The following is a 72,089-nucleotide window of genomic DNA, read 5'->3' as shown; positions in this document are numbered from 1 at the left end:
GGAGGGTGAGGAGGAGAGGGTACCAGGCCATGTCAGAGGACATCACAAATTGATCCTGCCTTCTGGGGACCCACAGCTGAGCAGACCTCCTCTAATTTCTCCCTTGTCCTATTTATCCTCTGAGAGAGGGAGGGGCCTTCCATGCAAATAAGACACTAGCCCCTCTGTCTGAGGATCCTAAGGGGGGAGGGCTGGGAGGGGCTGCATGGGACAGGGTTGCAGAGGTCCCAGCTATGAGCCCTGACACAGGCAGTAGCGGGTAGCAAGTTTTCTGCTCTGATCAACTATTCCTCAAAACATGTGAAGGGTGCTCCCTGGGTCCAGGCCTAGGTGCAGTATTGTACGACATGGTGACACAAGTCCATTAGAGAGAACTCCTGCCTTCTCACTACACTGTCCACTGTCATCTTCCTTAGGGCCAGGCCTGGTGTCCTCTTATGTGGCCTCCCATCCCTACAGGACACATTTTTACTCTATTCATGCTCCACATAGTGAGTCTGTCCACAGATACCTGGGCTGTTCATGAGACAGGACTGAGGTGATGTCTCTTGTAGAACCACATAGATGAGGATCACGTCCAGAGCAGGGATGAGTCCACATTGACACATGGCCAATTCTGTGCAGGAGGCTGATTTCTTTCCTCTTACCTGATTCCTCTCTGTTTGGAGAGTTCTCCTCTCCCAGAAGTTCCCTCAGCACTGAGGACCAGGGAGCACTCTTCCCAAACTCTGGGTAGAAGCGGTCGTGTGCATTGTAGAGGATTATACACTGGACATCCCTCAAAATCTCTGCCAGGCCTGAGTCCCCAGCAGGGAGAAAAGGGCCCAGCCCCAAGGACCAGGCTCCTTAGTGTCAATGGTCCTCAGTAAGCAGTGGAGTAGGGACCACAGGGCAGTCCCACCAAGCCCTCTGCTGGTTGCAGAGCACACACTCACCCTGGCCCTAAGACCCCAGTCCAGCTGGTTTCTGTAACTTGCCAGGTCCCTGTCTATTCTCACATCTCTCATCTGATTTCTAGAGACGGCGATTCCAGTATATTGTACCTGATTCTTTTGTATCTCACTCTCAAGAGGTGTTCCAATCTCAGAAGGTTCATGAATGTACATCAATGGCAACTATTTTCACCCCAGAGAAGACCCTACACACTTTCAACCACTTCATTGGCCTGTGATTTTGGTTAAACGTTCATTGTTAGTTTTCCATTAGTTTTGCTTCCAGATAAGAGTTTTTACCTACTGTGCCATAAATTGCATTGTGTTGCACTACTTCGTGTTGCCATAAGAGAAAGATTGCCTGGGATGCCTGGGTAGCTCAGCAGTTGAGCATCTGTCTTTGGCTCAGGGGGTGATCCTGGGGTCTTGGTATTGAGTCCAACATGGGTCTCCCCACAGGGAGCCTGCTTCTCTCTCTCCCTATGTCTCTGTCTCTCTCACTGTGTCTCTCATGAATAAATAAAATCTTAAGGAAAGACTGCTCTAATAGCTACCATGACAGAAGCATGATGTATGTCATTTTGCAGATTCTACGTCTACAGCATTCCACACAGTCAAAAAATAGAGAGAAGTAGAGGAATCAATTCTCAGACATTTATATCTGGGCCTCTATCTTTGCCTCCCCCATGTGAAGAAACTTCTTTTCTCTGAACACTGAACTCCTGCACCAACATTATTCTATAGATTTGCCACCATGGGGGTTTTCCAAGGAATTTTGGATGAGGAGGTAAATATTACAATTTCTTGATCCTATGGTGTGTTTTTACCAAGTCCATGCTTATGTAGGCAAATGACAATTTTCCTGGTACTTGGTTTGGTGAATTGTTAGCAGATGGTCATACACCTGACCTATATGTTGTAGTTCATTTGCCCAAGGATATTGTCTTCTGTGCTCAGAATATGCTCTATGATCCAGCTGCTCCCTCTGGTTTCTTCAACCAGTAACTGGAGGCTAATCATGTCCTTTCTTCTTCCCTGCAGGAACCCACTGAATCCAGTCCATGGGACTATCACCTTCACCAGGAATGAAGTCTGTGTTTTTCTCTTGTTTGGTCCTAATATCAAGTGCTTAGTTCCCAACTCCTCTTTGATCAATTCAGCCCTCCCAATATGAAATGTTCCACAAGCAGAAGTCACTGTCTTTGTCTTAGATCTATTCCTCTTTTTTTTTAAATTGAAGTTCGATTTGCCAACATATAGTATAACACCCAGTGCTCATTCCATCAAGTGATCTATTCCTCTTCATGGGAATCCTATTCCAGTGAATTCCCACATTCATTCAAGAAACTGGTGTTGAATTCGTCCTTGGTGTCAGGCTAGGTTTTGAGCTTTGTGGATACAGTAATAACACATATACACAAAAGGAAAAAATTCAAATGTGGGACACACAGAAAAGACAGTCAGAGAGAAACATCTCCACGTGGTTGGTATTACCCGACCAGTGATCATCTTGGGTATCTGGAGTCCGCTGACTGCTTAGAACCCCTCACCTCCTACAGAACATCAACAATGACCTCCTCCATGCTCTCTCTGCAGCTTGCCCTCGGCCTTCACACGTTCCTGCTCCATTCCAGGTGCCTGAGTGCAGGTGTCCAGCCCTGCTCACCTGGTGTGGGTTTCCAACGCTCTAGGGAGCTTCCCAGGTATGAGCAGAAATGGGCTCCTGTCCTCACAGGGAACAGAGACAGGAGAAAGAGGAAGGCTACTCCAGGTCAGTAGATGACTTATAAGCAAAGGAGGACTGCATACAAGGCTTGTGTTGGTCAGCAGCAAGACAAATATCCTCACACACTTCCACTAAGTCTTATGTTTATGAAGAGGCCTTTACTATTTTGAGGCCTGTGTGCAGCACATCAACGCCACATCACTATGTCAAGGATACATTCTTGGAGCACACTCTGGGAGCAGCTAAGTCAAGCAGAACCCACCATCCACAGACAAGGACAGAGTTGAATAGCCTCAGAGTGCCTGTGTCCAGCTTCTGGATCAGTCTGTGATTACAACTTTTAACAATATTCCCCAGCAACTGGCAATGCAGAGTTCGTCCTGTGTCCTGTCCACCAAATTCTCATTTTATTTATTTATTTTTAATTTATTTATTAAAGATGTTATTTATTTATTCATGACACACACACACACACACACACACACAGACGCAGGCAGAGGGAGAAGCAGGCTCCATGTAAGGAGTCTGATGCGGGACTTGATCCCAGGAATCCATGATCTCGCCCTGGGCCAAAGGCAGGCGCTAAACTACTGAGCCACCCAGGGATCCCCAATTTTCTCATTTTTAAATCTGTATTTAGGAATTTATAATTAGGGGGTGCCTGGGTGGCTCAGTTGGTTAATCATCTTTCAGCTCAAGTCATGACCCTGGTGTACTGGGATGGAGTCCTGTGTTTGGCTCCCCACTGAGCAAGGATTCTGCTAGGCCTCCTCCCTTCTCTTCATCTTCTCTTTCACAAATAAATAAAGAATATCTTAAAAGGAAATAATTTCAAAAAAAGGAAATAATTTCTTATTAGGGCTCCAGTTAAGAGGCAGGTGATAAACTGCTAGAAGGGATGGTACAGGGGTAAGGACTGGAAGATGCTGGTTCTTGGGAGACAGTGACCACTCTCCTCACTTGACCTGTGACTACATGGAGGAGGGAGACAGGATCCAGTCCATGGTGGAGATATCAGCTCTTTGTCCTTCAGGCCCCACCCGAGCCTTGGATCCCAGGTCTTATACCCTTCGCACAGTGTTGAGATCGGCTGGCACCTTCCTACCTATCTGCTTCCTCCAAGGTTGGTATTTAACAAGAGTGGAGGGGATCTCTGGGTGTCTCAGCAGTTTAGAGCCTACCTTTGGAGGGATCAAATCCCACATCAGGCTCCCGGCATAGAGCTTGCTTCTCCCTCCTCCTGTGTCTCTGCCTCTCTCTCTCTCTCTCTCTCTGATAAATAAATGAATAAATCTTTTTAAAAAAATAACAAGAGTGGAGGTGCAGACTGAGAAGTCAGTTCTCTCAGATTCGCAGCCTGTGCTTCTCCCTCATGGCTGCACAAGGACTTTATCTCTCACACGCAGACACGGCCTCCCCAGGTGCCTGCACCAAAGCCTGTTTATGGAGCTCACCTGCAAGTGCTTGAAAGTCCTCAGGCCCCACTTCTGATTTCTCAGATGTCCCCCCAGGACTCCTGCCCCTCTGTGTCCCACCATGGAATGAAGTCCCTGAATCCACTACCCTGGAGTCTGCCCAACACCCTGTCCCAGATCTCATCTTCCATGAAAGAGTCCTTCAGCTTGGACTCAACAGACACTTACGATGTGCCTCCCTTGGTCCAGTCCCCATCCTTGGCTCTGGGGTGAGAAGGGAAACAGAAGACCCAGTTCTGCCCCATGAAGGCTCAGTTCTTCCCAAGACTCACTCCATACAACTAGCTATTCATGTGGAGAGTTGCCCTCCTCAGGGAGAGGAGACTCTTCTGGTCACACAGAACCCCCTTCTCTGTGCCTCTCAAGACAGGCCCTGATGTGGAACCCCACAGGGTGCAGGTGCCCTGCAGGCAGAACAGTGGTTCCTACTCACTGTCCCTGTGCTCCAGCCAGGGCAGCAGATATAACTGATCACAGATGTCATCAGATCACACACCTGACAGATCTGAGCAGGGTCCTGACCCTCACAGGCCTGTGGGGACATTGCCAGCATCCCTCAGGACCTTGAGCCTCCCAAACCCACACTGCCCCCTGATGGCAGGAAATGTGTCCACTCGACCTGGAAGGGCTCCTGCCTTGAAGCCAGAGCCCAGGGCTGCTTTCTGCACACATTCCTGCCCTCTTCAGAGCTGTGGGTCTCAGTTTCCAATGCAGGGAGACCCATGGATTTGGTTTGGAAAAATACCAGTCAGGAAAGTCAGCTGTGGTAGGTGAGGGGACGTTATGAACTGGCCTGGGACTCAGAGGGAGGGGAAAACATATGAATTCCGCTAAAATATCATTGTCACTGTGGATGACACCATTCTTACAAAAGAAGACTCACCATCTGTGCTTATGCTTGAAAATTAAAAAATCACAGAAGGATAAATGTAGTGGTCTGACGGGCCTGCCATAAGAAGATGACTGTCCACACGTTCAACCCCTTTTCCTCCGTAGACCCCAGCGATGGCAGATGTCTGCCTTCTCTTGGAAGATTTGCCTCTTCTAAAATTTGATTACTCTGTGATCCTACTATGAACATATCATGTTTTATACGTGGGCCCCTTCCTGGGTAACAAGCTAGTCAGTCCCAGCTTTGGCTGATAGGACATAAACTTGGGATTAATTTCCACATGTGGATTTCTAGGCACTTGCAGTTTTTAGTGATTGTGAATGAATCCGCTGTAATTATTCACATGGAGGTTTCCCAATGGCAAATGTTTTGGATGTATTTATTTAATTTTACACTGGCATCTATTTAGAAAACACGCCAAGATTAGAAACTGGTCAGTGCCGGTTATACTCATATAGATAATAATATCAGATTAAAATAAGGGCTGACTTAGTCTTCAAGCACTTCATGGGTACAGTTGAGGTCCCATGATATTTTCAAGTGCAAAATAATTTATTTCATTTAATTCAAATCACAAAGAAAAGAATGAATATAAATCAGCATAGAAGTAATTGGTCCCCAGCTGATGAAGACAAGAAATTTTTGTTTTCATGAAGCCTCTTTGTCTACAAATGGGCTGCTCTGAGTAGCTTTGAGGACAGAAGGGACAGGAGGAACCTCATATACATGTGGTTCCCCTGGATGGACCTTGGTCCATGGCATCAGCAACAGGAGCATAAGAAGCAGAAATACAAAAAAAATAGGCATTCCCCTGAAGACTAATGGGAGGATAGCATAGCATTGACACTTGGACAAATAGGTAAATGACCAAGAATAGGAACCCCAGATTCCTCAGATGTCAGGTGAGAGATGAACACAGTGGGCTTACCACTCCCTTGTCTCTGAATTGAGGTCAAAGAGATTCTGTGTCCCAACAAGATGGGAGACATAGCCCTTCTGTGTCTTCTGAGACCCCTTGTCTAGGAAGGGGCTGCTACGAGTTCTGGGGGAAGGGAGGGAAGGAGGAGCCCTCATTCCCACGTGGTGTCCTTGGAGAGATGTGGGCCGATGATGGCAGTAGCAAGAACATCAGAAGCAGAAGCCACAGGCTGAGCCTCAGCAACACCTGGAGACCCATTCTGACAAATGAGAAAAGGGTTCTGATCTCAGTTCTGACAAGCCAGGGGATCTGCATGAGCCCTGAGATGCTGGCACAGGAGCTATAGTGGGGGGCCCTTCATCCTCTGTAGTCAGCCCACAGATGGCCAGAGAACCAGAGTTGCTGTTGACCAGGTGCTCCAAGGGTCTATCATAGTAGATAAGAATTTGAGGGCCTATTCATGGGAGCTTTCGGTCTCAGGACACATATTAGACATTCCTGACATGTCTTGACTCAGATGCAGTTGAATTCTGTGCCCGTGGTTCTTCCTTTACAAACTGGACTCTGTCCACTGTCTAGACAGTCCCTGGCACCAGGAATTTCAATTAATTTTGTTAAAATTCCCCGTATGTTGCTGCCAATGTCAGGGATGGGAGATAGATTTTAAGCCAATGGGGACAGAACTGTATGTAAAATTCTCTGCGGTGAGCCTCAGATCTGGATTTCAGCCAAAGAGAAAGGAAACAGCTGACTTGGCCAGGAAGTCTGGGAGGCATACGGAGCTCCAGTGCTGTGAGAATAACAGGTTTTTCTCTAACAGCCCCACAGGGCTGGATCACTGGAGAAGCACTAGTAATCAGCCTATTTTTCAGTCTGGAGCCCGGAGGTGGTCAAGGAGCCAGTGATGCCAAAACCAGAGCCAGAAAATAGATTGGGGACCCAAGGATCAATTGCTATTGCCATAGATGAGGAGTCTGGGGTCTGTCCATGCGAGCTGCCTGTACCGTTTCACACCATAATCACCAAAACTGAGACCCTTCCAGGGCAGGAGAGGATGACCCTCTGGCCAGGACCCCAGGCCCTAACAGTTGCTGAGTCAGCACAGACTGGGCCCAGGACCCTACAAGGAGAGACATACACAGGGTGAGCAGGCCTGGTGAGCAGACCTTGGGGTGGGTGTGGTCGTGTAGGGGGGCAGGAACCTGAGCCGGGTCCCTGGATGCCCTCCCCCAGTGCAATATAGGGGACAGGAGTCCTGCAGGCCTGATCCCTCAAACCAGGCTGGCTCCTGGGGTTTTCCCTGAAGCATCCCTGGAGCATGTGGGGTAGTGAGTCCTCCCGTCTGCTGCAAGTCCTCAGGGGTGAGTCGTGTCTCCGATGAGGTGAGACCTGTGCCTCTTCATCTCCCACAAGGGAATGTTCAGGGAGGATTGAGGACAGTGAGTGTGTTTTGGGAGGGATGTTTGCAGACCTTCAAACCCCAGGGGGGAGAAGAAGTCACGGAGGAGCACGAGCTGAATGTCCAAGGTCAGGCTGCAGTTCCTGGACATCAGGTGTCATGAATAAGTGGGGATGGAGACGAACCCCAACCTTTGCACCCACCTACACACCCCCAGGACCCCAGGCACAGGGAGGCAGAGTTGGTGGTCTCTCTCATCCCTTCATCACCCTGGGGGAGGAGCACTGCATTCTGGTCACTTCTCCCCACTCTCACTTCCTCCTCCTGATGTCATTGAAGGGCCTCGGTGGACTCCCTTAAGGTCTGTGAGCCTTGGGCTGACAGCGGGTGGGCCCTGGACCCAGACACATGCAGGGGCTGCCTTCCCAGCTGCAAGCATGCCATGGGCCCCAGGGACAGACACCCAGTCTCCTGCTGCCCCAGCCCTGTTTGCTCTAAATGAGATGAGTTGACAGGACCCCAGAGCAGAGCTCCATGGACTCCAGTGCTGTGGGTCCCCTACCCATTGGGCATGGAGGACAGGCCACACGTAGTTCACACCCAGCCTTCCTAAGGCTGCACCTCATGGCCCCAAATGGTTCATAAACCCCTACTATGGCTCCTCCCTAAGTAGTGTCTCCATGTGTCCCCACTGCCCCTCTTCTTCTCTAGAATTAGAGTGAGGCATGCGGTCAGCCCATCCGTCCCCAGGGCAGGAAGCTGATGGACCAAGACATCAATGATGCTGCCCCCATGGACTCCAGTGTCTGTCACCAAAGCCTGGTCTCTCTCTGTCTCTCTCTATCTCTGTCTCTGACCCCAGCCCCTTCCTCTGTCAGCTGAGTCTCTGTCCACACTCCTGGTAGGGAGGCCACAGGCTCGCTCTGTCTCTATGATGACCTCTGTTTGTTGCCCCAAGTGTGTTCTGTAATTTGCAGGTTTATAATGAGTTGACCCTTACTTTTACAAGTTCCCTGTGTTGTAGCTGAAGGACCTCCTGCAATCGTCACCAGAACCACAAGGGCAGGTGCGACCTTGACATTGGTTTTGGAGAGGCTGAGACCCTCACAACACAGGACCTTCTGTTCCTGAAGGGACAACGCTGGATCCCACCATCTGTGACCATGGAGGTCGTGGTTCGATCCCAGGAAAGTCTCCGACACATCACAATGACTGACCCTCAGCCCAGGGGTCACACACTGTCATCTGGACTATGGGGCTCATGTGCAGTATCTTTGCTCTCTTTTCAAACTGTCTGTTTGATCTTCCTCAGGTCCCCTCCTTCCTGACCTCCCCATTCAGAGACACAGGGTCACACCTCCTTGGAGCAGTGGATGCGATGATGTCACCCTGTGCCCCATCACAGCCCCCAGAAACCTAGGTGACATTCTCTGCCTGCATGAAGGTGCTGTTGCTCTGGGGTACAGTTTACTGAGCTGTGACAGCACAGCAGTGTCGTGCGGCCGCTGTCACAGGGCCGTGGAGGAGAGTGACATCACCACGAATACAGTCACCTCACACACTCCCCATCCTCCTTTCTGCACCTGCTGTCGATCCCTGGTCTCTTTACCACCTCTAGATTCCCACCTCTTCCAAAATATGATGAAATTCCAGTTTTGTGGAATGTAGCCTGTTATATGTTCTTCTTCCCTATGAAATGTGCCATTAGGGGATCCCCAGCTGGCTCAGCGGTTTAGTATCTGCCTTCAGCCCAGGGCATGATCCTGGAGTTCCAGGATCGAGTTCCACGTTGAGCTCCCTGCACAGAGCCTGTTTCTCCCTCTGCCTGTGTCTCTGCATTTCTCTCTGTCTGTCTGTCTCTCTCTCTCTATCTCTCATGAATAAAAAAATAAACAAGTGTGCAGTTAATACTCATGCATATTTTTGAACTTCAAAACTTATTTCCTTTAAATGTTGATAATATAACCTTTTATAAATATTCATAATGATGGAGGATGTTTTTCTTACCTCAAGTCTGATCATTTTATAAAAAGCTGGTCTAAAAATTAGTGTACAGATTTTTATTGCTTTCACCTGAGGTGAATATGAAAAAGAATTTCCATAAACAAGTACATCAGGATTTTTCTCTAGAAAGATTTTTTTTACTTTATATAATTTTCACTAATTTTCGCATTGATTTATGTGTTCAATACAACATCAAATAATGAGAACTAGTCATCTGGTTGAAGCTAAGGGAATAATGATTCCAGCTGCACAGAGCGCTGACACGTGCATCAGCAGCAGGGACTGGGCTGAAGGACCATGATAGCTTCGTGACTTATGAGTGTTTCATTTACTGAAACATCAGTAGATGATAAGTGAATGTTCACTAGTCTAGAAGAAACTGTCCCATCTCATGAGGACAAAATTTTTGGTATTGTTTAATACTTGTTGTGTACAGATGGGGCTAATCTGAGTGATTCTGAGGTCAGAGACAATGAAGGAGACTCCATTCCCAGGAGGCACCCCAAGATGCACGTGGACCTGAGCGTCAACTGAAGAATAAGCAGAAACCCAGGGGAAGCCTAAGCAGGCAGCTGCTGGGGCGCTCACTCACTTTCCAGACAGGTAAGTAGGTTTTTGTCTCACTTCCCCACAGGCCTGGAGCACTGTGGGAGCTTTGAGACTGCTGTCATAGGATGAGCAGTAATAATCAGCCTCGTCCTCAGCCTGGAGTCCAGCAATAGTCAGGGTGGCTGTGCTGCCTGATATGGAGCCAGAGAATTGATCAGGAACCCCAGAGGGTCGAGTATTGGTATTATAGATGATGGTTCTGGGGCCTGTTCCTGGGAGCTGCTGGTACCACCCACATAACTTCTATAACCAACGTTGGAACTGCTTCCAGTGCAGGAGATGGTGACCCTCTGGCCCAGAGACCCAGACACGGAGGCTGTTTGAGTCAGCACAGACTGGGCCCAGGACCCTGCAAGGGAGAGAGACACAGAGAGGGTGATGCTGGGGTCTAGAGAAAAGAGAAGGATGCAGGACAGCACACATTCTCCCAGGCCCCCTTCACGGTCTCCACATCCATTCACCTGTGAAGTGAGCGAGGAGGGTGAGGAGGAAAGGGGACCAGGCCATGGTGGAGGTCTTCACTGATCCTGCTTTCTGTGGTCCCACAGCTGAGCAGAGCCTACCTCATCTCTCGCTTCCCCTCTTCATCCTCTGAGAGAGGGAGGGGCCCTCCCATGCAAATGAGACCCCAGTTGTCTTGTCCAACAGTGGTCCTGGGTCAAGTCCCTCTGCCTGGGGATGTGAAGGGTGTGGGCAGGGGAGGGGAGGGGCTGTGTAGATACCTGAGGTAGGGAGGTCCCATTTGTGAGCCCTGAGCAGAGGGTACAGGCAGTTCCTGGTGGCAGGTCCCAGCTATTATCACCCCTGAGTCTTCAGAAATGGACCCCATCACCCCCTGGTGTCCAATCCCAGATACACTGTTGTGTGACTTGGTGATCAGAGCCCATCTAAAACAAAGGGTGTCTCTCCAGTATTCTGTCCACTGCTTTAGGGCCAGGTCAGGAGTCCTCTTTGTAACCTCCCATTTCCAGAGGACAAACTTTCTGCTTTACTTAGACTTCTCATGGGTAAATGTGTCCATAGCTTCTTGGGTGTTTTCACTCAGAATTGAGGTGGTGTCTCTATACAAACTCTTCTTGGATCAGGATCAAGTCCAGAGCAGTGACGGGTCTCTATAGACATTTGGAACCTTCAGAGTGAGATGCTGTGTTCTCTTCTGTTGTGTGACTCCTCCCTGAGTTCTACAGGATTCCTTCCTCAGAGGTTTGTACATCAATGAAGAGGTAGGGAGAAAGCTGTCCACGTTTTGGGTAGAAGCCCTTGAATTCATTCCTAGTAGATAATATTCTGAGAATCTTTGTCACCTGTCCCTACTTACACTCGGTTGTCACAATAGTTTCCCACACACTGTGGGCAAGGACTCCCTCCTAGGGACTCTCTTCCCAGCACATGGTCACAAGACTGCAGGAGCCCAGCCTCATGACGTTGTGAGTGTCGCTGACATCAGAGCACAGGGGGCAAAGATGCTGGAAGTTCTTGTCAGACAGGTGTGACTGCTGAAGTTGCTCTGACAGAGACCAAGGGACAGAGTGATGTGTGAGTCACCACTTAGTCAACTGTGCATTTAAAATGGATGTGTCCTATTTACACAACATTCCTCTCAGTAAGCTTTATTTAAACTCAGTGACAAAGTCATTGTGAGGCTGCAGGTGGAAACACTATACACCTGTCCCAGATCTGTGCTTAGTGAGAGGGAATATGGATAGAAACTCTGGCTAAGGAATTGGATGCAAAAGCAACTGTAAAAGACGGCCTTCTGTTCTTGGTTGAAACGGAGTCTACAAACTTTATGAAATCGACTTTCTATTTTTGGTCATAAGTTTAGTATTGTGAGTTTTATTCTATAAGCAGGAAAGTCCAAAGTGATGGCTAATGAAACTCAAGGAGAGCTTATGCCTACAAAGTTCAGAGCCCTGTCAGCCATGGAATCACCAAAGACAGAGCTTCCAGGGCAGAGCAATCTGAGGTCAGACTTGACTCTGGGGTGGACACAGCTGTAGTCCCTCTGCCTGGTACCCAGCATGTTCTGGACAGATTTCTTGCTCATTCAGCCACCCGTGACTACAACAAGGGATTTCTAATACCCAAGGCCAGCTGCACCTGAAGTTTCTGTCAAAGGTCCCATATGTGAGTGGTGGACACATGGAGATGAGACCATGTGGTCCAGAGCTGGGAAAGAAGTTTTCTCCACAGAGGTCCAACCTTATTGGAAGTGTCAGGGGGGTGAATCGGGGTGTGACAGTCCAGCCCTGAGAGTACTTGGAGGGCGTGTTCCACGTCACCATGACCTTTGAGAACCATGAGAATAGTACTGACGCTGGGCTCCCAGAATCAATGTACTGATCAGCCTCAGGTGCTCCCTGGAGCCCAGGGATGGTCAGGGATGATCTGCCCATAGGGACAGAGATGCCTTTGGGATTCCTGAGAATCAGCCTTTTCCCAGGAGAGCAGGCATTCAGGGCACGTCCTGGCTGCCTCGCTGACAAGACCCCAGTTATACAGGATGTTGCTGGTGTTTCCTAGTGACTGGGAATCTGCATTCCGGAGATTGTGACCTTGAGGAAGGTGGGTGAGCACAGGCTTAGTCTGAATTCTGGAAGCACAGAGAAATCCAGAAACTGCAGAGCCAAGGATATTGTACAGAGAAGAGAGAGAGGAGGACACTTTGCCCCCTTTTCTACTTGTGACTTCTGATGGATGGTTCTCCCTGGAGCTGATCCCAGAAATAAAAGGCATGTGTCTGAAAGATCGTTTCCTGGAGGGGGATTTGTTTCTGGTGGTGAGGAATCACTTGAGAGGAGACCTTGTAACAATCCAAAGTCCAGGTTTTGCTGGGTGACATAAATCTGTCTGTTTATCTCATCTATCCTCGATCCAGTGAATCCCATAAGAAGGACTTAGAGCAAAATCCTAGAAACGGAGACTTTGTTATTTGACCCAGTGGATCTCCAGATGGTTTTATATTGTCGCCCAGGGTATCTGGAAATTACCTATGCAGTGAGAGAGGGATGTGAGGAACAGGGCAGAGACACACAGACCTTGATCCTGAGCCTCACGTCCAAGCCTGGGTCTACCAACCCATTCTCTGTGCTCTCCTGATACATTTTGAGGGAGGTTTCTCATGCAAACTTTCCTCTTTCCTAAGGTTATACAAGCTCCTCCTTTGACTTTAGTCAGGGCTCCAGCTTAGCATAAGAGAATATAGGAGTCGGGGGTAGGGCTTCACCCAGAAGTGACACAGGAGCACCTGCAAAATGCCCAGATACAGACACTCCCAGGGGATGTACAAGGGAGCACCACTGCTCTCTGGTGGTTGCAAGAGACATGTGGACCTTGGGCTGATCTGGTGTCCAGGGGTCCTGTCCCCCATTCCTCCATGCTCACTGATCTAGTCTCTTCAGATTGGCTTCTTTTATTTAGAAATATACATGGAAATCTCCCCAATGTCTTCCTCTGCCTTGAAAATTTATGTCTTTGAATTGTTGAATCACACTCCACGTATGGACATACTAGAATATCTTTACCCATTCACCATTTGCAGGACACATTTGTTGTTTTCTGGGCTTGGCAATCATCAATAAAATAGGAATAAATATGTAGGGACATATTTTGGGTGAACACAAGTAATTCATTTATAGAATTATCTAAGAGCATGGATTGTGTATTATATCTCTAAGATTTTGTTTAGCTCTGCAAGAAACTGCCCAGGCATGTTCCAAAGTGGCTGGGGCATTTGGTATCTGCCCCCAGCAGTGAAGGAGAGTTCCTGCTGCCCCACATCCTGGGCACCATCTGATGTTGATGTTGCATTGAATTTTCGTCATGCTGATGGGAGTCTGGTGCTACCTCACTGCTTCAGTGTGTAATCCTCCAGTGAAACATCATGTGGGAAATCTTTACACATGTGCAGTAGTTCTCTGTGTACATTTTTGTAAGGGGTCTTTTTGCATCTGCTCACTGGGAAAACATGACCCAGCACCCATGAATTCTGGAGCTTGCAAAGCTCCAATATGAAAAGAAAGAGAGAAAATCAATATCACCAAGATTCCAGGACTCAGGGAATTCCACTAAATTCTTAGGAATGCACCAGGGGATAAGCAGGGCCTGGGCAGAGGCCACATGGTTCTTCTGCGTCACACAACTGGCCTTCTTCTCATTGTAGCCCAGCAACAGTGGGGTCATATCGGTTCTGAAATCCACATAACTATTTTTTCATTGGGAGATGAATATGTTCAAAAGGAGGTATTTTCATTAACATTTTACACTTAAAAAAGTCTGAACTATCAATCATTCTCTTTCTTGCAAGATACAAAGCATTTATTTGTAGCCCGATTCTGAGCCTCTGTTGGTCACAGGCAGGAACAGGGGAGTGATGGAATAAGACGTGGAGGATAGACGTTAACACACGTCCCCAGGAAACAGAAGTTCTCTGTGTGATAATGGTAGTATGCTGCTCAACAGCAATGATGACCAATCTCTCCTCAGGCAGCAGCCCAAGGTGGTCGAAGGTGTTTTTGTCAACACACCCATACCTGGAAAATCAGACTTGCACCCCTGGCTGGTCATTCAATGCTGTTCTGGGTCACAATGTAGGATCTCTGCCTGGGATCTGTGGTACCTATGCCAAGGTAACCCCTGTGTTTCTACTGTTCTTGTGCAAGACAAGGGGACCGTGGATATGGGCTCATCAAGAGTTTCCCTAAGGGAGGGACACATGTACACATGGGAGAGTTCTTAATCTTGACGTCCACAGCCCTCACATCCCTGGGTTATGGAAAAGCTACAATGGGACTAAGGAAAGAGGGAGACAGAGTCAGTACTTTTGGGCTTAGGACACCCACTCACAGGAGTCTTCATTAACCTGTTGGGAGCTATAGCAGATGCTCATTCACGCACCCGCATCACCCAAATTCACTGATGCACGCTGAGCATTTTCCCAGTAATGGTGCAACATCCCCCAAATTTCATATTCCATAAAATGGTTCATGGTCCCAAATTCCCTCTTTGACTGAACCCTTCTCTTCAATTGCACAATGGAAGCCTCAGGTGCTGAGCAAATGATCCCATCCAGCTCTGAGAATGGAATTTCCCAGGGCCTGTGTCCTCACACAACATCCCAGATCCTAGTGCTCAGGCCTAAGACACAGTGAACCTTGACCATTTCTGAGCACTGGAGCCTGGGAGGGAAGGGAAGGCTCTGCTCTGAGCCCTGGAGGTGCTGAATCCATGCTGGGGAGGACGGCACTCTCTGCTTAGATAGTCTAAGACCTCTGAGGGAGATAAAGTCAAAGAAAGGCTCTTTGTCCTCATTTCAGGAGAAAAACATTTACCAGCAGAGAATCCGGTTTTATGACATTTGGAAACCCAGGTAACATGAATATTACAGCATATAAGTGTTTTGTTTTATTTTTGTTTTATGTTTTTTCTAAGGACATAGAGACACTGATGAGATAATTGAGAATAAACCCATTATGAACCAGGTGGCACTTGTAAGTACGCAGTATATATATACAACTTATTTTACAAGTATAAATTTTCATGGTAGAAGAATCTGAAGAGATGAAAGATTTTGTCCCATGTCCTGATTTGCCACTGTCACTGTGAGAAGCATTATTTTTTCTGATTAGACAGTGAAGGTCAGTCTAGTCCTCAGGCTGTAGCCCAGAGATGAGGGAGCCCTGCCTTTCCTGAGGCATCGTTGGATCAGGAGAAGTGGCTGTGGTCCCCAGAGCCCTGGTGCTCATCTGAGTCTGAGAAGTAGTACAGGAGGTACCGGGGAGGGCTCCGTGGCTTCTGCTGGAACCAGTGTTTGTAGTAGCTGCCAACACTGGGGCCACTGCTCTGGGTGCAGATGAGTCTAACTGTTGTTCCAGGAGATGCAGAGAGGGAGGGCGTTGGGTCCGCAAAGGTTGGGACAGGGACCTGCAAACACAGACACTGATGGGTAATGGAGCAAAGACCAGAGAAAACTTCCCAGTAGCTGAGCCAGAGGGGCTGATGGAGCCTAAGAACTGGGACCTGGTATGTGACGCCTGTCTGTACCTGTGCAGTGAGAGAAGTACATCAGGAGACAGGAGTCCAGGACATGGTGAAGGTCCCCACACCAGGTGGGCTTCTGCAGATGCCTCCTTTTACCCCCATTATTTTCTACCAGAGGGTGTCCATGCAAATGAAGTCCATCTAGTGATTTCCCAGCCCCTCCCTGAGCCCTGGTGCTGGAGCTCAGCTCACACCCCATTGTGGAGGTTGGGAGTTGGCTTCCCCCCTGGGGAGAGCCCTGGAGGAAGAACCTGCTGAGACCACACTTAGTCCCTGTCAGGGGACTCTTCCAGGCCTGAGAGGACACAGCTCTTGAGTCCCCATCAGTGAGCAGAGGGCTCAGCACACAGACCCAGGCTTCCTTGAGTGAAGGTTCCTCCCTGAACAGTTATGTAAGGTCCACACCTACAGGTCCACAGCTCCCCCTGTTGGTCACGCATCCACCCCATCTGGGATCAAAGCCCTGGGAGCCCAGGGGCTTTCACCAGCTCACCAGGGCCCTGTCCACACCCCCATGTCTTATCTCTAGATACCATGATTTGTATACACAGCACACGATTACTCTGGTCTCATTCTGTGAGGCGAACGTGATAACCACTACACTACGGAAACTCTGGTCTCATTCTGTGAAGTGATGCTTCCCTATCTAAAGAACAACCATGTGCACAAATAGCCAATTAATGTGTCACCAGAGAAGTTACGACAAAAGGTTAAAGTTAAGGGTGTATCATGTCAAGCATCACTGATCAGAGGACAGTGGAGCTGGTTTAAAGGGCTGGTAGGTGCACAGGACACATTCATAGATCAATATTTAACAAGTATTCTGAGATATATTTATGAAAGTTAGTGTTCAAAAGCATCTATTACTATATTTTTGAAAATTTTTAAATTTTTAATTGGAGTTCAATTTGCCAACATATAGCATAACACCCAGTGCTCATCCCACCAAATGCCCCCCTCAGTGCCCATCACCCATTCGCCCACACCCCCTGCCCACCTCCCTTCCACTACCTCTTCTTCATTTCCCAGAGTTAGGTGTCTCTCATGTCGTGTCACCCTCACTGATATTTTCACACATTTTCTCTCCTTTCCCTTTATTACCTTTCACTATTATTTATATTCCCCAAATGAATGAGACCATTTAATGTTTGTCCTTCTCTGATTGACTTATTTCACTCAGCATAATACCTTCCAGTTCCATCCACATTGAAGCAAATGGTCGGTGTCTGTCATTTCTAATGGCTGAGGAATATTCCATTGTATACATAGACCACATCTTCTTTATCCATTCATCTGTCGTTGAACACCAAGGCTCCTTCCACAGTTTGGCTACTGTGGACATTGCTGCTATAATCATCGGGGTAGAGTTGTCCCTGCGTTTCACTGCATCTGTATCTTTGGGGTATATCCCCAGCAGTGCAATTGCTGGGTCGTAGAGCAGATCTATTTTTAACTCTTTGAGGAATCTCCACACAGTTTTCCAGAGTGGCTGCACCAGTTCACATTCCCACCAACAGTGCAAGAGGGTTCCCATTTCTCCACATCCTCTCCAACATTTGTTGTTTCCTGTCTTGTTAGTTTTCCTCATTCTCACTGGTGTGAGGTGGTATCTCATTGTGGTTTTTTTATAATAAATTTATTTTTTTATTGGTGTTCAATTTGCCAACATACAGTGTAACATCCAATGCTCATCCTTTCAAGTGCCCCCCTCAGTGCCCATCACCCATTCACCCCCACCCCCCACACTCCTCCCCTTCCACCACCCCTAGTTCGTTTCCCAGAGTTAGGAGTCTTTATGTTCTGTCTCCCTTTCTGATATTTCCTACCCATTTCTTCTCCCTTCCCTTCTATTCCCTTTCACTATTATTTTTGATTTACATTTCCCTGATGGCAAGTGATGTGGAGCATTTCCTCATGTGCTTGTTGGCCATGTCTATGCATTTCTGCTTTTCATACAAACCTCCCCGCTTTGTAGGGAGTGGCCATGATTTGTCTGAAACCTGCAGAGGAGTCCTTCTTGCCTCTCCATAACTGTAAGAAATTTGAGGACAAATTTTGGGGTTCCCTCTCTGCAGCTGCAGAACCACATTCTTCGTGTCCACCTTCCCACGGATCCAGGCTTGTCTCCATCTGACTGTCATGGTACAAGCACAGGAATCAATTGAATTAGGAGGCCACCCCACCCCCTTAATCACTGCATCTATACTAATTAAATCTGCAGTACCCGTTTTCCATATAATGTCACATTCTAAGTCCTGAGCTCTACAATTTCAACATATGTTCTTTGGTAGGATAGAATTTAAATGAGAATGTTAGGAAAGAAGAATCCTTTCCCAAAAGTTTTATAAGTATCTCTATTTTATTTATTTATTTATTTATTATTTATTTATTTATTTTAAAGTTTTTGTTTCTTTTTTTTTAAGATTTTATTTATTTATTCATGATAGTCACAGAGAGAGAGAGAGAGAGAGAGAGAGGCAGAGACACAGGCAGAGGGAGAAGCAGGCTCCGTGCAGGGAGCCTGATGCGGGACTCGATCCCAGGTCTCCAGGATCAGGCCCCAAGCTGAAGGCAGGTGCTAAACCACTGAGCCACCTAGGCTGCCCTCTACATTATTTTTATTCAAAATTAAAAGAGTAGTTAAACAAGATCTAACAAGAGTCAGGAAAGTTAATTTGTGATGCAAAGTGGGGCAAAGTATGGGAAAAATATATATATATAAACTCTACTTTTATTTCACAGGATTATATACCACTCATTGAAGAAGCCCTGGGAATTGTGTACTCAAATGGATGGTGCATTGGACTCTAAAATGAGAAGGAAAAAACAAACACAACGAAACAACAACCACTAAACAAAGTGTGAGGTCCTTGAGGTGAGCTCCCAGGGCAGCTTACATATTTGACCCAGAGACAGGATTTTATGTTAAATACAGTACCTCCAGACAGTTTGGTTTCTCAAATCTGGACTCACTGCCAGTTTCCACTGGGGAACGTATACTGGTTATTGGAGAAATCTCTGTTATGGAGGGAGGCTCGTCATGAAATTCATCTATTTAATTACCTTTCTCGTTTGGAGGCAAGAGGCAGGCCCTGGGCTGGGATCAGCAGCAAGTGACACTCGGTGTTGAAAATATGCATCTAGAGGGGCCTGACTGACTCAGTCAGTAGAGGGTGGGACTCTAGATTTTGAGCTTGTAAGCATGAGCCCCACCTGGGTGTGGAGATTACTGAATAATTAAATCATAAAAGAAAAAATGAAAATAAACATATATGTGCAACATTTCCTAAAACATAATATGATGGTATATGCTGTCATAGGGATGACTTTCTACTTCTGTTCTACACGTTTGATAAGGGAAAATACTTGAGTCGATTCCTTTTCATTATAACCTGAACTTGATCCTGATTTTCTCTAGCTTCCTAGGATCTCTGGGTACAAATCTGAAAACTAGCATGTTGATTTTTCTCCCACCTTTGGAAGTGCATTCAAACTGCCCTATATCCTGAAGTCCTGAAAAGTAAATGTGAATCCAACGATAGAACCTTCAGAGAAGTCACCAAAGCAGCTCATGTAGAGGTGGTTTTCATGCCAGTAGATCTATGGGACAGACAGAGATCACCAGACACATTTGAACTACAAACCAGGAAAGTCTGTCAGATTGTCACAGACTTCTATCACTCTACCTGAAGATGACATGAGCTTGACATCAAGAAATCTTCTCCACTGGTTGCCCTCAGAACTCAGCAACTGCCTACAATTTCATTTGATCATTTACCATCCTTTTTCCCCCCTACAAATGCTTCTTGTTTAATACCTGATTTCTTGAACCACAAGCCTGACTTTGAGAATGCACCTCCATCAACCCCTTCTGAAATGAGTTTAAATAAACTGGCCTATCGTCAGGAGAGGGTCAACAAAATGAACAATCTGCTAGCACAAGTTTTAACACATGTATCCTTGGGAAATTTCAGAGAAGAGAGGGAACTGGCTAAAGATAGGCTGCCCCAGATTGAACCCCATTGGCATGAACATTAGTTTCACTTTAAACAAATGAAACTCAGCAGATTTAGGAAAAGCTCTTTAATCCCCCCAAACTGCCAGCTTGTACCAGGAAGAGAGCTATTACCAGGCTCCCTCTTTACCTAAGTCATGTATCTACACAGCAGGACAACCTCTCTTTTCCAAACAACTCCTCTCACCTTCCCTCTAATGCACTTTCTCCTCTTTGGTTATCAGACCCCTGCCCCTCTCCTTCACTCACATATGTGTCATGGTGCCTGACTGTCTTTGGAATTCTCCACGTCTGTGTGGATACCCACTATGTAGGCTATGAAATTTGATTTTCTCTTGTTAATCTGCCAAATGTCAATTAGATTCTTATTAAAACAGAGGGGCCTGAAGAGCACAGGAAATACTTACCTCCACAGCAACAGGCACTGGTGAAGTTTCATCAAGGTCAGTCAAGAGTAACCAGAGATGTGCATCACTAGGACTCCTGATCAACATTTCCCTGGATCAGGGGCTGATCCTATATCCTGGAAACATGATGTAGACGTCATCCTGCATCAGATATGGATCCTCACACTGTCCTAGCTGGTGGAGGCTCCTCCCCACACTGATCCCAAGAAACCCACCTCCTTCCCCTCCTTCCAACTCTCATCCCAGTCCTGGCTTCCTCTATGTCATGAGGACTCTGACTTTCCTCATCATCATCCCCTTGTTCAGAACTCCTAGTCTGACTGGGACAGAGTCCATACGCCTGCCACGTCCCCCCTACATGCTCACGCCCTGCTCCATCACTATCCGGACAGGACTGGGGTGTCATTGTGGGACATCACATTCTGGGGTTCCCTGGGAACTCCTCCAATGCTCCAACTCCACCCCACCAAGCTCACCCAACCTCAGTATCCAGGGACAAGCTTTCCTTATTATACGTATTCTGTGTCCTCTCTCTTCCCCCAGACACTGTCAGCTCCTTGATCATGGGGACTCTGCCATGTTCACTAGTGTCCCACATCCCTAGGCTCACATGGGGCACATACAAGGTGTTCAGTATGTGGTGTGAATGCACACTGTAAGGACAGTGCTCCATCCTCAGTCAGACGCAGGTGGACTCTGTGTCTCCTGTTCTGTCCTGACTTGTCACAGTGATACAGGATTGCCGATCCCAATGGCCAAGAACAAATTCTCAAGATATATAATGGTGGTAACAAGTGATTTTATTATAGCAGGAACAGGACCTGTAGGCAGAAAGCTGCACTGGGATTGTGAGGAGGGACTGATGATATGCTTTTTAATAAGTGGAGGTCGGGGATAGTGTAAAACGTTAAGGAATTTGGAAGCAAGGCTTTCAGGACCTTCATGATCTAGCTGCTGTTAAGGTGAGGTTATTCTCAATATTTACTAAAGATAAACATTAAGGCACGAAGGCAGCCATGAGTTCCTTGAGCAACTCACTCTCTACATATATGTCAGGTCTCTAACAGTGGGCTGCAGGCTGTAAGGACATTTAATTTAATCTACATTTTCTTGTCTTTCTTTCTTCATCAACAGACTGTGAACAGAGCATCATGCTCCTGACAACAAGGAATGTTTCCTCAATATGAGAAAACCATAGAATATGTTTGAGCCAAGGACAGGGTGCAGGGGCTGAAGTGAAGAGAATCAGGATCATTTTGGAGCCAAAGTTCCCTCACGTTGACCACAGACTGCAGTTTACACCAAACAAAGGAGGAAGCTGAACTGGCCAAACAGTGGGTGTTGCAAAGCAAAATTCATTTCTGGAGGGAGAGCAGGTTTGTGTCTCATTTCTTCCCTGGCCCAGAGCACAGTGTGACCATCGAGGTTGTCATCTAAGGACTGGCATTAATAATCAGCCTCGTCCTCATCCTGGAACCCAGTGATGGCCAGTGTGGCTGAATTGCCAGAGCTGAAGCCAGAGAATCGATCTGGGACCCCCGAGGGTCGATTGCTATCACCATAGATGATAGTTTCAGGGGACTTTCCTGGGAGCTGCTGGTACCATTGTACAACATAACCACTGCCGATTTGGGTGCTATTTCCAGTACAAGAGATGGTGACCGTCTGTCCCAGGGCCGCAGACACTGAGGGCAGCGGAGTCAGCACAGCCTGGGCCCAGGACGCTGCAATAGGGAGAGACACAGAGAGGGTGATGCTGGGGCCTGGAGACAAGAGGAGGAAGCATGTCCCCACATGTCCTCCCAGGGCCCTTCCAATGTCCCCACATCCAGTCACCTGTGCTGTGAGCGAGGAGTGTGAGGAGGAGAGGGGACTAGGCCATCGTGGAGGTCATTACTGATCCTGCCTTCAGTGTTCCCACAGATGAGCAGAGCCTCTTCTCATCTCTCTCTTCCCCTCTTCATCTTCTCTGGGAGGGATGGCCCATCCATGCAGATGAGACCCTGGCATTTGACACCCACCTGGCCTTCGGTCAGGTACCTCTGCCTGAGATGACAGGGGCATGGGCAAGGGAGGGGCTGTGTAAGGCCAGAGAGCTGTGATCTCTGAGCAGAGGGCACAAGCAGTGCCAGGTGGCAGGTCCCAACTCTGATCACCCTGACTCTTCAAAAATGGAACCAGAATGCACCCTGGTGTCCAGACGCAGAGGCACCACTGTGTGACAAGGTGACCAGGGCCCACATCTCCTGCTTCCCCAAATCTTTGCCTACTGTTCCTTGCATTAGGGCTGCATTAGGGCCAGGCCAATCCCCGTATGCCAGCTCACATTACTTCAGGGCTCACTATTTGCTCCACTAGGAATCTTCAGAGAGAGTTTGTCCACAACTCCCTTGACCATTCCTGGTCAGGGTGAAGGTGGTATCTCTTACACAAAATCCTCTTAGAGTTCAGAATCCAGTCCAGAGCAGTGACACATCTGCATGAGCACACAGCCCCCTGCTATGCAGGATGCTGGAACTTTCCTCTAATGAGGCTTCTCGCATTTCCAGAGTTATCTTCCCCTGAGTTCTGCACAGCACTGAGGACATGGGGACAAAATTACAAACAGAGCTTCTTGGACAAAGGGATTTGGAGACAGACCACCCTTTGGGTTGGGCACAGCTTGAGCCTCTGCAACTTGTGTCCAGCATGTTCAGGATAGAACATTATTCGTGAACCCCCCATGACTACAGGCATGGGTTTTTCCTCCCCAAGGTCCCCTCGACCCAGATTTTTGTCAAACTTCCCACATGTGATTGGAGGAGAGTTGGTGCTGGGGGGAATGATGCCCCTGAGCTCACAGGTCCTGTGGCCCTGGGATGGGTCACAAGACTTTGCATCAGAGTGCGGCCTGGTTGGATGTGGCAGTTGGGTGACTGAGGGAGTGACAGCCCAGGCAGACAGCACAGGGAGGGGTATCCCACATCCCAGTGGCCTTGAGCTCCGTGGGGGCAGCCCTGAGGCTGAGGTCCCAAGATGAATGGAATGATCAGGCTCAGACACTGAATGGTGCCAAGAGATGCTCAGAGACTGAGCTGCTCATGGGGACGGACACTCCCCCTGGGTATACTGAGCATCAGGCTCACCCCAGAGGAACAGGCTCAGTGCACATCCAGGCTGTCCTGGTGACAGGACCCCAGTCACACTAGATGTCACCAGTGTTTCTTGTTGAAGAAGCTTCTGTCTCCCAGAGATTGAGGCTCTGAGAATGGCTGACTGAGGACAGGATGGCTCTGGAGGGATTCAGAAGCCTGGAAACTGCAACATCCAGGATGCTATTCACTCAGGCAGATGAAAGAACTGTGTGTTTGTGTGTGTGTGTGTGTGTGTTTGTGTGTATGAGAGAGAGAGAGAGAGAGAGAGAGAGAGAGAGAGAGAGAGAGAAAGATAGAGAAACAGACAGGCAGAGGGAGAAGCAGGCTCCATACAGGGAGCCTGACTGGATCCCAGGACTCCAGGGTCCCACCCTGGGTTGAAGGAGGGGCTAAAACCCTGAACCACAGGGGATGACTTGAAAAGTTTGTTAGCCAAGAGGACTGCTGTGAGAGCAAACGCTTAACAATCCACTGAATCAGGAGTCTAGGACCTGTTGAGTGACAAGAAATCTGTCCATTCCTTATCTCCGCAGACACTACACCTACCTCTCTAGGGTTTCCAGGTGTCATGGAGCGCAGGACAGGGGTGAGACCCAGCCTCTTCCTTCTTACCCCACAACTCAGCCACACCCAAAGTCCCCTGAGTTTCTCTGGTGTCCACCAGGAGTGAGAAAACATACTGCTGTGAGTTTTGTGTCTGTGTATGTGAAGAAACGATACAGCCTGGGACTGTTTCTATGGTAGAACATGTTTCTGTGGTGGATCTACTTTCCACAGAATTCTTCAGAATGAAAGTCTGGAGCCCAAGAAAAAAAATGACTTATCTTAAAATATACAGGCAAACCTTTGTCTATGGATTCCTCAAGGATTCCCCATGAGTGAGGGCATCGGATAATTCTGAAGTAGGTAAAAATCATTACATCCATGTGCAAATACCTAAAAGTAGATAAACACATCCTTTTCAAGAAATGTAATAATTTTACTTTCATATTAAATACAATGGAGTAGGGAGTGCATCTAGGAGGTGCAGGTCATTGAGCATCAACTCTTGTTTTTGCTGATGTCCTAATCCCAGGATAGTGAGCTCGAGCCCTGCACAGAGCTCTGCACTGAGCCCAGAGTCTGCTTGAGCCTCCTTCCCTCCTCTGCCTGCCCACAACCCCCCAATGCATGCCCTCTCTCTATATAAAAATAAAGAAACCTCTAAAAATATTAAGACTGACTAGGAGTGCTGGGTTAAAAAAAATGGAGCCTAGATCTTAGAGCAGGAACGAGAATGTCAGGAGATTCTTGCAACTCTATTTTCTTATCATTCTCCTCCAAGAGTTGGACCCCTCAGACTAGAAACTACAGCAAGATCATTTCTGGTTTTCTCTGAAATCCTGGTGGAGACATAGCTCAGACCTGAGGAGCCAGAGGGAGAGACCAAAGCCAAAGGACAGAGGAACAGAGGGGAGAAGAGAAGAGAGGGGGTGTTGTCGGGCATAGCCAGCAGGATCTGGTCCAAGTTCCCATGGAGATGGTTCTGAGAGAGGAGACTGTGTCTGTGACCAGCGTTATGGTCAGTGTATCCCCTGTGGATATAACAGTAGTGACACAAGGTCACACTCTACAGAATGAGATGATAGAACTGAGTGTGGAAGAATGTTTGGAGTCTGCACGTTCAGGTGGAGCACGGTGTTTCATCCTGTTCATCTTCTCCATATTGAGAGGGGAGGTGCCTTGGGCTCTTTTACATTATATGTCTGTGTCTCCTGGAATGTTCCAATTTCTCTTGGTCTATGCACTTTACTGGAATGTTTCTGTTTCCTGTGGAAGCATAGATCATCGTGCAGCAGAGCCCACCCTGCTCAGTCTCTCCAGATAAGTTTCTTCCTGAATGGGGGTTCAGAGACAAGATCCTTGGGTCCAGAGATTTGTCTCACTCCCCCCTTATCTGAGACCCTGTGAGTATCTTGTCAAGGAGGACAAGCTGACAAAGTCTGTGGAAGAAAGTCAGACTGTAGCCTGGAAGCTCAGTCAAGGCTGTGCTAGCTCACAACTCAGGGCTTCTGCCAGAGAGCTTGTCCTATATTAACTCCCATTTTGCTTCTCTTCACTCCACAAAAGGTAAATTCTACATTCACAACAGCCTCACAGGCAAAGGGTTTTGCATCAAATGATCAGATTCCTCCTCCCTAGACATCCAAGCCATACTCCTCCACCCAGGACTATTGCAAAGCTCCACTGTGTACCAGAGGAGAGGAGGCCACAAGCAGGCACTGGGGGATCAGGAACAGGACTCCAGAGGATGACCATGGTCCTGAGTGGTGTCAGCTGTAGGAAGTCACATCCACAGGACTACTTCAACCAGTGTCCCTGGAGCAGGGTCAGGGTTTTTACAACATTTCAGGACCCCAAAACCCCCATTCCTAACCACAACTCTGATGTCACAACTGAGGGTCAAGTCCACAGCTATGGGCCATGAATTCCTCTTGGGCCTGGTTCTCACCCAGCATCCCCACAGCCTAGTGTCTCATACCTGGGATTCAATGAGCCTTGGCTTGTTCTGAGAGCAGAGGCCTGGTAGAGAAGAGGAGGTTTCTGCTCTGACAGCTGGAAGGGCAGAGTCCACCCTGAGTAGGACTTTCAAACTGCTGGGATTGTCATTTGTTCTGAATATTAAATTAATAAAAGTAGACGTTCTATGGGAAGAGAATAGGACCACCATGACAACAGGATCTAATTTTTCTTTTATTTGTGTATTTTTTATTGGAGTTCGATTTGCCAACATATACCACAATAACACCCAGTGCTTATCCTGTGAACTGCCCCCCTCAGTGCCCATCCTCCAGTCACCCCCAACCCCCACCCACCTCCCTTTTCAACACCACTTTTTCGTTTCCCAGAGTTAGGAGTCTCTCATGTTCTGTCTCCCTGTCTGGTATTTCCCACTCATTTTCTCTCCTGTCCCCTATAACCCCATTTACTATTTTACATTCCCAAATGAATGAGATCATATCATGTTTCTCCTTCTCTAGTTGACTTGCTTCACTCACCATAATACCCTTCAGTTCCATCCACATCGAAGCAAATGGTGGGTATTTGCCATTTCTAATGGCTGAGGAATATTCCATTGTATACATAGACCACAGCTTCTTTAGCCATTCATCTTTCAATGGACACTGAGGCTAATTTTTCAATTTGGATCACTAACAATATTTCTGTATCTATTTCTTCTCAGTTTTTATTTCTTCTGTGTCTTCAGAAATGTGTAAATAGAAAACTAGGAGGAAGGATATTGTGACCCAAAATCTACTTCCAGGAAAATTAGTGTGTATTCAAGTTATCTTAAATTGGGAGACAAAGTCCAAGGCCATAGGCAGGCTGAGGTGTTGCCCCTCATCCTCTTCTGTGTGTGTCCTTGTGACCAGGACCACTGAGCCAGATTGTAGAGTAAGAGTCATTCTTATCCTCACCCTGCAGCCCAGAGATGAGCAGAGGAGCTGCTTTGGCTGAGGTATCTTCAGATCCAGAACAGGGCTGGGGATTTTGAGCCCTGGTGCTTATCTGAGTCTGAGTAGAAACTCAGGAGATATGGGGGGAAGGGGACTCCCTGGCTTCTGTTGGAACCAGTATATGTAGCAGCCGCCAACAATGAAGCCACTGCTCATGGTTCATGTGAGTCTGGCTGTTGTTCCTGGAGATGCAGAGGGAGGTGGGGGAACAGCTGGGCCATCCCTGGCTGGGACAGGGAAACTGTAGATACACAAACACCCAGGAGGTGGGGAATTTTTGGTGGTAGTTTCCAGGGGATGTTAATATCGAAGAAGGTCCCCCAGAAGACAGATGATGTCCCTTCCTGGGAAGAAAGACAAGAAATGGAGGAGGAGAGGAGTCCAGGCAATGTTGACAAATCCCCTGTCCCAAGAATGGAGCTGCACTCTGTTAAGCTTGTCTAATTCTCCCTACAGTCTCCCGGCAAATGACAGTGCACTTTATGCAAATTGTCACCCCTTCCAGTCTCTCTCTGACTCCATCTGGTCAGTAATTCAGGAAAACAGGGGACAGAGGATGCTGAAGGCAGGGACTGCTCAGAGTGGACATAGGAAAGATGGAGGGAGCATCTGTGGGAAACGCTCAAGACCCTGCCCAGGAGACTCTGCCAGGCCCTTAGAGAACCAGGCTGTTGGGTCTCACCAGGGGCCCAGAGTGCAGCTCGGCCTCTGCCCAGCTGTGAGGTCAGGGGGGCTCCCCCAGGTGGGAGGGTCCCCTTGCAGGGCCCAGGGGATGCACATTGCCCTTTGCTGATTACATGTCCCTTTCAGGGTCCTCAGTGTCCTGAAGGTAACATCCAGAGCTGTGATCCCAGCACTCACCAGTGACCTGAAGGACTGGGTGGAGCACCCTGCATGGTCTGCTGTAAAGAACATGGATACAGCGTCTGTGATTTGAGAGCTTCCCACATGGAGGGAAGAGTCCTCACAAAATAAGCACTCCTGTGAGAGGGGGAATGTCTACAAAACATAAATCCTGCAAAAGACTGAGCCTATCCTAACCCATGGAACATTTAGGGAGCCCCTCATGGGACGGCCTTTCATATTAATCTCAAGAGAGGAGTGGCGGTGTTCTGCACAAAGAGTCATCAAAGAAAATATTAAAATATTAAAACAATGCATAAAGATCTTCAAACCATGATGGGAGGTGGTGATTTAACAAAAGCATCACCACCTGGTGAACCTGTGGCCCCGGGGGATAGGAGGGGGGACAGAACAGGGCAGGACTGAAGATAACCAGGTGTCAGGGCAGAGCACCTGAAGCAGGAGCACAGCCGGAGGGGATGCTGGTGGCTGTGGTCCCAGGAGAAGGCGGGGAGGGAAGCGGGAAAGAGGACTGTGTGAACTGGGGTCTCTGCTATGCCAGGCCCTTCAGAGGTGCTGCTGTCACTGCAGGGGAGCCTCAGGTAGGGAGAGGCTTCTCTGAGCATGTAGGAGTAGAAGATCTGGGGAAGGAGCACAAACACTGAATTCCTAGCTCAGAAATGGGAGACCCTGACCTTGAGCGTCAGGATCAGTGCCCATAGCCTGAGGCAGGTATGCAGCCCTGGTGAGCAGGCCCTGTGGTGTATGTGTCGTGTAGGGGGACAGGAGCCTAGATTGGTACCCTGGACCCCTTCCCTGGGTACGGGACAGGGGACAGATGTCCAGGAGGCAGCGTCCCTCAGTCCGGGCTGGCTCAGGGGGCCTTCCCTGCATCATCCCTGCAGTGTGTGGTGATGTTAGTCTTCCCCTCTGCTCCAGGTCCCCAGAGGTGAGCCAGGTGTCAATGATAAGACATATGCCCCTCCTCGTCTCCCACATAAAAATGTTCCAGGAGGGTTGAGGCCAGTGACCATGTGTTGGGGGTTTGCAGACCTTTACAGCCCAGCAGAATGAGGAGTCATGGAGGAACATGACCTGAATGTCCAAGGTCAGGCTGCAGTGCCCGGGATATGGGGGTCATGAAGAAATGGGGTGGAGAACCCCAACCTCTGCCTTGAAATGCACAGCCCCAGGATCCCAGCCACAGGGCAGCAGAGCTTGGGGATCTTTCTCAACCTTTCAGCCCCCAGAGGGAGGAAAGTATCATCTTGGTCACTGCTCCCCACTCCCAGGTCCTCTCCTGGTGCCTGTAATGTAACCCCTCTGAGCTCAGGGTTTCTGAGGCTGACAGCAGGTGGGACCTGGGCCCAGACTCAGGCAAGGGATGCACAGCATCCCATGGAGCTGAGGGACAGGCTTCCAGGCTCCTGCTGCCCCAGTCCTGGTCCACACTGGCTGAGATGAGGGAAGAGGATTGCAGAGCAGAGCCCTCTGCCTCCAGTGCTGTGGGTCCCCAAACCTTGTGCATGGAGGACAGGCCACACCCAGGTCCCACCCACCCTCCTGAGGCTGCACCTAATGACTCCAAATGGCTCAAAACCCCCTGCTGTGGCTCCTTCCTGGCGACTGTCTCCTACTGTCCCCACTGCTCCACTGCTTCTCCAGGATTAGAGTGAGGCTTGGGGTCAGGACCATCCCCAGGGCAGGGAGCACATGGACAAAGACATCAGGGATGCTGCCCCCATGGACTCCAAGGTGGGTCCTCGAGGCCTGGTCTCTGTCTCTCTCTGTCTCTGTCTCTCACCCCAGCTCCTCTGTCAGCTGAGCCTCTGTCCACTCTCCTGGGGGGGGAGGATACAAGCTCGCTCTGTCTCTACGATGACCTCTGTCTGTGGCCCCAGGTGTGTGCTGTAATTTGCAGGTTTATAAATAATCAACCATTAGTTTTCAAACTATTCAGTGTTGTAGCTGTATCCAGTGTCCTAGGGCAATCGTCTCCAGAACCATAAGGGCGGGTCCGATCTCCACACTTGCTATGCAGAGGTTGAGACTCTCACAACACAGGACCTTCTGTTCCTGAAGGGACAACGATGTCTACCATCACCTATGACCTTGGACGTTACGGTTCAATTCCAGGCCCGTCCCTGACACATGACAAGGACTGAGCCCTCAGCCCAGGGGACACACTCTGTCATCCTAAGGGGCTCACGTGCAGTTTCCTTGCTCCCTTTTCAAATTTCCTGTTCACACTCCCTGAGGTCTCCACCTTCCTGTCCTCCCCCTTTGGAGACAAGGGTCACACCTCCTTGGAGAAGTGGATGAGATGATATTCCCTGTGAGCTGTCATGGACCCCAGACTTCTAGAAGACATTCTCTGCCTGCATGAAGGAGCTGTCACTCTGGGGTACAGTTTACTGAGCTGTGACAACACAGCACTGGGGTGCGGCTGCCTTCACAGTGCCATGTAGGAGAGTGACATCACCTCGAATAGAGTCGCCTAACACACTCCCCCTCCTCCTTCCTCAACCTGCTGTCAATCACTGGCCTCCTTGCCACCTCTAGATACCCACATCTTCCAAATTACAATGAAATTCCCATGATGTGGAATTTAGCCTTTTATGTGTTATTCATCCTGAAGAAATATGCAGTTAATATTCATGCATGTTTTTGAACTTAAGAACTTATTTCTTTATTTTTTTTATTTATTTTTTATTGGTGTTCAATTTACTAACATACAGAATAACACCCAGTGCCCGTCACCCATTCACTCCCACCCCCCGCCCTCCTCCCCTTCTACCACCCCTAGTTCATTTCCCAGAGTTAGCAGTCTTTACGTTCTGTCTCCCTTTCTGATATTTCCCACACATTTCTTCTCCCTTCCCTTATATTCCCTTTCACTATTATTTATATTCCCCAAATGAATGAGAACATATAATGTTTGTCCTTCTCCGACTGACTTACTTCACTCAGCATAATACCCTCCAGTTCCATCCACGTTGAAGCAAATGGTGGGTATTTGTCATTTCTAAGAGCTGAGTAATATTCCATTGTATACATAAACCACATCTTCTTTATCCATTCATCTTTCGTTGGACACCGAGGCTCCTTCCACAGTTTGGCTATCGTGGCCATTGCTGCTATAAACATCGGGGTGCAGGTGTCCCGGCGTTTCATTGCATTTGTATCTTTGGGGTAAATCCCCAACAGTGCAATTGCTGGGTCGTAGGGCAGGTATATTTTTAACTGTTTGAGGAACCTCCACACAGTTTTCCAGAGTGGCTGCACCAGTTCACATTCCCACCAACAGTGTATGAGGGTTCCCTTTTCTCCGCATCCCCTCCAACATTTGTTGTTTCCTGCCTTGTTAATTTTCCCCATTCTCACTGGTGTGAGGTGGTATCTCATCCTTAAAAAATATGCAGTTAATATTCGTGCATGTTTTTGAACTTAAGAACTTATTTCTTTAAATGTTGACTACTATCACACTCTACGACTATACATCAGGTTGGAGTAAATCTTCGTTACTTCAAGTCTGGATATTTCATAAAAAGCTGGTATAAAAATCAGTGTGTATATTTTTTATTGCTTTCAGGGGTGCTAATTATGAATAAAGTTTCCATAAACATTCACGTGGGAATTTCTCTCTAGAAAGCTTTTTTTTTACCTTTTATATTTCTGAGTGTGGCATTGATTTATGTGTTCCTTGCAATCATCAAATAATAAGAAGAAATCATCACCTGGTTGAAGATAAGGCATTAATGTTGCCAGCTGTAAAAAAAGCTGACATGTGCATCAGCAGAACAGGGATGGGGATGAAGGACCATGATAGCTTTGTGGCCTAAAAGTGTTTCTTTTACTGAGAAATCAGAAGATGACAAGTGAATGTACTCTAGCCTAAAAGAACCAGTCCCTGATCCCAAAGGCAAAACTTTCTCATTCCTTTGACACCCTCTGTGCACAATGGGCTACTCTGAGATACTCTGAGGTCAGAGATGATGAAGCAGGTGCCATTTCCAGGAGGTCCCCAAGATGCACCTGTGTTCACGGCATCAACTGAAGAATGAGCAGAAACCCAGGGGAATCCTAAGCAGGCAGCTGCTGGGGCGCTCACTCACTTTGCAGATGGGTAAGTGGGTTTTTGTCTCACTTCCCCTCACGCCTGGAGTACTGTGCCACCACTGAGACTGCTGTCATAGGATGAGCAGTAATAATCGGCTTCATCCTCAGCCTGGAGCCCAGAGATGGTCAGGGTTGCTGTGCTGCCTGACCTGGAGCCAGAGAATCGATCAGGGACCCCTGAGGGTCGGCTACTACTATCATAGATGAGGGTTCTGGGGCTTGTTCCTGGGAGCTGCTGGTACCAGCCCACATAATTGCCATAACCAACATTGGAGCTGCTTCCAGTGCAGGAGATGGTGACCCTCTGGCCCAGGGACCCAGACACTGAGGCCGGCTGAGTCAGCACAGACTGGGCCCAGGACCCTGCAAGAAGGAGAGAATAGACAGGGTGATGTTGGAGTCTGGATTGCATATGTCCTCCCAGGGCCCCTCGCCCTGTCCCACATCCAGTCACCTGCGCAGTGAGCGAGGAGGGTGAGGATGAGAGGGGACCAGCCCATGGTGGAGGTCATCACGGATCCTGTCTTCAGTGGCCCCTCAGCTGAGTAGAGCCTCCCCTCATCTCTCCCTTCTCCTCTTCATCCTCTGAGAGAGGGAGGGGCTCTTCCATGCAAATGAGACCCCGGCTCTCTGACCCCTCCCTGGTTCTGGGTCAGTTCCCTCTGCCTGAGCATGTCAGGGGGGGTGGGCAGAGGAGGGGCTTGGGGCTGGTGTGCGGTTCAGGAGGTCCCAGCTGTGAGCCCTAAGCAGAGGTCACAGTCAGTGCCAGGTGGTGTTCCCAGCTCTGATCCAGCCTGAGCCCTCAGAAATAAGTCTCAACTGTGTTCTGGCATCCTGACACCACCTCACCCTGCATGACATGGGGATCAGTTGGCCATGGGACACAGGTCCTGTCTCCAGAGCTCTGACCACTCTCCTCCTATGATCTGGACGAGTCTCCCCACATGTGGTCTCCCCTGAATGTGGCATAGATTTTAGGCTACACTCTCATTTCTTGGTGTGAGGGATTCCTGGGTCGCTCAGGGGTTAAGTGTCTGTCTTTGGCTCAGGGTATGATCCTGGATTCCTGGGATTAAGCCCCCCATCAGGATCTGTACAGGGAGCCTGCTTCTCCCTCTGCCTATGTCACTGCCTCTCTCTCCATCTCTGTGTTTCTACCACAAATCCCTTGGATTTTCATGGGCCACTCAGGACTGAGGTGGTGTCTACACCAATTTGTCTGATATCACTGTCACATCCAGTGGAATGAAGGGTCGCCGTGTACAAGTGGCCTCCTCTGCACAGGATGCTTAGAATTTCCTCCTATATGATGACCCTGGTTGCAGCCCTCTCCTTCTCTCAATTTCCTGAAATACTGAAGACCCAGGGAGCTAGATTTTCCAGGTTGTGTGTGGAAGGCCTCGTGTGCTTTCCTAGAAAGGTTACACACTGAACATCGTTGTCATCTTTCACTGTTTTCACCTTTTTAAAAATTTTTTTTAATTTATTTATGATTGTCAGAGAGAGAGAGAGATAGAGGCAGAGACATAGGCAGAGGGAGAAGCAGACTCCATGCACTGGGAGCCTGACGTGGGATTCGATCCCGGGTCTCCAAGATCGCGCCCTGGGCCAAAGGCAGGCGCTAAACCGCTGCGCCACCCAGGGATCCCTTCACCTGTTTTAAACATTAGTTCTCCCCACCGCATGGGCAAGAACTCCCTCCTAGAGTCTGTCCTCCCCGCATATGGACACAGGTCTGCAGGAGCCCTGCCATTTGAGGTTGTCTGTGTGCCACTGACCTCAGAGCACAAGAGGCAGACCTGCAGGGTGTTTTAGTAGGAAGATGTGACAGCTGGAGAATTTCTGGCAAGAATCCAGAGGAAGAGATTGCGTATTGGTCACTCCCTAGACCAACTGTACACATAAATTGGATGAATGTTCTTTTTTTCCATATCATTATTTTTAATATCCAACATTTATAATATGAGGACCAGGGCTTTCTCCTCAACTCAAGTTTATAAATTTTCAACTGGCTTGTGAAGTCAATAGGGATACTTCTTGTCTAATTTGGTTTCTGGGAAGACTTCATTCAGATCCTCAATGGTCATTTGATCAAATGGAATGATGTTCTTTATCATCTCCAGCTCTTTTTCATATTCTTCAATCCTGGCCTTTGAGAGGGATAAAAACTCAGCACAGCTTTTCACATCTTCTTTATCCTCAGCATCCACCTGGACAGTGTATTTATCCTCTGGCACAGGAAACTTCAGGGCATTAAACTTCTTCTCAAAGTCACCTACCAAGCCAGCCTTTGCCACATTGGCCTTGTAGTAAGCCCAGTCGGTAGCAGGTGGTTTCTCAGGAAGAGTAGCCAACCTGGAGGTAAGCATCTCATTCCAGGATTTCAGGGAGTTGGCAATGGCCTTCTGGTTTCAGGGTATGATCTCCACAAAAGCTACCCAGTCAATGGTTTTTAGAGCAAGTTTTTGCCCAGCCATCTTGAGATCCTTCACCGACCTCATCAGCCCACAGTCCTGAATGTTCTTTTTAAGAAAATCTTCTCAATGTGCATTGACTAAGACTCAATGATGATGTCACTGTGAAGACACAGGCGGAATTACGAGTATATTGTTCACAGATCTGTGCGGACTGCATGGAAAATAACGATGGAAGTGGCATTGAAAATCTCAGTGCAGTTGCACTTGGTGGCTCAGTGATCGAGCAACTACCTTTGGCTCAGGTCATTATTCCAGGGTACTGGGACCAAGACCTGCATCAGGCCCCCTGCAAGGGCCCTGCTTCACCCTCTGACTCTGTCTCTGCCTCTCTCTATGTGTCTAATGAATAAATAAATAAAACTTTTTTAAAAAAAGAATGACTTCATCTTTCATTTAAATAGACATTTAGAAACATTTTATAGAATCATTTGTCTCTTTTTTTAACCTTATGATTATATCATGGGTCTGTTCATGCAGGCAGGAAAATCTGAAGGGGTGCCCATGAATCCCCCTGAGGACCCTTGTTGTATGAATTTCGCAGCTATCTGAGTGACCTGCATTGGCCGAGGTGTCTTTGAAGCCAGAGTAGTGGCTGGGGACACTGGGGCCCTGGTGAGTCTCAGTAGACCATCAGCAGGTACTCAGGAGGCCTCCTGGCTGCTGGAACCAGCATATGGCCACCGCTGCAGCCACTGCTCAGTGTGCAGGTGAGTCTGGCTGTTGATCCCAGGGATGCAGAGAGGGAGGGCGGCTGGGTCAGCACAGGCAGGGATGGGGAACCTTCAGACACATTCACGGGTGATGGATCAGAGGCCAGACTGAATTTCCTCAAATCTCTAAGCTAGACCAGCAGACGTAGGCTGACAGTGGCTCTTTGTCCCTGAGGTCACTCCTGACCTGTGCACTGACAGAGTTGAATGAACATTAAAGATCACAGGTCAAAAAAAAAAAAAAAAAAAAAAAGATCACAGGTCAGGGTGACAAAGTCCCTGGTCCCCTCCATGGGCTGGGCTGCCCCAGGCCTCCTCTTCTACTCCCCCCTCTGCCAGAAGGTCTGTCCATGCACATAGGCTCCACCCACTCACTGCCCAGCCCCTCCCTGGGCCCTGATCCTGGAGCTTTGCTCACACCACACACTGAGGAGGATGGGGTTGGCTTCAGCCCTGGGAGAGCCCTGGGGGAAGCATCTGCTGGCACCACACACAAGTCCCTGCTCAGGGTCCAGACCTGAGAGGACACAGCTGCTGAGCTCTCATCAGGGAGTAAGGGACCAACACACAGGCCCAGGCACCCTTAGTGAAGGATCCTCACAGAGCAGCCCTGTACGGACCACAGGGCAGTCCCTCAGCGCCCCCTCCTGGTCACAGGGCACTCACCTCAGCAAGGCCCAAAGCCCTGAGAGCCCAGCTGGTTTCCAGGGCTCACCAGTTCCCTCCCCATTGGCATGGCCAGGTCTGACTCTCAGAATGGGTTCCATCTCTTGGGCATTAGAGACATGAGTTCCACATGTTCTCACAGAAATGTATTTGTGTTTTAAACTCCTGTTTTTGTCATTTTTGTGTATTTTTTGGACTTCTATTTGCCAACATATAGTATGACACCCAGTGCTCATCTGTCAAGTGCCTCCCTCATTGGCCATCACCCAGTCACCCCGTTACCCCACCCACCTCCTCTTCCATTACTCCTTGTTCGTTTTGTACCAACATATTTGGTGTATCAGTGACAAATCCGAGAAGCACAGTGTGTTCACAGATGATCACTAGTGTGACTCCCATCAGGCCATATTGTATTAGAATACAGTCTACACTATAGGGACATATTCAAACCCTCATTCATTGTCTCCATCATTCATGTCTCCCTATACAGATTCTTTTCTTTTATGGACAAATCTCATTTTTTTCACATATTTTGCTGTGGAATCCACTCAGTAGGATTGTGTTGAAATATGGAAATTATATATACTACCGAAGATGGCGGAAGAGTAGTGTCCCCAAGTCACCTGTTCCCACCAACTTACCTAGATAACGTTCAAATCATCCTGAAAATCTATGAATTCAGCCTGAGATTTAAAGAGACAACAGCTGGAATGCTACGGTGAGGAGAGTTCACACTTCTATTAAGGTAGGAAAACGGAAAAAAAGAAATAAAGAAACTAAAAGCATCCAAGGGGAGGGGCCCTTAGGAGCTGGGCTGAGGCCGCAGCGAGCACCCCCAGGTCAGGAGAGCCCTGTCGGAGGAGCAGGAGCTGCACCAAACTTCCTGGATGGACAGGCGCCCACAAGGATTCAGAACATGACACCAGGAGGGCAGGGATGCCCTCAGGCTCCCGGGGGTACGAAAAAGCCCCTGCCCCGGGGAGAGCCCCACACCCTGTGGCTGAGCTCTCTAAAGGGCTGCAGCATGCCCCGTGGCCTGGGAGCAGCTCGGAGGGGCTCGGGCGGAGGCTCCGCAGAGAGGGGCTGCACGGCCGTGAGCCCGATTCCAGCAGTGCAGGCCTGGGAGCCCAGGGCGCCGGGGACACAGCCCAGGATCCGGCCTCCACCCGGGACAGGCGGAGGCGGGAGGGCTCAGGCAGGACAGCGAGGACACCTGCAGCTGGGGGCCCCAAGCTGAGCAGGTCAGGGGCCCCGCCCCAGAGCATCCAGTCCCCTGCAGACTGGGAGTTGCAGTAGTTACTGCGGGAGCTGACTCTAGGGCTGGGGAGCTGGCCACCGCCACTGCTATTGTTCCTTGTGTCACCTTGTGCCAGGGACAGAGCAGGGCTGCCGGGGAAGAGGGACCTCACAGGATAAACAGCTCCCACTGAGACGACCTGGCAGGGGGCAGGACAGCTCCCCAAGTGCACAAACCTGAGAGTCAGCACAACAGGCCCCTCCCCTAGAACCAGCTAGAAGGACAGGGGAAGAGCAAGTTTTTTATTTTTTATTTTTTGTCAAATGATCCTTTGTTAAAATATTTTTCTTTGTAGTCACCTCGCTGGGCATTCCACTGCATAACTATTGATGTCATCTATGATGTCATGAGGATTACGGCAACCAACATTGCAGCCCACAGACTGGGCAGTCCCCAGGATCTCTTTAATGGTTCCAGAGAGTTCTCTGGCTAGAGATCGGTGTCACGTCTGTCAGGCAATATTGACAAGCTCATCAAAAGTGATATTTCCACTGTGCTTAATGTTTTTCTGCTGCTTTCTGTCTCTTGGTGGTTCCTTGAGGGCTTTGATAATCAGGGCAGAGGCAGAAGGTATCACTTCAATCTGGGCCTGTCTGTTCTGAATGATCAGTTTCACTGTAAACCTTAGACCCTTCCAATAACCGGCTGTCTTGACGATGTCATAACCAACCTTTTTTGGAGACAGACCCGGCAGTCGATCTTCAGGGCCAGGGCAGACATGGCACCGACCTCGCCACCGGTGCACCTCAAGAACATGACGTTGATCTCATTGTGATCGAACTTAGGCGGCATGGTGGAGGCAGCTGGTGTCGGATGACCCTGGATTCAGGAGGACCAAAGACAGTTGCACCTTTGCCTCCTCTGAGCCTAAAGCCAAAAGCAGAAGACCAAGTTCTTGACCAAGCAGTGCTGGTAAACAACAGGGGAAATCGGGGGACTTCCAGTATACAGAACAGGGGATACCCCTCCTTGTTTTGTTTTGTTTTTTGTTTTTTTGTTTGTTTGTTTCTGTTTGGTTTGGTTTGTTTTGGTATGGTTTTTTGTTCTTTATTAGTTATACCTTATTTTTTTTCCATTCCATTTTCCAGTATAACTTGATTTTAGCCACTCTGCACTGAGCAAAATGACTAGAAGGAAGAACTCACCACAAAAGAATCAGAAACAGTACTCTCTCCCACAGAGTTACAGAATTTGTATTTTCTTTTAATTTTTTTATTGGAGTTCAATTTGCCAACATATAGCATAACACCCAGTGCTCATCTGAAGTACCCCCCTCAGTGCCAATCACCAAGTCAACTCAAACCCCTGCCCAAATCCCTTCCACTACCCCTTGTTCATTTCCCAGAGTTAGGTATCTCTCATGTTTTGTCACCCTCACTGATATTTTCACTCATTTTCTCGCCAAATTACAGAATTTGGATTACAATTCGATGTCAGAAAGCCAATTCAGAACCACAATTATAAAGCTAGTAGTGGCTCTGGAAATAAAAGCATAAAGTATCCAAGAGACTACATGACTGCAGAATTTAGATTTAATCAGGCCGAAATTAAAAATCAATTAAATGAGATGCAATCCAAACTGGAGGTCCTAACAACAAGGGTTAACGACGTAGAAGAACAAGTGAATGACATAGAAGACAAGCTGATGCCAAGGAAGGAAGTTGAGGAAAAAAGAGAAAACCAATAAAAAGATCATGAGGAAAGGTTAAGGGAAATAAATGACAGCCTCAACAGGAAAAATCTACGTTTAATTGGGGTTCCAGAGGGTGATGAAAAGGATAGAGGAGCAGAAGGTGTCTTTGAACAAAACGTAGATGAGAACTTCCCTAACATTGGGAGGGAAACAGGCATTCAGATCCAGGAGATAGAAAGATTCCCCCTAAAATCAAAAAAATAAAATAAAAATTCAACACCTCGGGATCCCTGGGTGGCGCAGCGGTTTGGCGCCTGCCTTTGGCCCTGGGCACGATCCTGGAGACCCGGGATCGAATCCCACATCGGGCTCCCGGTGCATGGAGCCTGCTTCTCCCTCTGCCTGTGTCTCTGCCTCTCTCTCTCTCTGTAACTATCATGAATAAATAAAAAAAAAATTAAAAAAAAAATTCAACACCTCGACATTCAACAGGGAAACTTGCAAATTCCAAAGATAAAGAAAAAATTCTTAAAGCAGCAAGAAATAAGAAATCCCTAAACTTTATGGGGAGAAGTATTAGGTTAACAGAAGACCTTTCCACAGAGACCGGGAAGCCAGAAAGGGCTGGCAGGATATATTCAGGGTCCTATATGAGAAGAACATGCAGCCAAGAATACTTTATCCAGCAAGACTCACACTCAGAATAGAAGGAGAGATAAAGAGCTTCCAAGATAGGCAGGTTCTGAAAGAATATGTGACCACCAAACCAGCAAGAAATATTAAGGGGGACTATGTAAAAGAAAGAGGAAATCCAAGGGAACATTCCACAAAAACAGGGACTGAATAAGCATCATGATGACACTAAATTCATATCTTTCAATAGTAACCGTGAACGTGAATGGGCTTAATGACCCCATCAAAAGGCGCAGGGATTCAGACTGGATAAAAACGCAGGACACATCTATTTGCTGTCTACAAGAGACTCATTGTAGACATAAGGACACCTGCAGCCTGAAAAGAAAGGTTGGAGAACCATTTACCATTCAAATGATCCTCAAAAAAAGCAGGGGTTGCCATCCTTTATCAAATAAACTAAAGTTTATTCCAAAGACTGTAGTAAGAGAGGAAGAGGGACACGATATCATACTTAAAGGATATATCCAACAAGAGGACTTAAAAATCATGAATATTTATGCCCCGAATGTGAGAGCTGCCAAGTATATCAATCAATTAACAACCAAAGTTAAGACATACTTAGATAATAAATCACTTATACTTGGTGTCTTGAACACAACGCTTTCTAGAATCGACACATATTCTAAGTACATCTCCAAAGACACAAGAGCTTTAAATGATACACTGGACCAGATGGATTTCACAGATATTTATAGAACTTTACATCCAAATGCAACTGAATACACATTCTTCTCAAGTGCACATGGAATGTTCTCCAGAATAGACCACATAATGGGTCATAAATCAGATCTTAATCAATACTAAAATTGAGAATGTCCCCTGCATATTTTCAGACCATAATGCTTTGAAACTAGAAGAAAATCACAAGAAGTTTGAAAGGATTACAAACACATGGAGGTTAAGGACCAACCTGGTACAAAAAGAAAGGGTCAACCAGGAAATTAGGGAAGAATTAAAAAGATTCATGGAAACTGATGAGAATGAAGATACAACCTTTCAAAATCTTTGGGATACAGCAAAAGGACTCCAGAGGGGGAAATGCATCGCAATACAAGCATCCATCCAAAAACTGGAAAGAACTCAAGTACAAAAGTTAACCTTGCACCGAAAGGAGCTAGAGAAAAAAGAGCAGATAGATCCTACATCCAGAAGAAGAAGAAATTAATAAAGATTATAGCAGAACTCAATGAAATAGAGACCAGAAGAACTGTTGAATAGATTAAGAAAACCAGGAGATGGTTCTTTAAAAGAATTAATGAGATAGATAAACCATTAGTCAGCCTTATTAAAATGAAGAGAGAAAACACTCAAATTAATAAAATCATGAATGAGAAAGGAGGGATCACTACTAATACCAGGGAAATACAAACAATTTTAAAACTTATTATGAGCAGCTATATGCTAATAAATTAGGCAATCTAGAAGAAATGGATGCATTTCTGGAAAACCACAAACTTCCAAAAATGGAACAGGAAGAAACAGAAAACCTGAACAGGCCAATAACAAGGGAGGAAATTAAAGGAGTCATCAATAACCTCCCAAGACACAATCTCCAGGGCCAGATGGCTTCCCAGGAGAATTCTATCAAATGTATAAAGAAGAAACCATAGCTATTCTACTAATGTTGTTCGGAAAGATAAAAAGAGATGGAACAGTTCCAAACTCGTTCTATGAGGCCAGCATCACCTAAATTCCAAAACCAGACAAAGACCCCACCAAAAAGGAGAATTATAGACCAATATCCCTGAGGAAAATGGATGCAAAAATTCTGGAAAACTGTGTGAAGTTTCCTCAAAGAGTTAAAAATAAATCTGCCCTATGACCCAGCAATTGCACTGCAGGGGATTTACACCAATGATAGAGATGCAGTGAAATTCCAGGACACCTGCACCCCAATATTTATAGCGGCAATGTCCACAGTAGCCAAACTGTGGAAGGAGCCTTGGTGTCCATCGAAAGATGAATGGATAAAGAAGATGTGGTCTATGTATACAATGGAATATTCCTCAGCCATTGGAAAAGACAAATACCACAATTTTCTTTGAAGTGAATGGAACTGGAGGGTATTCTGCTGAGTGAAATAAGTCAATCGGAGAAGGACAAACATTATATGGTCTTATTCATTTGGGGAATATAAAAAATACTGAAAGGTAATAAAGGGGAAAGGAGAAAAAATGAGTGGGAATTATCAGAAAGGGAGACAGAACATGGGAGACTCCAAACTCTGGGAAAAGAACAAGGGGTGGTGGAAAGGGAGGAAGACAGGGTGTGGGGGTGACTGGGTGACGGGCACCAAGGGGGCACTTGATGGGATGAGCACTGGGTGTTATGGTATATGTTGGCAAATTGAACTCCAATAAAACTAAATAAATAAATAAACAATAAATAAATAAATAAATAAATAAATAAATAAATAAATAAATAAATATTTCGTTTAGCTCTGCAACAAACTACCCAGTTATGTTCCCAAGCGACTTGGACATTTGGCATCCCGCCCCCCCCCCCCAGCAATGAAGGAGAGTTCCTGCTGCCGCACATCCTGGGCACCATCTGATGTTGTAGTATTGAATTTTAGCCTTGCTGATGGGAGTCTGATGCTACCTCACTGTTTCGATGTGTAGGCCCTAGTGACTTATCACGTGGGAAATCTTTACACAGGTGCAATTGTTCTCTGTGTACAATTTTGTAAGGGGTCTGTTCACATCTGCTCACTGGGATGACACGACCCAGCACCCTGGAATTCAGGAGCTCCCAAAGCTCTGATCTGAAAGGAAAGAGAAAATCATTATCACCAAATACCAGAACTCAGGGAATTCTCACTAAATCCCTAGAGTGGTACCAGTGGACAGGCAGGCAGTGGGCCAACTGGTTCTCTTGGGTCACACATCTTGCACAACTGCCCTTCTTCTCATTCCAACACAGCAATAGTGTGGGTCATATCGCTTCTGAAATCCATGTAACTATTTTTTCATTGGGAGATGAATATCTTCAAAAGGAGGTATTTTCATTGGAATTTAAACAAGTCTGGAATTTAAATTTAAACAATTCTGTTTCTAGTGAGATACAAAGCATTCAATGCCAGATTCTGAGCCTGTGTTGCTTAGAGGCAGAGACAGGGGAGTGATGGAATAAGAGGTGAATAGTAGGGCAGCCCACCTTTAGCCCCAGGCGAGATCCTGGAGACTGGGATCCAGGATCATGTAGCCTGCTTCCCCCTCTGCCTGTGTCTCTCCTCTCTCATTGTGTGTCTCTCATGAATAAATAAATAGAAGAAAATGAAAGATGTGAAGAGTAGACGTTATCACTTGTCTCTGGAAAACAGAAATTATCTGGGTGATATTGATCGTATGCAGCTCTACAGCAATGATGATCAATCTCTCCCCAGGCTGCAGCCCAAGGTGGTCAAAGACGTTTTTGTCAACACACCTGGGCCTGGAAAATTAGGTTTGAATCCCTGCTTGTTCTCTCAGTGCTGTAATGGGTCACAATATAGCATCTCTGCCTGAGAGCTGTGGTAACATTGCCACGGCAACCCCTGTGTTTCTACTGCTCTTGTGAAAGAGAAGGTGACCTTGGATCTGGGGTCATCAAGAGATTCCTTAGGGCAGTGACACATGTACACATGGGAGAGTTCTTACTCTTGATATTCACATATCCTACCACCCTGGATTATGGAAAAGTTCCAATGGGGACTAAGGGAAGAGGGAGACAGAGTCAGTACCTGTGGGCTCAGCACACCCACTTACAGGAGTCTCCATCAACCTGGTGGCAGCTATAGCAAAGGCTCATTCATGCACCCACATCAACCAACTTCACTGAGGCAGGCTGAGCATTTTCCCAGTAATGGTGCAACATCCTCCAAATCTCATAGCCCATAAAAGGGTTCATGGCCATAGGCCCCAAATTCCTACTTTGATAGACCCCCTTCTCCTCAAGTGCACAACCCAAGCCTCAGGTGATGAGTGAGGGATCCCATCCAGCTCTGAGAATGGAACTGCCTATGACCCGTGTCCTCACACAACATCCCACATCTCAGTTTTCAGGCCTAAGACACAGTGAACCTTGGTCACTTCTGAGCAGTGAAGCCTGTGAGGGAAGGGAAGGCTCTGCTCTGAGCCCTGGAGGTGCTGAATCCATGCTGGGGAAGACTACACCCCCTGTTTAGATAGTCCTGGACCTCTGATGGAGACAAAGTCAATGAAAAGCTCATTGTCCTCATTTCAGGAGAAAAAAATCTTCACAGCACAGACTCTGGTTATATGACATTTGGAAACCCAGGTAACATGCCTGTTACCACATTGAAGTGTTTTGTTTTATTCTTGTTTTATTTCTGAGGACATATAGAACTTGAAGAGATAATGGAGAATAAGCTCATTATGAACCAGGCGGTAATTTTAAGTACACATTAGATATATCACTTATTTTACACGTTATAAATTTTCATGGAAGAAGCATCTGAACAGATGAAGGATTTTGTCCCATGTCCCAAACTGTCAGTGTCACTGTTAGAAGCATTATTGTTTCTGATTAGACAGTGAAGGTCAGTCTAGTCCTCAGGCTGCAGCCCAGAGATGAGGGTGCCCTCCAATGACTGAGGCATCCTTGGATCAGGAGAAGCAGCTGGGGACCCTAGAGCCCTGGTGCTTATCTGAGTCTAAGTAGTAGTATAGGTGATACCAGGGAGAGCTCCATGGCTTCTCCTGGAACCAGTTGATGTAATAGCTGCCAACACTGGAGCCACTGTTCACGGTACAGGTGAGTCTGACTGTTCCAAAGATGTCAAGAGGGAGGGCGACTGGGTTAGCACAGGCTGGGACAGGGACCTGCAAACACAGACACTGATGTGTAATGGAGCAGAGACCAATGTAAAACTTCCCAGCATCTGAGCCAGAGGGGCTGATGGAGCCAAGGAACTGGAACATGGTATGTGATGCCTGTCTGTCTGTACCTGTGCACTGAGAGAAATACATCAGGAGACAGGAGTATAGGCAATGATGACCATCCCCACACCAGGTGGGGTCCCCAGACCTCTTTTTGTCCTCCATTCTTTTCTACAAGAGGGGTGTCCATGCAAATGAAGTCCATCAAGTGATTTCCCAGCCCCTCCCTGAGCCCTGGTGCTGGAGCTCAGCTCACACCACATTGTGGAGGTTGGGAGTTGCTTCTCCTCTGGGGAGAGCCCTGGACGAAGCACCTGCTGAGACCACATGCAGTGTCTGCTTAAGGGACTCCTCCAGGCCTGAGAGGACACAGCTGCTGAGCCCCAACAAGGAGCACAGGGCCCAACACACCGTGTGATGGGTCCTCACTGAGCAGCTATGTAGGGATCATGGGCCCATAGCTCCCCACTGGTCACAGGCACCCAGCCCACCTTGGACCAAAGACCTGGGATCCCAGGGGCCTTCACCAGCTCACCAGGTCCATGTCTATTCACAGTCCCATGTCTTATCTCTAGATACCATGATTTGTACACACTGCACATGATTACTCTGCTTCCTCATTCTCTGAAGTGATGCTTCTCTATGGAAAAGACAAACATGTACACAACTGACCTATTCAGGTGTCACCAGAGAAGTTACCCCAAGGTGAAAGTTAAGCGTCTATCAGGTCAAACATCACTGATCAGAGGACAGTGGAGCTGGTTTGAGGGGTTTGAGGCAGATCATGAGGGATTGATGGAGTTGAATACTGTCCAGGAAGTAAGGTTCTAGGCTTACTGCCAAGACAGCAGTTCAGCAATGATTTTAAAGCTCAAGTGATGCTGTTACATTCTGTTCGGAATCAGATATGACTGAGTGATTTGTGAAAAGCAAACAGCTTTGCCTGGTGGAACATTTACTGGTGAATATTAGACATAGCTCTTTAGGTTTGGAAGTGAGACATATCTCGTAAATTCATGGTTTCTGTGCATTTGTGTTTTCCAATTCCTCTCAGATATTTGTTGCTTCACACACTGTTTATATTGTACCCATTATTTTTTTCTTTTTTTTAAATTTCTTTTTATTGTAGTTCAATTTGCCAACATATAACAATAACACCTAGTGCTCATCTCATCAAATGTACACAAGTATTTTCATTTATAGTTTCGTACCCTTTACTTTCCTTCAATTGGAAGATGAGTGTGAAGTTTTATCGTTGTTTCCACATGCCTGGGATTAGCGTGCAGAAATCATGTTCTCAATGGGCCCCAAACAACTTTGGTATATGTGCAAATAGCCAAGAAATCTCTAGACTCATAAGGACCTGAGGTAAAAGATATATGACCATGATCACCCTCTTCCCTCAGATAACTTTAGGATGAATGTTTCAGATGAGTCATGGTGCATTTATTTAGATGGCCATACCTTTTAATTTATTCTCTTATAAAATTTATTACATGGACTGTTTTCCTTTTTTTAGGATTTTATTTATTTATTCATAAAAGATACACTGAAAGAGAGAGAGGCAGAGACACAGGCAGCGGGAGAAGCAGGCTCCATGCAGGAAGCCCGACGTGGGACTCGATCCAGGGTCTCCAGGATCACACCATGGGATGAAGGCGGCGCTAAACCGCTGAGCCACCCGGGTTTCCCTGATTTTCTTTTATACATTTATAAAAGATTTATTTATTTATTTATTTGAAAGAGAGAATTGGGATAGTAAGAGAGAGACAGATGAGTGGGGGGCGAGTGGGTGGGTGAAGCAAGCTCTCTCCTGAGCAGGATACCTGACAAGTTGATTGATTTTAAATGTTACAAAAATTAAATGTCTAAAATGACCACTCTTGATAATCTGTCACTTTGCATTTGCAAATATTTCATTATAATTCAGTTCCTATCTTCATGAAAATTATGGATTTTTAATATCTTTTATTTTGAAATTTGAGTCTGGGTATAATAAATGAGGAAAATAAGCTTTATAATGTATACTCAAAGTTGTTCATTCCTCCCTGCTTCTCTGTAGTATTCTCATTATTTCCTCCTTAAATGTTTGAAGGGATTCTCTAGAGAAGCCTTTGAACCTGGAGTTATCTTTGTGGCAAGGATGTCAGCAGAAGATATGAACAAATAATTTGGTAAAAGTGCTGGTGAGCATGAGTTAAACAAAGTGATTCCTCATTCCTTAAACATAATCTACAGTGCATAAATTGTGTCTGTGGCTCCACTTTATATGATTTTAATTTTCATTTACCTTTAATATTATTGTTTCTTTTGTTTTTTATTTTAAATACTTTATTTATGTATTTGACAGAGTGGTCTCTGACTTTAGAGAGTGCACAAAATCAGGAGGAGAGCCAGGCATAGGTCAAGGGAGAAGCAGGCTCACAGCTGAGAAGGGAGCCGGATGTGGGGCTCAATCCCAGGACACCAAGATCATGATCTGAGCTGAAGACAGATGCTAAACCAAATGACCCACCCAGGTGCCCCCTATATCATTGTTGATGTAAAAAGAACTAAAATACTAATTTTATTACAATGAGATTATTTTAGTAATATTTAATAAATATAATGTATTTTAAAGCAAAATAAACAGAAACCATCCAAGTATAATGTCAAGTGTTGCACAACATTATTTAGAAGGAGCCCTCAGACAGATAATAATTACGCTATCCTATGTCTCTTGATATTTCCCTGAGAGCCCACGGTCATCAGGAACCATGATGTTCAAATCGTACAGTCTCCAGGCTGAATTACACATTGACATCTACTGGTCACGTGTTGTCCCTCACCTCTTCATGTCACAGCATACACTGCTCCAAAGCAGGCTGTGGTGACCACAAATGGATTGCAATTTTGAATCTGTTTCTCAGTGTTCTTGAATCGTTAGTGGGATGTGGGAATGATTAAGTTAGAAGATATTACTCTCTTTACATGTAAGGGGATATTTTCAGAACTAATTTCATATTAATACAATAACAGACGCTTCTTAACACTAACTTGCATACGAGTATCTTGGAATGCTTGTTAAATACGCATCTATGAACAATGAGAATGGTTTCTGATTTAGAAATATAACATGGAGAATTATAGTTTTATCAAGCTCCACATGATGAAAATATTAATTTGGTCCTCATCATCAAATTAGTGAATAAAATGAGATCTACCAAGCCTCTATGTTTAATAGACCATATTGAAAACTGTCAATTAAAAAAAAAAGAAAACCGTCGATTGAGGCTCAGTATTTGTTTATGTATAATGGAAATGAAGCTCCTCACTCTTCAACATTTTAGACAGAGAGGGAGCGAGGAAGCACAGTCTTGGAAGGTCACGTTGGATAGATGGACCTGCCCTGGGAGAGATAAATGGGGTTCATTTCATGAACCACTGAACAGGAGAATGGGGTCAGGGAGCTTCACTTCCCATGGTGGTGTTGACTCTTTCCCCATCTCACTCTCTCTCCTGCCTTTATTTTTTTTAAGATTTTATTTATTTATTCATGAGAGACACAGAGAGAGGCAGAGACATAGGCAGAGGGAGAAGCAGGCTCCATGCAGGGAGCCCGATGTGGGACTCGATCCCAGAACTCCAGGATCACTCCCTGAGCGGAAAGCAGATGCCCCTCTCCTGCCTTTAAAGCTGAGCTTTTCTGAGCCCATGAGGAGGTTTTGGTTGCACCTCCCCATAGATTTAAATCACTGTGTAAATGTACTACCCATACGCAGTGAACAATAATAGTTAGTCTCATCCTCAGGCTGGGCTCCTGTGATGGTGAGGGCAACTTTGTTCCCAGAGATGGATCCAGAGAAGCGATCAGGGACCCCAGAGGGGCAGCTGCTTGTGCTGTAGATAAGCATGCGAGGAGCCCGGCCATGGGTCTGCTGGTACCAGCTGGGATAGTTACTTGTAAAGACTGACCCAGAGCTGAGGCCACATGTGAATGTGACTGTCCCTCCTGGAGACACTGAGAGTGATGGATCCTTGGTGACCACAGTCTGAGAATCTGCTCCTAAATTCAAGAGGAGAGAAAGGTGTTGATATTGGAGACAAGGGTCGCATGAGTCCCTGTTTTAAGTGCTCCCCACAGAGGTAAAGTCTTTTTCCTGACCTAAGCCATAGACAAGGAGCCCAAGAAGAAACACTGTCCAGGCCATGGTGGGGACCCTCACAGACTACAGCCTCCTTAGACTCCTAGGATGGAATGGGGTGTCCCTGGACCTTTTCATGTCTCCTGTCCCATGAGGTTAAGAAAACACTTCATGCAAATCAGCTTCCTCTCTCTCCCTGCCCGAGAGTCACCAGCATGTCCCCTAGGAGACTTTGAAAGGAGCAGAACTGGGACTTCACACACGCAAGTGACTGCAGGGTGACCTGAGACACTGGGTGTCAGGAGGACATCTTCCAGTAAATGACCACCATACTGTCTCTAGTGACCTCTGCCCCAAGGCTCTTCTCTGGAAAGCCTGAAAGCTGAATGAGGAGGTGGATGTGTTCTCACCTCCTGGCCCCACATCTACCTCATCTCAAACCTAACCCATCCCTGGAACATTTTCTTCTCTCCCCAGTGACATTCCCTCATCTGTCCTTGGAGGGTCTTAGTAGTGCCCCTTCCAACAGTGAGGACACTGGAAATCTCAGAGCCCCTGTGACAGAGGTAGGGGCAGTGGTCTCCTCTCAGTTAATCATGGACCCGGTCTGCAGTAGTCCCCGGGGAGATGAACAGGGATGTCTCTTTATTAGAAATGAAGATGACATTGTGTGAACAGGTGATGCTCATGGAGCATGTTGAACTCCATTCCCCTTTGTGTTCTGCTGTTGATTGTATTGTATGATTGTCCCATCCATCTATCATTCCATGAAAATCATATCTGGACAGGTTATCCCATGCTTTAGTAGAGGATGAATTATGAGGCCTGTGTGATTCAGAGCTGAGAGCTCTTGTGGCTCCAAGGCCATAAGTTCAGGAAAGTCACCCACAGTGAGGTGGCCACTTGCTTCCTCTAGTGTGCAGGAGCCAGTCATAGATTTTCCTGGTCTTCCTCACCCAGACCCTGAGTCTCACGATCAGCCCACTAGCGCCCCCTGCTGACCTCAGACACTATGTCGCCAGCCTGAATTAACCTTCCCAGACCTGCTGGAAGGGCCTCTGACCTTTGCAGGTGGTCCTCTGATGTCACCACCCAGGACAGTACAATGAGCAGGTCAGCTCTGTGGGGTTGAGCCATTCATTTTTGCAGGGCATCGATTCCCTCAATTGGACAGCTAACTGGAATATTTATGTCTCAGTATGTTTCAGGTTTTCTGGACACTTGAGTTTGCATCTGCCTTGTCCCTGGTATCATTACTGGGACTTAATGCACTTGAAGTAAGCTCAAGATTTAAAGTCTCTAGAGAAGCCCATTGGTTCAACCTTGGTAATAATTCTCCTTGGGTTACCCGTATAGGCTTACTTACTTGGTTATTGCTGTTGTTGTCAGGGTCCCCTGCTAGGTTCACCAGCCTCCACTTATTCCACTTAATCCACTTATTAGTGACATTTCGTAGATCTATATATTAGTTTTTAGATACACTTTTTTTCTAGGGCTGCCATAATAAAGCACCACAGAATCGGTAACTTAATACAATAAGAGTGCATTTCTGCTGTTCATACACAACTCCACAGTCTGTAGGGAGTGGCCATGATCTGTTTGGAACCTGTAGAGGAGTCCCTCTTGTCTCTCCATAAGTGTAAGAAATTTGAAGACAATTTTTGGGGTTTGCTGTCTGCAGCTGCAGAACCACAATCTCTGTCTCCACCCTCTCACGGATACCTCCTTGACTCCATCTGACTGTCATGTTACAAGCACAGGAATCAATTGAATTAGGAGGTCACACCACCACCTTCATCACCGCATCTGGTCCAGTTATATATGCAGCACCCCTTTTCCATAGAAGGTCATATCCTAAAGTCCTGAGTTCTACAATTTCAACATATGTTCTTTGGTAGGATACAGTTTAAATGAGGATATTAGGAAAGAAGAATTTTTTCCAAAACGGCTTATAATTATCTTTATTTATTTATTTATTTATTTATTTATTTATTTATTTATTTATTTTAAATTTTTTATTTATTCATTCAATAGAGACACACAGAGAGAAGCAGGAACACAGGTAGAGGGAGAAACAGGCTCCATATAGGGAGCCCGACATGGGAATTGATCCCAGGACTCCAGGATCAAGCCCAGGGTGGAAGGCAGAAGTTCGACCACTGAGCCAAGGTGGCGTCCTTTTTTTTTTTCTCAAAACATTATCATTACTATTTTTAAATATGCAAAGCAGTTGGATTGCACTGAAATGCCATCTAATAAAATATATATTAAGAGAATACAAAATGAGGATTTTTCCATTTTTCATTTCTTAGCTGTAAAGGAAGATTTTTAAATGTTTCTTTCTGTCTCTGAAGAAATGTATTTAGCCTCCATCTAGTTCTGATCCAACAGACATTTTATAATACAAAATACCTAAATTTGGGTTTTTGTGAACTAATGCCTCCTGAGTCACTCATACACTTACTCGATATTAGGACTTACACAGGAATGGAAATCAATCCAGACCCTTCTCATCCCCATCTCCCTATGGCTGGTCTGCATGATGCTCTAGGCTCAGGTGTTTAGCCATGAGATGTCAGTAATCGCATGATATTTGTATCCACACTGGATGAAACAAAGTGTATATCTCCCTTCCTCATCTGGGTCTCTCACTGGGCCCAGCACCACTATAGTGTAGCCCCCAGGGGTACTCATCCTCGTCCTCAGGCTGGGCACTAGCAGATGGTCAAGTCAGACTTGTTCCCAAGAAGGGAGCCTGAGAAATCAGTATTTACTTGGGCAATCTCTTCCTGGATCCAGTATGGATTCTCCTTTCTCATTCAGGATTTTATTTTCCTGGTTCTTGACATGTCATATATTTTTACTGGCTCCTGAATATAATGGCTATTATATAATGTTTTGCTTGGTCCTCAGTTACTTTTCTTCAAACAAGTGATCCTCCCGCTGATGAGCAGCCGCAAGGGGAAGGGTGTTTGTGTCAGTTTCCCAGTGGCTCAAGTGAAAATGTTTACCACTCTGCTGCTTACTCTCTGCTGGAGAAGGTGGGGCAGTGATTGCCACTTCCCAGTTCCCATCAGGTGGAGGTGTGGGACGAGCTGTTTCCTGGGCCCTGCCAACACCATGGTGGGATGCACAGGACTGAATGGAATGGCTTTCTTGCAGGGAGTGGATCCTCTGCTCCCCACTGCATTCCTTGTCCTCACTGACACCAGGGAGAAGAGGGTCAAATGCAGGTCCAGCTCCTTTGCTTCCTGCATCAAAGTTCAGTGATTTTATGCTCAGGGAGAGCACAGGCTCAGTTCCCCAGTGTTCAGACAGTCACTAGCAATGGGTATATAGCAACAAACCAGCTTTGCCTTGTACCACTGCATTCATTCTCTCTGCTGAGCAATGAGGTTCAGATGGGGTCACAAGGACCTGCCAAAATCATGGGTGGGAAATACTGGAGTGCAAACTGCCAACTAGGCCTGCCTTGTCCAGAATTGTTGATGTTCCCATGCGATGGAGGCTCAGCTATCTCCTGAGTAGCTGACACCATGGCTGATGGTATTGGGGCACTGCCTGCTTCTGCCATGAGGATATGGACACCATGTCTCTGATGAACGATAATGTAAACCCTGCATGAGGGCACAGTTTGGGGATTCATTAGGTGTGCAAGTGATGGGCAGGTTTGTCCAAATATTTCCTCCTCTCAGGCCAACTTATCTCCATATCTTCTGAGCAGAGGAGTTGCTGCTTTTGGAGTTTGGGAGTTTTTGGTTTGATTTTCTGGATCTCAGGCTCTGGATGATTCTTGGTTGGAGGAAGCTACAGCATCCTGTTTTACCTGTGTGGGACATCATACAAGAAAAAGAACCAGGGTATGCACTCTTGTGTTTCCCTCAATTTGTTTGAACTCTTCCTTCTTCCTTCTTCTACCTTTTGATGTCTTCCTATACTTGTTTGCTGTCGTGTGTCAGGACATTTCATTTGTAAGAGAGAGGACCTGCATGAATGGGAGCACTCCCTACTGTCCAGAACTGGGGATCCTCATGGTGCCTTCTCTGAATGCTTTCTTCCAGGGCTAGGATGGCGGGGATCCTGCTGAGCTGCTGCGATGGAGAAGATTATCTTGACTCTCAAGCTGTGTAATTAAAAGACAAAGAACGTGATTATTATTTTTACATTATTCTATACAGGGTAATAAAAAGTAAATACATTCCATAACCAAGAACTCAATGTGAGACGTTTTAAAGGCCAGCAGGAAACCAGCATAGCACAAATGTCTGGCTTTCTGTTCTTTTTTTTTTTTAATTTTTTTTTTCAATTTTCATTTATTTATGATAGAGAGAGAGAGAGAGGCAGAGACACAGGCAGAGGGATAAGCAGGCTCCATGCACCGGGATGCCCGATGTAGGATTCGATCCCGGGTCTCCAGGATCGCGCCCTGGGCCAAAGGCAGGCGCCAAACCGCTGCGCCACCCAGGGATCCCTGGCTTTCTGTTCTTAAATGCAGAAAAGTGGAAAGAAGAAATTTTGATTCCTTCTTTCCCTTATTGTTTGTGTGTAGAACTTTTCTGCAATAATTTCATATTTAGATAAATAAATGCAAATATTGGATAGATATCTCTATATTTCACCTAGCTTTTTCTAATGTAACATTTGTGTTCCTATGATATGTTTATAAAAACAAGTACTTGCCTGATCATCTTGTGAAACTACAGAATTTATCTAGATGTCAAGGTTTATTTATTTACTTATTATTTATTTATTTATTTATTTACTTACTTACTTATTATAACACAGTTTTGCCTGAAATCAATCCAAGTAACAACATTGCATCTATTCATCAGGACATATTAAAATCCTCCAATGTAGGAGTTTTCAGTCTTTCTCTGCTCTTGATTTTGGGAATTTGGAAACAGTTGGTATGCTATTTTTTAAATGTCCCAAAATATGGGTTTATCTCATGTTTTCTTATGATTATGCTAACGTTATGGATTTGGGGGAAAATAACAAGAGATGAATTGATGTTCTTAATACCTCATAGGGAAGATGTGTCATACTAACATGACATATCATTGAGCATATGGATGGGGACAGTCCAAATTTGCTGATTCCTTTTCTGTTCATAATCTATCTGATGCCAGTCTACTGGATTTTGGCCATTCTGATAGGTGTGCAATGGTAGCTCATTCACGTTTGCATTTGTTTTTCCCTAATGATATGCCATATGTAACAGAATATCACACGTTTAAATTCTATCTGCCTATCTCCTTCTGTGAAATATCTGGTAATGTCTTTTTTCTAATACATTTATTTTTTATTGGTGTTCAATTTGTCAACATACAGAATAACACCCAGTGCTCATTGCATCAAGTGCCCACCTTAGTGGTAACAATTTAACTTACTTTTTCTTCTGTTTTTTTTTTCTTGTGCTTTGTTTGAGAAGTTCATTGTATAACTTTTTTCCTTCTTTCTTTCCTTTTTCCTTTCTTCCTTTTCTTTATTTATGTACCTTTCTTTGTATCCTTTCTTTTATTCCTTCTTATATATATTTGTATTTTTCTATTTTTTTATTACTGCTCAACTCTGACGAAGTTTGGCAATTTATCTGAAATACATTCTGCTTCTGATTTATTGATTTTCTCTTAGATTTTATTTTTGTCATTATTAAGGGGAAATGGGACACATCTTCTCTTATAGACATTTAACATCACATTTTCCAGTCAGCCAGATGATACTAGATGTGTTACCATACCAGTCATGGCACCAGCTGCTCTCCATTGGCTCCCGTGTTCCTAAAACCTGTGTTCTGCTGCTATAATCTTTGCCTATGAAGTTAGCGAAATACACCAGTGTTTTTAATGACTTGGCGAAGAGGAAATAACTCTGCTCTGGAGTGACACCAGGGTTGGTAGTAAAAGTCCTTATGACGATCCCATCTGAAGGCCTAGAGAACACACAGCCTGAATCCATACATGCTGCAAATGAACTTCCAAACAATAAGCCATTTTGTTCAGGTCCAATGCATTGAGGATAGAACTAAGGAAGTGTGCAGATTTATGATTGCTTTGAATTGTGTTGATTATGAATAAAATTTCCATAAATATTCATGTGGGGATTTTTCTTTACAAAGCTTTTTTTTTTACCTTTTATATTTCTTAGTGTGCATTGATTTATGTGTTCTATGCAATAATCAAATAATAAGAAATCATCCTCTGGTTGAAAGTAAGGCAATAATGATCCCAGCTGCAAAAAGAGCTGACATGTGCATCAGCAGAACAGGGATGGGGATGAAGGACCATGATAGCATCGTGACCTAAGAGAATTTCTTTTACTGAGAAATCAGAAGATGACAAGTGAATGTTCACTAGCCTAAAAGAACTTGTCCCTGATCACGAAGACAAAACTGTCTCTTTCCTTTGACACTCTCTGTGTATAATGGGCTACTCTGAGTGACTCTAAGGTCAGAGATGATGAAGCAAGTGCCATTCCCGGGAGGTCCCCAAGATGCGCCTGTGCTCAGGGCATCAACTGAAGAATCAGCAGAAACCCAGGGGGAGCCTAAGCAGGCAGGTGCTGGGGCGCTCACTCACTTTGCAAATGGGTAAGTGGGTTTTTGTCTCACTTCCCCACAGGCCTGGAGCACTGTGCCAGCATTGAGAGTTCTGTCATATGCTGAGCAGTAATAATCAGCCTCGTCCTCAGCCTGGAGCCCAGAGATGGTCAGCGTGGCTGTGCTGCCTGACCTGGAGCCAGAGAATCGATCGGGGACCCCCGAGGGTCGGTTACTACTACCATAGATGAGGGTTCTGGGGCCTGTTCCTGGGAGCTGCTGGTACCAGCCCACATAACCTCTACCGATGTTGGAGCTGCTTCCAGTGCAGGAGATGGTGACCCTCTGGCCCAGGGACCCAGACACTGAGGCCGGCTGAGTCAGCACAGACTGGGCCCAGGAACCTGCAAGAAGGAGAGAAATAAACAGGGTGATGCTGTAGTCTGGACCCAACATGCCTCCCAGCCCCTCCCCTTGTCCCACATCCAGTCACCTGTGCAGTGAGCCAGGAGGGTGAGGAGCAGAGGGAACCAGCCCATGGTGGAGGTCATCACTGATTCTGTCTTCAGTGGCCCCTCAGCTGAGCAGAGCCTCCCCTCATCTCTCCCTTCCCCTCTTCATCCTCTGAGAGAGGGAGGTGACCTTCCATGCAAATGAGACCCCAGTTGTCTGATCCCTCCCTGGCCCTGGGTCAGGTCCCTCTGCTGAGGATGTCAAGGGGGTAGGTAGGGGAGGGGCTATGTGGGGCTGGGGTGTGGTTAGGGAGGTCCCGGCTGTGAGACTTGAGAAGAGGCCACAGTCAGTGCCAGGAGGTGTTCCCAGCTCTGATCCAGCCTGAGCCCTAAGAAATAAGCCTCAATTCCCTTCTGGCATCCTGACACCACTTCACCCTGCATGATATGGGGATCAGTTGGCCATAGGACTCAGGTCCTGTCTCCAGAGCTCTATCCACTCTCCTCCTATTATCTGGACATGTCTCCCCACATTTAGTCTCCCATGACTGTGACATAGATTTTAGGTTACAATCTAGTGTCTCGGTGTGAGGGACTCCTGGGTCGCTCAGTGCTTAAGCATCTGTCTTTGGCTCAGGGCATGATCCTGGAAGTCTGGGATCAAGCCCCACATCCGACTCTGTGGAGGGAGCCTGCTTCTCCCTCTGCCTATGTCTCTCTCTCTGTCTCTGTCTCTCTGTGTCTCTGTCTCTGTCTCTGTCTCTCTCTGTTTCTGTGTGTGTGTGTGTGTGTGTGTGTGTGTGTGTGTGTCTGCCACGGATCCCTTGGCTTTTCATGGGCCACTCAGGACTCAGGTGGTGTCTCTACACCAATTCGTCTGACATCACTGTCACAGCCAGAGGAGTGAAGTGTCCCCGTGTACAATTGGTCTTTTCTGTGCAGGATGCTGAGACCTTCCTCCTATATGATGACCCTGGTTTCAGCCCTCTCCTTCTCTGAGTTTTCTGAAATACTGAAGCCCAGGGAGGTAGATTTTCCAGGTTGTGGGTGGAAGCCCTCATGTGCTTTCCAGGAAAGGTTATACACTGAACATCGTTGTTGTCTCTCACTGTTTTTTGACCTGTTTTAAACTTCGTTTAAATAAATAAAACATTTTTTAAAAGGCTTTCATTTAAACAGACATATATAAACATTTTATAAAATGCTTTGTCTTTTTTTTAACATCATGGGTCTGATCATGCAGGCAGGAAAACCGGAAGTGATGCCCAAGAGCCCCCATGAGGACCCCGTTGTATGAACTTCGCAGCCATCTGAGTACTGGAATTCCCATACACAGATGAGCTTTCTGGATGAGAAATTCCGGGTCCCACTCATATCTGGGGTGGGCACAGCTTGGGCCTGGGTCCAGCATGTGCTGGACAGAGCAATTGCTAATTCAGCCCCCCATGAGTAGGAGAATGAATTTCTATTGGCAAAAAGCACCTGGACCCAGGGTTGTTGTCAAGGTCACCTGTGAGTGGTGGAGAGTGGAGATGAGGGGCCACATCCCTGAGGTCACAGACCCTGTGGTCCTGACTTGGAACAGATGATTTAGCAGAGGTCCAGCCTGGCTGGATGTGTCCCTGTTGAGACTGTGGGAGGGACACCCCAGCCCTGAGAGCATAGGGAGGGTGAGTCCCACATCCTCAGGGGCCTTGACAACTGGTGGAGCAGCACTGAGGCTGGGGTCCCAGAATCAATGTACTGATCAGCCTCAGGCTCTGATTGGAGCCCAGAAATGGTGGGGGTCTGAGCTGACCATGGAGACAGAGAGTTTCCCTAGGAATCCTGAGGATCAGCATTCTCCCAAGGAACAGGAATTCAGAGAATATCTTGGCTGCCCAGGTGACACGACTACAGTTCCTTGTGTTCCCTGTTGCTAGGGATTGTGCCTTCTGGAGACTGTGACACCAAGGATAGCTGGTGAGCACAGAGTAGCCTAACTTTTGGACGGGTGGAGAAGCCCAAAAACTGCAGAGCCCAGGTCAATATACAACCAAAGACGAGACAATTGTGAGTGTGAATGTGTGTGTGTCTGCATGTTTGTGCACACGTGACCCAAAATTAGGCCAAGTGGCCCTCATTCCCTTCTAAGCCTTCTCCACACACTGGGGGAATGCCCTTTATCTCAGGTCCTGGTACCCGGATTTCAAGGCCCGTGTCTCAAAGCCCTTCTGCCTGGGGGAGGATTGATCCAGGTAGTGAGAACTCATATGAGAGCAGCCCTGTAACAACATCCCTGAATCAGACATGCAGGTGCTGCCGAGTGACAAAAACAGGAAGGAGAATGTAGGGTGTCACAAGTAGACTCAATTTCTGGTCATTCTTCTCCTCATAAATGGACCCTGGGGACTGAAAACATCAGCAAGGTAATTTGTGGTTTTCTCTGAAATCCGGAGGTGGAGACGGAGCTCAGACCTGAAGAACCAGAGGGAGAGACAAGCCTGAGGGACAAGGGAGCAGAGGGGAGAAGGGGAAGGAGGGGGTGGGGGTGTTGTCAGGGAGAGTTTGCAGGACCTGGTCCAAATTCACATGTGTCTGGTTCAGAGAGAGAAGACTGTCTGTGACCAGGGTTAGAGACAGTGTATGAGCTGCGGGTACATGAGGAGTGACAAAGGTCACACTTTATGGAATGAGATGATAGAACTGACTGTGCATGAATATTTGCTGGGCAGCAGGTTCAGTTGCAGACACAGTATTTATCCCTGTCCATCTTCTCTAGCCCCCAAGGGGTGTGCAGCTGGGCTCTGATTCCTCATCTCTTCCAGTCTTCCTCAGAAGTCCTGTGATGTGTCACTTTGCAGACATCCCCTTAGCATTTATCTTTTGTCTTTTGAATCCAGACCTTCTAGGGCTCTGTGGTGGCTCAGTGGTTGAGCATCTATCTTCAGCTCAGGTGGTCTTCTTAGGTCCAGGGATGGAGTCATGCATCAGGTTCCCTGCAGGGAGCCTGCTTCTCCCTCTGCATATGTCTCTGTCTCTCTCCATATCGCTCATAAATAATAAATAAATAATAAATAAATAAATAAATAAAAAATAAATAAATAAATAAATAAATAAAGTATAAAAAAAGAAAGAACACAGACCTTCCTACAGATATGTGCCCCTGCATGTATCTCCAGGTAAGTTTCTCTGAGAAGTAGCTCCAGACCATGTCTGTGGGTCCAGGGGTCTTTGTCTCATGTCCTCCTTATCTGAGATGCAGTGAGTATCGGGAGCTGCTCCCACTGCCATGGTCTGTAGCACAGTGACAGTCAGCCTCGACCTCAGGCTGCAGCCCAGAGATGAGCAGGAGCCCTGCATTGGCCGAGGCTTCCTTGGAGCCAGAGAAGATGCTGGGGACCCCATAGCCTGGTGAGTCTCAGTAGACCATCAGCAGGTACTCAGGAGGCTTCCTGGCTGCTGGAACCAGCCTATAGCCACCATTCCAGCCGCTGCTCAGGGTGCAGGTGAGTCTGGCTGTTGTTCCCAGGGATGCAGAGAGAAAGGGCGCTGGGTCAGCACAGGCTTTGACGGGGAACCTGCAGACACATTCACGGGTGATGGACCAGGGGCCAGACTGAATTTCCTCAAACCTCTAAACTAGACCAGCTGAAGTAGGCTGACAGTGGCTCTGTGTCCCTGAGGTCAGTCCTGACCTGTGCACTGACAGAGTAGAATAAACATTAAAGATCTCAGGTCAGGGTGACAGTCCCTGATCTCCTCCATGGGCTGGGCTGCCCCAGGCCTCCTCTTCTCCTCCCCAGTCTGCCACAGGAGGGGCTTTCCATGCACATGGGCTCCACTCACTGACAGCTCAGCCCCTCCTTGGTCCCTGATCCTGGAGCTCTGCTCACACCACACACTGAGGAGGATGGAGGTGGCTCCAGCCCTGGGGAGAGCCCTGGGCTGAAGCACCTGCTGAGACTGCACACAGGCCCCCAGGGGAGACTGCCAGGCCAGAGGCGACACACATGCTGAGTCCCCGTCAGGGAGCTCAGAACCCAGTTCTCAGTCCCAGGCACCCTGAGTGAAGGGTCCTCACTGAGCAGCCCTGTAGGGACCACAGGGCAGTCCCTCAGCGCCCCCTCCTGTTCATAGGACACACACCTTGGCAAGGCCCAAAGTCCTGAGAGCCCAACTGGTTTCCAGGGCTCACCAGTTCCCTCCCCATTGACATGTCCAGGTCTGACTCTCAGAATGGGTTCCATCTCTTGGGCATTAGAAGCATGAGTTCCACATGTTCTCACAGAAATTTATTTGCGTTTTGACCTCCCGTTTTTGTTTATTTTTGTGTATTTTTTATTGGAGTTATTTGTCCAACATATATTATAACATCCAGTGTTCATCCGTCAAGTGACCCTCATTGCCTGTCACCCAGTCACCCCATTCCCCACCCACCTCCCATTCCATTACCCTTGTTCGTTTTGTCTTGTTTTTTATGTAAATTTATTTTTTATTGGTGTTCAATTTGCCAACATATACAATAACACCCAGTGTTCATCCCGTTAAGTGTCCACCTCAGTGTCCATCACCCATTCACCCCACCCCCTGCCCACCTTCCCTCCACTACCCCTTGTTCATTTCCCCGAGTTAGGATTCTTTCATGTTCTGTCTCCCTTTCTGATATTTCCCTTGTTCATTTGTACCAAAATATTTGTTGTATCAGTGACAAATCCGAGAAGCACAGTGTGTTCACAGTTGAGCACTAGTGTGGCCATATTGTGTTAGCATACAGTCTACACTTTAGGGACATATTCAGACCCTCACTCATTGTCTCCATAATTCATTTCTCCCTGTACAGAGTCTTTTCTTTTTGGACAAACCTAATTTTTTCACATATTTTGGTGTGTAATCCTCTTAGTAGGATTGTGTTGAAACATGAAAATTATAAATTATTGCTCATATTCTGGGCTATGAACTCAATAGGTAACATCTTGTTACAAATGGTGAACTTATATATTTTTTAGGGTAACATTAGGGACAATTACCCAGATTAGCCACACTCTGCACTTTACTTGCTCACAGAACTTATCTCTTGTGCTCAGGATTTGTCCTCTCCCTCCTTCTCCCTGTGCTTTCCTAACTCAGTACAGAGGGCCCATCTTGTCCATCTCCACCTCCTGCAGCGATTGCCATGGTCCTGGGGCTGTCGGAGTGGGCCGAGATTCTGCAACCACAGGGGTGACCATGTGCTGGGTGCCACAGAGGGGGAATGGTCTTGTGTCTGGGTTGGTAGGTTCTGGCCTCATATTGTAACGGGTTGGTGCCTCTGTCTAGAGGAGCCAGTCTGGAGGCTAGGTCCTTGAAGTCAGCCTGAAACGAAGGTGGGTCAGGAGATTGGGTGTACAGGAGCCCTCCTGGCACCTGGAACCACAAGGCATGGTCTGTTCCTGGGGTGGTGGAATCCTGCATCTGATGGGGAGCTCTTGGTACCTAGTTGCATGCAGCTACATTTGCATGGGGGCTGGCGTTAGTCATGGTCAAGAATCTAAGTCCATGGGGCCTCCCTTCTGGTATCTTGTCTGATATGGGATAAACAGAAAGGTTGTGGTCACAAAAGAACAGATGTGTCCTGGATCTGTGGATAAAGTTGGGCACCCTGTGATCACAAGCGTATAGTGAGGCTCACTAAGCTGGCAAAGAACAATAATGGGCCAGGACCTAGGACATATAGGACCTGGCAGCCATGGCAGCTTGCCTGGCTTGGGTGCAGGCAGATGCTCTGGTCTCCAGTAAGCTCAGGTGCACACTTCACCCTGCCTCCAGGGGAAGGTATTCCCTCTGAGTTGGGCCCCCAAACTGGGCAGAGCTCACCAGCACCAGGTGAAACTCTTCCCTTCACTCTTCAAGGCACCTTGCTTTCTGTCTCATTGCACCCAGGGACCGAAACAGCTCACTGGAATCCTCAGCTCTCCTGGAAGAATATGCATGGTAGATCTGGTTTCAATTGATGTTACTTTTTTATTTTTTATTGGTTTTCAATTTGCCAGCATATAGAATAACACCCAGTGCTCATCCCGTCAAGTGCCCACCTCAGTGCCCGTCACCCAGTCACCCCCACCCACCGCCCACCTCCCCTTCCATGACCCCTAATTCGTTTCCCAGAGTTAGGAGTCTTTCATGCTCTGTCTCCCTTTCTGATATTTCCCACTCATTTTTTCTCCTTTCCCCTTTATTCCCTTTCACTGTTTCTTATATTCCCCAAATGAATGAGATCATATAATGTTTGTACTCTGATTGACTTATTCCACTCAGCATAATACCCTCCAGTTCCATCCACGTCGAAGCAAATGGTGGGTATTTGTTGTTTCTAATAGCTGAGTATTACTCCATTGTATACATAGACCACATCTTCTTTATCCTTTCACCTCTCTATGGACACCAAGGCTCCTTCCACAGTTTGGCAATTGTTGACATTGCTGCTAGAAACATCGGGGTGCAGGTGTCTGGGAGTTTCACTGCATCTGTATCTTTGAGGGAAATCCCCAGCAGCTCAATTGCTGGGTCGTAGGGCAGATCTATTTTTAACTCTTTGAGGAACCTCCACACAGTTTTCCAGAGTGGCTGCACCAGTTCACATTCCCAGCAACAGTGCAAGAGTGTTCCCCTTTCTCCACATCCTCTCCAACATTTGTTGTTTCTTGCCTTGTTAATTTTCCCATTCTCATTAGTGTTATTCCACACAATTCTTAAGATAATTTGTTTCACCTCTCTGAAGAAAGTCCATGGTATTTTTTTTTCGCACAGAAGATATTTATTTATTTATTTATTTATTTATTTATTTATTTATTTATTATTTATTTATTTATTTATTTATTTATTTATCTATTTATATATTTATTTAATTTTATTTTGTATTTTTTACATATTTTTTAAAATGTAGTTCAATTTGCCAACATATAACATAACACCAAGTGCTTATCCTATCAAGTGCCCCCCTCAGTGCCTGTTACCCCATCACTGCAACCTACCACCCATGGTATTTTTTTTAAAGATTTTTTAAATTTATTCATAGAGACACAGAAAGAGAGATAGGCAGAGACATAGGCAGAAGAAGAAGCAGGCTCCATGCAGGGAGCCCGACGTGGGACTCTATTCTGGGCCTCCAAGATCACACCCCAGGCTGCAGGCGGCACTAAACCGCTGCACCACAGGGACAGTCCCACCCATGGTATTTGGATAGGGATTACATTAAATGTGTAATTTGCCCTGGGTAGCATGGACATTTTCAAAATATTAATTCTTCCAATCCATGAGCATGGAATACTTTTCCAAGACTTTGTGTCTTCCTACATTTCTTTCAGAAGTGTTCTGTAGTTTTTAGGTTTGTTCCTTGGTATCTTATGCATTTGGGTGCAATTGTAAATGGGATTGACTCCTTAATTTCTCTTTCTTCAGTCCCATTTTTAATGTATAGAAATGCCACTGACTTCTGGGCATTGATTTTGTATCCTGCCACACCGCCAAATTGCTGTATGAGTTCTAAGAATCTTGGGGGGGAGTCTTTTGGGTTTTCTATGTAGAGTATCATGTCATTGACGAAGAGGGAGAGTTTGACTTCTTCTTTGCCAATTTGAATGCCTTTATGTATTTTTGTTGTCTGATTGTTGAGGCTAGGACTTCTAGTACTATGTTGAATAGGAGTCGTGAGAGTGGACATCCCTGTCTCATTCCTGATCTTAGGGGAAAGGCTCCCAGTGTTTCCCTATTGAGAATGATATTTGCTGTGGGCTTTTTGTAGATGGCTTTTAAGATGCTGAGGAATGTTCCCTCCATCCCTACCCTGAAGAGTTTGGATCAGGAATGGATGCTGTATTTTGTCACATGCTTTCTTTGTTTCTATTGAGAGGATCATATGGTTCTTGTTTTTTCTCTTGCTGATTTGATCAATCACATTGATTGTTTTATGTGTTGAATCAGCCTTGCATCTCGGGGATAAATCCCACTTGGTCATGGTGAATAATCTTTTTTTTTTTTTTTTGGTGAATAATCTTCTTAATGTATTTTTGTATCCTTTTCTTTTTTATAAATTTATTTTTTATTGGTGTTCAATTTGCCAACATATAGAATAACACCCAGTGCTCAATCCCTGAAGTGCCCGTATTGTTCTAACCTACTGGCAAGTATCTTGCTGAGAATTTTTGCATCCATGTTAATCAGGGATATTGGTCTATAATTCACCTTTTTCGTGGCGTCTTTGTCTGCTTTTGGAATTACGGTGATGTTGGCCTCATAGAACGAGTTTGGAAGCATTCCATCTCTTTCTATCTTTCCGAAGAGCTTTAGTAGAATTGGTATGGTTCTGTTCTTTAAATGTTTGATAGAATTCCCCAGGGAAGCCATAGACTTCTGTGTCTTGGGAGGTTTTTTTTTAAATATTTATTTATTTATGAATGATAGACATAGAGAGAGAGAGAGACAGAGACACAGGAGGAGGGAGAAGCAGGCTCCATGCCGGGAGCCTGACGTGGGACTCGATCCTGGGACTCCAGGATCACACCTTGTGCCAAAGGCAGGCGCTAAACCACTGAGCTACCCAGGGATCCCCCTTGGGAGGTTTTTGATGACTGCTTCAATTTCATCCCTGGTTATTGGTCTGTTCAGGTTTTCTATTTCTTCATGTTCCAGTTTTGGTAGTTTCTGGTTTTCTAGAAATGCGTCCATTTCTTCTAGATTGCCTAATATTTTGGCGTATAGCTGTTCATAATATGTTTTTAAAATCATTTGTATTTCCTTGGAGTTGGTAGTGATCTCTCCTTCCTCATTCATGATTTTATTAATTTGAGTCTTCTCTTTCTTCTTTTCATAAGGCTGGCTAATGGTTTATCTATCTTATTAATTCTTTCAAAGAACCAACTCCTGGTTTTGTTGATCTGTTCCACAGTTCTGGTCTCAATTTCATTGAGTTCTGCTCGAATATTTATTAACTGTCTTCTTCTGCTGGGTGTAGGATCTATTTGCTGTTTTTTCTCCAGCTCCTTTAGGTTCAAGGTTAGCTTTTGTATTTGAGTTCTTTCCAGTTTTTGGATGGAAGCTTGTATTGCAATGTATTCCCCCTCAGGTCTGCTTTTGCAGTATCCCAAAGATTTTATTTTTTATTTTTTTAAATTTTTATTTATTTATGATAGTCACACAGAGAGAGCAAGAGAGGCAGAGACACAGGCAGAGGGAGAAGCAGGCTCCATGCACCGGGAGCCCGACGTGGGATTCGATCCCGGGTCTCCAGGATCACGCCCTGGGCCAACGGCAGGCGCTAAACCGCTGCGCCACCCAGGGATCCCTATCCCAAAGATTTTAAATGGTTGTGTCTTCATTCTCACTGGTTTCCACGAATATTTTTAATTCTTCCTTAATTTCCTGGTTGACCCTTTCAACTTTTAGAAGGATGGTCCTGCATGTTCTTCTCATGTAGGACCGTGAATATATCCTGCCAGCCCTTGCTGGCCTGCCAGGTCTCTGTGGAGAGGTCTGCTGTTATCCTGATGCTTCTTCTCATAAAAGTCAGGCATTTCTCTTCGCTTGCTGCTTTAAGGATCTTCTCTTTATCTTTGGAATTTGCAATTTTCCCTATTAAATGTTGAGGTGTTGAGCGGTTTTTATTGATTCTAGGTGGAGGATATCTCTCTATCTCCTGTATTGGAATGCCTGTTTCCCTTCCCAAGCTAGGGATTTTCTCAGCTACGATTTGTTCAAATACATATTCTGGATCTCTGTCCCTTTTGGTGTCCACAGGAACCCCAATTAAACGGAAATTTTTCCTTCTGAGGCTGTCATAAATTTCCCTTAACCTTTCCTCTTGATCTTTTAATTGTTTTTCTCTGTTTTTTTTTCAGTTTCCCTCTTTTCCATCAACTTGTCTTCTATGTCACTCACTTATTCTTCTACCTCGTTTACCCTTGTCATTAGGACCTCCAGTTTGGATTGCATGTCTTTTAACAGATTTTAAATTTCGGTCTGATAAGATCTAAATTCTGCAAGCATGAAGTCTCTTGAATTCTTTATGTTTTTTTTTTCCCCAAAGCCACTAGTACCTTTATAATTGTGCTTCTGAATTGGCTTTTCGACATTGAATTGTTTCCAAATTTTGTTATAGTGATTTTTTTAGATATAGAATTGGATTGCATAATGTTCAATCCTCTGAGATAAGACATCAAATTAGTAAATCAACTGATGAATATCACATGGTCTCATTAGACCCTGAAAGATCCTTTGACTAAACACACTCTCTCCCACACACAAAAAACTCAGCCCCACAGCTAGGATATTAGCCAGTGAGGTGGTGGGTGGAGTACATTTCTACAAGTTTGGAAACAAGCAAGTGTGACTTAAATTCCATTATAATTCAACATCTTCTTCAAGTATTAGACAACACAAGTAAAAAAGAAAAATTACTGGTTACATCATAGCATTGAGGGAATGGTCATGAAGTTATTTCAAAAGACCCAAATATATAATTTTTCCATAGATTCTCTGGGGCTGGTGCAGTTGTGACAGGAGAAATCACCCCAATGAGCAAAAATAATAGGCCTTCCTATTGAAGACTACTAAGTGTATTACATGGGTCTCGAAATTCCAGAAATAGGTAAATGACCAAGGATGGAGATCCTGGATTCATCAGAGGTCAGGTGAGAGAATGAGCACCCTGAACCTTTCACTCCCCAGTCAACGTACTTCAGTCCAAAGAAACTCTGTGCACTAACCTGATGGTGGAGATGACCTTTCTGTGTCCTTTTAGCCCCTTTGTCTAGGAAGTGGCTGAATGACTTTGGGGACAGAGGGAAGGTGGATTGCTTCCTCCCAAGTGGTTCCCCTGGAAGCACCTAGATCCATGTTGGTGGAAGCAGGAGCAACAGAAACAGAAGCCAAAGGCTAAGCCTGAGCAGATGAGGAAGGGGTTCTGATCTTAGTTCCCACAGGGCTGGAGCTCTGTGTGAGCTCTAAGATGTTGTCATAGGAGAGGTTTTGAGGAGCAGCCTCCTCCTCAGCCCAGCGATGGTCAGGGAGCTAGATCACCAGACAAGGAGCCAGAGAATGGATCAGGGTCCACAGAACATCTAACCACCATAATAGATGAGGATTTGGTTGCCCATTCACAGAGCTGTTTGTACTAGGACACATACGGGACACTTCTGATGTGTCCTGACTCAGACAGACCTGTATTCAGGGTTGCTGATTCTGCCCTGATCTGTCATGGAATCTATCTTCAGGACAGCTGCCCCTGGCACCCAGGAATCTGTGCTCAATTTAAGAAAATCACACAATATCTAGCTCCCAAGGATAGGCTTCAAGGAGAAATTTCAAAGAATGCGGAAAGACGGGGGTAAACAAATTCAGTGAGATGGATCTCAGAACTCAGTTCATATCAAAGAAGCAGCTGACTTTGCCATAAGGCCAGGGCTGCACAGGCAGTGCCACTGTTCTAGGGACAGCAGGTTTGTGTCTCACTTCCCTCTAGGCCCAGAGCACTGGGGGAGCACCAAGCGTGAGATCAGTGGACTGACAATAATAATCAGCCTCGTCCTCAGCCTGGAGCCCAGTGATGGTCAGAGTGCCTGAGTTGCCAGATTTGGAGCCAGAAAATCGGTCAGGGTCCCTGAGGGTCGATTCCCAGTACCATCTACGAGGAGTTTAGGGGCCTTTCCTGGCGGCTCTTGGTACCAGTTCACACCAAGCATACCGATGTCATTCGTGCTTCCAGAGCAGGAGATGGTGATTCTCTGGCCCAGGGATCCTAACACTGAAGGCAGCTGATTCAGCACAGACTGGGCCCAGGACCCTGAATGGGGGAGAGACACAGAGAGAGTGATGTTCTTTTCTTTAGACAAGAGGAGAAATCTAGGCACATCTATCCTCCCATGGCCCCTTCTCTCATCCCCATATCCAATCACCTGTGCAGTGAGCAAGGAGGGTGAGGAGGAGAGGGGACCAGGCCATGGTGGAGGTCATCATTAATCCTGCCTTCAGTGGTCGCAGAGCTGAGCAGACCTCTAATCTCTCCCTTCCGCTCTTCATCCTCTGAGAGAGGGATGCCAATAAGACCCCAGGTCCCACTACATGAGGATATTAATGGGGTGTGACTGGGAGTGGCTGAATGGGCCAGGGGTGGGAGGTCTGAGCTATGAGCCCTGACACAGGCACTAGTAAGTGGAAAATTTCTTGTTCTTATCAACTCTTATCCTTCAGAAACAGGTGAAGGATGCTCCCTGGGTCCAGGCCTAGACAAAGCATTGTATGACATGGTGACACAATGAGTCTATTAGAGATAACTCATGCCTCCTCACTACACTGTCCACTGTCAAACTCCTTAGGGCCAGGGCATGTGTCACCTTATGTGGCCTCCTATCCCCACAGGGCACATTTTTACTCTATTCATGCTCCACATAGTGAGTCTACACAGATCCCTGGGCTGTTCATGGGACAGGACTGAGGTGATGTATCTTGTAGAACCACACAGATGAGGATCACAGCAAGAGCAGTGATGTGTCCATATTGACACATGGCCGGTTTTTATTTCTTTCCTCTTACTTGATTTCTCTCTGGTTTGTGGAGTTCTCTTCTCCCAGAAGTTCCCTCAGCACTGAGGACCAGGGATCGCTCTTCCCAGGTTGTGGGTAGAAGCGGTCGTGTGCATTGTAGGATATTATACACTGGACATCCCTCAGAAATCTCTGCCAGGCCTGAGTCCCCAGCTGGGAGCACAGGGCCCAGCCTCCAGGACCAGGCTCCTTAGTGTCAATGATCCTCAGTAAGCAGTGGAGTAGGGACCACAAGGCAGTCCCACTGCACCCCCTGCTGGTTGCAGAGCACACACTCACCCTGGCCCAAAGACCTGAGTCCAGCAGGTTTCTGCAACTTGCCAGGTCCCTCTATTCAGAGATTGCTGATTTGATTTCTAGATATGGTAAAACTAATATATTGTACTTCATTCTGTTGTATCTCATCCTTGGGAGGTGTCCCAATCTTTAGGAGGTTCAGGAATGTACATCAGTGACAACTTAAGATATTTTTCTCCAAAGAAGGCACTGCGCACTTTGTATCACTTCATTGGCCTGTGATTTTGGTTACACTTTCATTGGTAGTTTTCCATCTGCTATGCATCAAAATAAGAGTTTTTACCTACTGTCACAAAAAATTACATTGTGTTGCACGGCTTCATGTTGTCATAAAAGAAAGGTTCCTCTAATTGGTATTGTGACAGGAGCATCATGTACGGCATTTTGCAGATGCTATGTTTACAGCATGCCACACTGTCGAAAAGTAAAATGCAATGGAGGTATCAATTCTCAGGCATTTATTCACTGGCTTCCATCCTCCCCTTCTCTATCTGAAGAGCCTTCTCTTCTCTGAATATTGCACTCACGTACCATCATTCTTCAATAGATTTGCCACTATGAGGTCTTTTCAAGGAATTTGGATGGGGAGGTAAATACGACAATTTTGCAATCCTATAATGTGTTTTACAAAATGCATCCTTATGTAGACAAATGACAATTCAACAGGTACTCAGTTAAGTGAAATGTTAGCAGATTTTCATACAGCTGACCTGCATGCTGCAGTTCATTTTATCAAGAACTTTGTCTTCTGTGCTCAGAATGTTCTCCACAATTCAGCTGTTCATTTTCTTCAACCAGTAGCTGGAGGCTAGTCGGGTCCTTTCTTCTTCCCCATGTGAACAAATGGAATCCAGTCCATGGATCTGTCACCCTCCCCAAGACGGAAGTCTATGTATTCCTCTTGTCCTCTGTCATAATATCAATTCCTTAGTTCACAACTCCTCTCCAATCAAATCAGACCTCCAAATATAGAAAGGTCCACAGGCATAGGTCATTTTTTTATTGCCACAGATCTATTCCTCTTCAGGGATTTCCTATTGAGGTGAATTTACAAATGTATTCAACAAGCTGGTGTTGAATTTGTCTTTGGTGTCCGGGTGGGGTTTCAGCTTTGTGTATTCAGTAGTAACACATACACAAAAGGAAAAATCTCAAGTGTGGGACACACAGTGAAGACAGAAACAGACCTCAGTGTCCAACGAAAGATGAATGGGTACAGAAGATGTGGTTTATGTATACAATGGAATATTACTCAGCTATTAGAAATGACAAATACCCACCATTTGCTTCAACGTGGATGGAACTGGAGGGTATTATGCTGAGTGAAGTAAGCCAGTCGGAGAAGGACAAACATTATATGTTCTCATTCATTTGGGGAATATAAATAATAGTGAAAGGGAATATAAAGGAAGGGGGAAGAAATGTGTGGGAAATATCAGAAAGGGAGACAGAACGTAAAGACTGCTAACTCTGGGAAACGAACTAGGGGTGGTGGAAGGGGAGGAGGGCGGGGGGTGGGAGTGAATGGGTGACGGGCACTGGGGGTTATTCTGTATGTTAGTAAATTGAACACCAATGAAAAATAAATTAAAAAAAAAGAAGACAGACACAGAGATGCTGTTCATGCTATCCAACACGAGATCACCCTGGCTATGTGGAGCCACTGCCTGTGCAGACTCCCTCACCTCCTACAGAACTTCAACAGTAACCTTCTCCATGCTCTCTCAAGCATGGCCTTGCGCTTCACACCTCCCTGCTCCATTCCAGGCGCCTCAGTAGAGGTGCTCAGCTCTGCCCACCTGGTGTTGGTTTCCAACACTTTTGGGAGCTCCTACATGTGAGCTGAAATGCCCCAGTTCTGAGAGAGCTGGGAGAGACAGGAGAAAGAGGAAGGCCATCCTAGATCAGTAGATGACTAGTAAGTAAAGGGGACATGCATACAAGTCTTGTCTTGATCAGCAGCAAGATTAATAGATCCTCACACACATCCACTGAATCATAACTTTATGAAGAGGTCTTTACTAGGTTGAGGCATGTGTACACCAAATCACTATCTCAAGTATACATCCTTGGGGCAGACTCTGGAGGAGCAAGGCAACCAGAACACACCAACCACAGACAAGGACAGAGGTGAAGAGCCTCAGAGGGCCTGAACCCAGCTCTTGGGTCAATCTGCGGTTACACCTATTTCTGACATCCTCCAGCAACAGCGATACAGAGTTTGTCCTGTGACCTATCCAAAACCTTTCTCATTTTAAATCTGGATTAAGGATTTCTAATTGGAGGAGGGGGGTGTCTGGGTAGCTCAGTCAGTTAATATCTACCTTCAGCTCAGGTCATGTCCCTGGATCCAGAGATAGAACCCTGTGTTTGTTTCTCCACTTACTAAAGTCTGCTACTCCTACTGCCCCCCCTGCCTCATCTTCTCCCTCTCAAATTAATTAATTAATTAATAATGTTTTTTAAAATTTCCTTTTTTGCTGTTGAATTTGCCAATATATAGATTAAAACCCAGTGCTCTCCCCATCAAGTGCCCCCCTCAGTGCTCATCACCCAGTCACCCCAACCCCCCGCCCACTCCCCTTTCCATCACTTCTTGTTCATTTCCCAGAGTTATGAGTCTCTCATGTTCTGTCTCCCTATCTGATATTTCCCACTCATTTTTCTCCTTTCCCCTTTATTAGCTTTCACTATTTTTTATATTCCCCAAATAAATGAGATCAAATAACGTCTGTCCTTTCCGATTGACTTACTTCACTCAGCATAATACCCTCCAGTTCCAGCCATGTCGAAGCAAATGGTGGATGTTTGTCATTTCTAATGGCTGAGCAATATTCCATTGTATACATAGACCACATCTTCTTTATCCATTTATCTTTCGATGGACACCGAGGCTCCTTCCACAGTTTGGCTATTGTGGACATTGCTGCTAAAAACATCGGGGTGCAGGTGTCCCAGCATTTCATTGCATCTGTATCTTTGGGGTAAATCCCCAGCATGCAGTTACTGGGTCATAGGGCAGATCTATTTTTAACTCTTTGAGGAACCTCCACACAGTTTTCCAGAGTGGCTGCACCACTTCACATTCCCACCAACAGTGCAAGAGGGTTCCCCTTTTTCCAAATCCTCTCTAATATTTGTTGTTTCCTGCCTTGTTAATTTGGAAATTTCTCACTGGTGTGAGGTGGTATCGCCTGGTGGTTTCGATTTGTATTTCCCTGATGGCAGGAGATGCGGAGAATTTTCTCATGTGCTTGTTGGCCATGTCTATGTCTTCCTCTGTGAGATTTCTGTTCATGTCTTTTGCCCATTTCATGATTGGATTGTTTGTTTCTTTGCTGGATTTTCCTTTGTTTGTTTGTTTGTTTCTATTATTTTAATTAATTAATTAATTAATTATTATCATTTATTATAAGGGTTGGTTTCCACCCTGTGGTGAGCCCTGGGAGGAAGCACCTGCAGTGACAGTGCATGGATCCCTGCTTAGGGGACTCTGTCAAAAGTGATCGGACACAGCTGTTGACTCCCCATCAGGGAACACAAGCCCAGCCCCAATGTCCACACTTCTTTAAGTGAATGATCCTCACTTAGCAACTGTATGGAGACCATAGGGCAGTCCCACAGCACCACCTACTGGGCAAAAGGACACACGCCTCACTAGGCCCCAATCTCTGAAAGCCTAGCTGGTTTCTTCAATTTACCAGGTCCCTGATTATTTACATATCAGTGATCTAATTCACTGACAGTGTGCT

The 72,089-nt window shown here is 46.4% G+C and overlaps 2 pseudogenes and 1 gene segment (V, D, J or C); all 3 read right to left on the bottom strand.

The window, feature by feature from the left end:
• Positions 1–21,863: 21,863 nt before the first annotated feature.
• On the bottom strand, positions 21,864–55,601 carry LOC140619026 (immunoglobulin lambda variable 1-40-like). The segment is given in 5 exon segments: positions 21,864–22,141; positions 22,439–22,463; positions 32,060–32,159; positions 55,225–55,435; positions 55,525–55,601. Coding segments are annotated over 5 exon segments (672 nt in total).
• Positions 34,005–34,487, bottom strand: LOC140619628 (ATP synthase subunit d, mitochondrial pseudogene; annotated as a pseudogene).
• On the bottom strand, positions 37,456–37,952 carry LOC140619837 (large ribosomal subunit protein uL11-like; annotated as a pseudogene).
• Positions 55,602–72,089: the final 16,488 nt, after the last annotated feature.

This window comes from Canis lupus, chromosome 27, assembly GCF_048164855.1.
Source record: "Canis lupus baileyi chromosome 27, mCanLup2.hap1, whole genome shotgun sequence".
NCBI lineage: Eukaryota > Metazoa > Chordata > Mammalia > Carnivora > Canidae > Canis > Canis lupus.
This window is presented reverse-complemented; position numbering and strand designations above follow the sequence as displayed.